This window comes from Eretmochelys imbricata, chromosome 8 (genome assembly GCF_965152235.1).
Source record: "Eretmochelys imbricata isolate rEreImb1 chromosome 8, rEreImb1.hap1, whole genome shotgun sequence".
NCBI lineage: Eukaryota > Metazoa > Chordata > Testudines > Cheloniidae > Eretmochelys > Eretmochelys imbricata.
Genome location: NC_135579.1, coordinates 94,373,849 through 94,445,937, shown reverse-complemented (window position 1 = coordinate 94,445,937; position 72,089 = coordinate 94,373,849). Strand labels below are relative to the sequence as shown.

Genomic DNA, 72,089 nt, shown 5'->3' with positions numbered 1-72,089 from the left:
ATGTATATCTATTTCTGATTAACCTAATCTTTACATGCTGTAAATCCTTGCAACTTAGCCTTGGATATGAGCTCCACAGAGACAGATTGCCCCTTCAGGGACATATTTTTTCAATATTTTTTGTTTAATTTGTTTTTAGCACTTGTGTGCTAAGACTCTATAGGGAAAGTAATCTACGCCAGACTACATAACGGTCTAGAACTTGTCATTATTCTTGATTATATCTTTGTGCTGAACTTAACCCTCGTTCAGAGGGCTAGTTTAAGACCTGTGCATCACATAAGTCCCATTTAAGCCCTGTAAGTCCACTGAGAGCTTGTCTACACTTATTGGGGGAATTGACGAGCAGCGATCGATGCATCAGCGGTCAATTTAGCGGGTCTAGTGAAGACCCGCTAAATCTAGTGAAGAACTGCTAAATCAACCGCAGATTGCTCTCCTGTCGACTCCTGTACTCCACTGGATCGAGAAGGGTAGGGGGAGTCGACGGGAGAGCGTCTCCTGTCAACACTGCATAATGTGGACCCTGTGGTAAGTAGGTCTAAGCTATGTCAATTTGAATTAGGCTATTCACCTAACTCAAATAGTGTAGCTTATATCGAATTTCCCCTGTAGTGTAGACAAGGCCTAAGTGGTACATAAGCCTTGTATTAATCAGTTTCTCCCTTGAAGAACTGGAAGCCCTATGTAAAGGCAAGTCCCTTCCTGGCATCCTACTCCCTAGACCAGTGCTACTCAAAGTGTTGGTCCGCGGACCGAGCCACCGGCTGCCGGTCTGCGCGCACACATTGGGGGGAAAAAAATTGCCGGTCCTCCACATCAGATAGCTTGAGAAGCACTGCCTTAGAGGACACTCTAACTAGAGCCGGTCTGGAATTTTTCAGCAAAACTGAGCGTCAGGCTCCCATGTGAGGGCCCTAACCACTGGGCTATTGTCTGTTCTTAGGGGAAGGCCAAGGGTCATAATATCTCACACTCACAGAAGTTTTTAAAGATCTACTTTTTGTTCTGATGCAGAATGAAAACAGATTTTTACATTACAAATTTTTTTACCAAATGGAATTATTTTCCAGACAGCCCGCCCCTAGAGACCACAAGAAAATCCTGAGATTTCCACCAAGTGTTGATTAAGCTTTTGCAAAGATAGATGTCTGTGTAAGGCCTTCAAGACTGGACCCTTTGGTTATGGTGAAAACAGTTTGGGAGAGGTTGGTTGGAGTATTCATCAAGTCCATAGTATGGCATGTGAACATAACCTGTCATTCAGTCTAAATGCATTTTAGCAGCTAAGTATTTTCTAATTCTCACAAGAAGTAGTACATTAAGTGATGACAGAAGGAGGCTGGCTTAAACTGACAAAAGCTGGGAAATTTCACATTAAGTTAAAAACTCTGAGCCAGATTCTCCTCTCGTGTTACACCACTGTCACCCATGTAAGTGATATGGACCAGTACAACTCAGAGCAGAGTTTGGCTTGCTCTACTGAAGCGCTCGATAAGGCATGCTTGGAAAATCCCAGTATATGATTTATGCAGGGCTTTGTGGGCGAGAGAAAGTAGCTTTAGTTTAATGTGGTTAGAAACCAGAAGGCAGCATAGGAAGGATTAGAAATATGTGTAGTTAGGGGAAGTTTTGCAACATGATGGGAGAGACAGGGTTAACTCCATCCTTTCACCTCCCTAATGGTTTGACGTTCAGTGAGAACGAAGCTGCACTTTAAAATACATAACTAGTCAGAAACTACTTGCTTGTGGATCTCTGGGTAAAACATGTATAGACTTGTCATCCTTCAGTAAAGCTTGCAGGATTTTGAGCACTCTGTATAGAACTTCATAGATAATGTTCAATTCCATTTTCTCCATCCTGAGTGACGATGGGAGGACCTGCTTAGGAGTGAGTGGAAAAAGTGCCTCAGAAACAAGCTCTCTGACCACATAGTTTCCATGTCCATCAGAGCTGTGGCCTCTGAAACTTTCTGTAAAGTGGTCAGTTGTGTCCACATTATAAATCCAGGCTTGGGGCCTGGACTGAGGTCACCAGACTCATTTCACACAGGGCCACTGAGTCATCTTCAGATGGTAACAACGTGTTTTGGACTTGAATCACTAACCTAGAGGTGATACTCCTTTATTAGTCATCTGAGTCATGGAGTCCAAACACCAGTCCCCTGTGCAGGCCTGGTGGTTCCCAACTTTCAGACAGTTTACCCATCATGACCCTCCTTCCATTGTTCCCTCAGAACCCACCTATGTCAGTAAGCTAAATTACTTCTACAGGTCATTGCATCCTCTTTAGTGACATTCTAATGTTCTCTTTCCATTAGTTGGAGAACACCAGCTGACAGGACATAAAGTAGCCGTAAAAATTTTAAATAGACAGAAAATTCGGAGCTTGGATGTGGTTGGGAAAATCAAGAGAGAAATTCAAAACCTAAAACTCTTTCGGCACCCTCATATTATCAAACTGTAAGTACTATTGCTAGTGTTCTCTGTGTTCATATTGCATTTCAGTTCTATGTTGTGTCAGAGGGAATTCTCTTGAATGCATTTTTGTTTTACTAGCAAATTAAATTACACTTGCAGAAGATGGAAAAGACTGAAATGGTTAGTTTGCATTTTGAGAAGTGTATCGGGGAACGGAGCCAGCTAATTAATATTCTCTAAATAATTCATTCAAGACATTCTTTAGTTTTTTGCAAATAAGTTGACACATCTATTCATTATGGGCCTGTCCCATGCCCACTGAAATCAGCGATTTCAAAGGGCTTTGGATCAGGCTGCCTTTGTGCTGTTCCAGTCATGGACCTACCAAGTTATAAATTAAGGCCTTGATCCTACAAGTCTTATACACATGCTTCACTTTACTTGACTTCAGTGGAATGACTCCCAGTAATATACAAAGCTAAGCAGGTGTGCAGGTTTTTGCTGAGTTAGGGCCCAGTCTTGCAACACTGAAGTCAATAAGAGCAGAGTCAGAGCCTTAGAAAACTATACAGACCAGTTTTGCTGGGAAGTTTGGGGTATTATCTTGGCAATCCCATGCATAGTAAACTTTATTGAATCAAGTTCTGCATACTTACACCTGTGTAAGCCCTGTTGTTTTTCAATGGAATGGCAATGGTGACTGAGAACTGAGGGCTACAAGGAACTACCATAGATGTCAATGGGAGTTAGTGTTCTCTCTTCTCTTTTGGCCTGATCCAGCAGTTAATGAGACTTTGAAGTTAATGTGACTTTTGTCTGTGTAATGACTACATGATCAGGCTCTCGAAATCCTAGCCCCAAACCAATAGGAGTTCTCCATTAGTGGTCTGGATATCAGAAGACTAAAGTTACCATTTTCTGTTTATGATGTTGAAATTCAGGAAAGAGGTTCCAAAATTGACACTCTGAGGTATCCGAATTTAAGTTGCAAATAGGTAACTGCACTGCAGTAGTTTAGTGTTCTCAGATTAAAAATCCAGAAACCTCCAGGTTTAAATGCACAAATCAAGTTATTATAGTAGCCAGCCATTAAATACATTTGGCATGTTTATAAAATAAAGTGGTTGAATGGCTATTAGAAATATAATTTGTTGTTTAGAGCACTCTTGAAACTGGCATGTCATCTAGTGAGCCTTCCTCTTAGAGGGAAGGGGTCAAATTCTGCTTCCAGTTAATCCACCATAATTCTGAAGTTACTATTGACTTTAATGGAGTTATTCCACAGTATCATTAGCATCTTTGAGAACAGATTGGTACCATTTCATAAATCAGGTAGCAAAAAGTGCTTCTCAAAGAGGCATCTGGCACTCTGAGTCTCAGCTGGTTCTCATATATGTCAAAGAGAACAAATTATGGCCTAAAAATTAAATCGAAGTTAAGAACATCAATAGGGTCTGGGCTAACTAATTGAATCATGAAATGGTATGTTAAAAGAAAATTAGGAAGTGAGAATGGATTACATTTACTTTCCATTTTATTTGATTTTTTTCCCTGTACACAGTAACGAATTATCAGAGACTTTGGTATACTGGATCTCAAACCACTTTAAAGTGTATTAACCCTCATTGATTTTTTGCGGGTTTTACTGAACACGATGTATTTACATGCAGTTTTAAGAAGACAGGAAGTTATTTGTTCACTTCTAGTGTAATGATACAGAACACAAATTCAACTATAAGCAGTGCAAACACAAAATCTGAGTACAAGAAAATGGTTGTGAACCTTAGCTGGTGTTGCTATAAATTTATGTAGCTTCAGTGAAGTCAATAAAGTTATGCCAATTTACTCTAGCTGAGAAACTGGAGTGTAATAGGACAGATTCAAACTTTACCTGCCTATAGTACCTAGAGTTCTTTTCTCCTGCATCCGCAGTGGAGGGGGGGAGGGAAGGTTAATATTCCTTTTTTGCTTTTACAGCAATCTCTTAAAACATTGCTGTAAATCTTAGCCAAAATGGAAGTTTGAAAATCAGGTTAGTCCTAAGTGTGGTAAACTAATGTAGCAAAGATTTCAGAGAATTATGTAAAAGCTTAAGAAATAAAGAAGTGAATTTGTGAAACAGATGCTTTCAACAGACCATTGAAAGAGATTATATTTGTTTGCATCTTGAAATATAAGCAATTGCTTTTCATATATAGAAAGCAAGTTTATACACAAGATCAAAACAAATGTTTATTTTACAGAAGAAGTTATAATAGTAAACTGTTTAAAAATCTTGCTCTGTTGTTACTAATTAAGTCTTTCTAAATTCTCTCTTTTGTTTTTGAAGATACCAGGTCATCAGCACTCCAACGGATTTTTTCATGGTAATGGAATATGTATCTGGTGGCGAATTGTTTGATTACATCTGTAAGCATGGACGTGTAAGTGACTGTATATTGTCAAGATAAAGATTTGGGTGGGAAAAGGATGGTGCTGCAGAATAAAATGGTTTGCAAAATGGGATGCTTTTTAGCTAAATGGAACAAAAATAGTCCTATCCTGAATATCTTGCATTTGGCCTAGAATACAGTTGTATACATCTCTTTGCAACTACTCCATGTTGTGTTACAACATATAAACAAAAAATAAAAACAAGCCAGAAAAATAAGCCAATCAAATAATAAACCTACTGTTAAGTACAAGGAGAATCACTCGTAACTCCCTTATGGATGTCTTGGTAGGTTTCATACAGCCACCAGCCAGGAACAGCAGAACGTATAAGATGGACGAATAAAGGTCTCAGTTAGGATACCGGGAAAGTTCAGGCTACAGTGCTAATGTTCTTCTCTTCCTGTAGGGTCACAAAAGAAATGCATTTTGTACTAACCTATTTCGTATGAGGACACTGATAGGAGAAGTCATTTCCATTGGTCCTTTACATTTATGAATACAATTCTGATTTACAGCATGATTTTTTTTTCTCAGTTTATAGAAAATACTTGATCTTTCTAAGTATTAAAGTTAGGCCCTTTCTGGACTTTGACATTTAGAAACGACATTTTTCGTGAAAGAACATTACAAACTGGTCAGTATAAATGACCAGAAACGCACTTTATTCGATCTAATTCCCCATTGCATTCTTCCTAATTATAGAATCATAGAGCTGCTCCATTTTTAACCTCTACAAAACCACCTACTTCATTCCTCATGGCTGAATTTGTTCCCTGTAGAACATTGTGCAATGCTTTCTCAAGTCTAGATTAAAATCTCCTGTGATAGGACTGCTATTGGTTCCCTTGAGAGACTAGGCCACAGTTTAATATATTTCACTATTAGGAAGGTCTTTGTCAGTGCTTAATTTGTAATGAAAGAGGTGTTGAGGCTCAAAGCAATTTTTTTTTGCATTGACACAGCAAGCCCAGAGGTGCAGGGGCTATAAACTGCCAAGCCAAGATGTGCCGGGGCTCAGCCCTGACACAAATTAAACACAGGTCTTTGTGACAGCCAGTCTAAATTGAGCTTTTCCTAATTTTGTCACATGGCTCCTAGTTATTAGCTTTATTTCAAAGCAGTAATGCAGTATAAAATGCAAGGGGAAAAATCTGCTTTATACATTTGTCTCTGTTTACAGTGTTTTTACTGTAATTTTATCTGTGCATCATAGAGCTTTTCAGCTCACGACGGAGCCAAAGGTGTTTTGCCAAGTGTCGTTTCAGAGAAAGGTTTAACCGTCTCCCGGTGTTTTGTAGGTGGAAGATGCGGAAGCTAGACGCCTTTTCCAGCAGATTCTCTCTGCAGTGGATTACTGTCACAGGCATATGGTTGTCCACAGAGACCTGAAACCAGAGAATGTGCTGCTGGATGCACACATGAATGCCAAGATAGCTGATTTTGGTATGTGACCCCAACAGCATTCCAGAAATGTAGCCAGCTACAAGCCACTTGCTGGAGTGTGTCAACATAACATGCCTTACAGAACTGAGTCAGTTTGCATGGCCATGAACAATTTCATAATTTTAATTGAAGAGTTCATAATCGTAAACACTCACCCTTCAACGAAGACAGGCATTGCTAGTGAGATCTCTTGTGTTTGTAGTATAAACATACATGGGTTTTAGCACAGTGGAGAAACAAGGTAATTTGCAAATTCATCACTGTTTTCAGCGTAATAATTAAAAAAAATTAGCTAACATTCATGGTAGACTCCAATGCAGTAACATCAGGACAGAATTTGTCCCTGTATGACCATAAGAACGGCCACACTGGGTCAGACCAAAGGTCCATCTAGCCTAGTATCCTGTCTTCCGACAGTGGCCAATGCCAGGTACTTCAGAGGGAATGAACAGAACCCGTAATTATCAAGTGATCCATCCCTGTTGCCCATTACCAGCATCCAGCAGACAGAGGCTAGGGACACCATCCCTGCCCATCTTGGCTAATAGCCATTGATGGACCTATGCTCCATGAATGTATCTAAGTTTTGGGGGGTTTTTTGAAGCCTGTTATGTCTAATCTCATATGCCTACTCCTTTTGTAGAACTATTTGTGTGTTGGGATCACTTCATTTTACACACAAGCAGTGACAGGAGTCTTCAATATGATTTAGAAAGCTAGTTAACAGTCTGAGGCAGCTTACTGCAGATGCATTCTTTCTCCTAGTGATAAGTGATGTGAGAATTATTTGTAATACATAATGCCCCACCATTCCAGAAACCCCCAATTGTTTAATTTTATTATTTCATAATTTCCCCCACTCCTTCCCTTGGTACTCCTCCCGTCATCCTTTTAGAAGCATAGAATTCTCGCTAACCATACATTCAAAGCATGCGTCAATATGCAAGAGTCTTACTTTTAGGGTTGTCGAACATGATGTCAGATGGTGAATTTCTGCGAACCAGCTGTGGCTCCCCAAACTATGCAGCTCCTGAAGTCATCTCCGGAAGGTATAACTTATCATTGAGAAAACCCATTTGAATGCAAGTGTATGGTCCGGTGTGATTCTTGCATTTGTTCTTGTATTTGAAACTTATTTTGTACTACTGTTAAAGATAGCTGAAACTTCCCCTCACACGCCTTCATTTTTAAAAGTGGGAGTGAATCTAGTCACAAAGCCTTGTGTCGTTTTCTTTCTATGATTAAAAATAGAAAACGATCTTTCTAAAAATTGTAAAGAGTTATTAAAAGACATTTGTGGTTTATATACCTAAATAAAGAATTAGGTAAATATATTTTTGACCTGAATCCTTTTCATGTGCAAGGAGTTTTCCTCCCCAAAATTCTTATTCACCTAACATGCTAAATGTTTCATCTGTCTATCTTTAATTTTGTTATGTTGTTAAAGAGAACTAGTCAATGATAGACCAACCAATTTTACCCACCCGCTTCCCAAACCTTAACAATGGTCTCTACCCCTTTTCCATACCTTCCCAGTGGTTCCATCTGAAAAGTCTTATCTTCTGGCTTCTTTTAATCAATTTCTTTTTTCAGAAGAATGGTTGCTGCTGTCATGGGACGGAATGGTCATGACTTCCTGTTAAATTAATGATGAACAAACCTGTGAAGCAGTCATGCCCTACCGAACGGCTGTTGTTTGGCATTTCTATAGCACCCTTACCTATTGAAAGCACTGCCCAATCCTGAATTAATCTTCATCACACCCAGATGGAAGTACGACCTTTCCTTTCCCATTTCACAGTTCTGAAAATGGAGTTTCGGAGAAAAACTGATTTGGCCAAGCCCATACAGCAGGCCAGTGACAAAACCAGGATTAGAAGGAAGGATTTCCTAATTTAGAATCTTGCACATATTCTTCATAACCACCTGTTTTCCAGTCTCGTACCAGTTATTTTTTTATACCATGTCTTGTTTGCATTCATTTTAACAGAAACCAGGTGGCAAAATCGCAGTACACTTTCCCCATATCATTTTTCCTGCTGTATCTCATCTAACAGGCCAAATAAACACAGCATTTTGGTTAATGTGGATTATTTTTGATTAAGTTCCCTGTCACTTATGCCAGTGGAAGTGATGGCAGAGTTCCTTCTGAATTAGGCCCTCCGGAGGACTGAGTTGAGGCAACAACTCCACTTACAGGGATCAGTGAGTCATGCTGGCTGGACACGGGGCAAAGCCAGGAAGTCCACAGCTGCTGCAGCTCCAGAAAGAAGCTGCAAATCAAGGTTGTCCCCACTTCATTTAGTAGAGCCCTAACTGTGCTTTCATTCAAGCAGTATAGAAGAGAGTGTTCTATCAGAGGACAGCAAGAGAAAAGGTACAAGTTATTGCCCTCTAGGTCCCGAAGGATTGCAAGGACTCAACCAATTCAGCTTATTAGCAATGAATAAATGAAACAAAAACACCATATACGTCTAAACCAGGTTCATCTACTAATCCCCTGACTGTATTGCCTTCCCTTTATCAGGCCTCCCCGCAAACTCCCTCACTGCTGCTCAGCTTCTCATTTTATATCCTGGAAGGGTTTCCCAACCTGCCTTGCTCTTAAAGGGACAGCACCTGTCAGAGTTATCATTACAATGTTTTTCACATAGCATGGAGATTGGTCAGACTACTAGTTCTGTTGTATGACATTGCACATGGATTTATGTAGGAGACCAGAGTATGTGAGCAGATTCAAAATTCACCTTCTGCCATGGCCTGATGAGTAACAAAGCATGAAAGGACAGGTTGTAAGACAGAGTAGATATATCCGCTTGGGTCTAAAATACAAATCCGTGATCATCCTATCAATCTGGGAACCAGCAGAAACACTGGGCCCCCAGAATTGTCAAAAACAAGACCATAAAGGGCGGTATACTTATGCATCTAAATAATTGGCCAGTTTTTTCAAAAAATGCTGAGTACGGAGCTGCTCTCATTGTCCTCAGAAGGAGCTGCTGGGTGACAAGCACTTTTGAAAATAAAGCGAGCTATTTAGGTGCCTGAGTATGGCTGTAGGAGCCCAACTTTTGAAATTTTGGCCAAGGAGGAGCATGCTCACAATGTTACTGAAAAAAATCCAACACGCAGTAATCAAAGCAGTGTATCAAGGGCACCCAAGCTTTGTGATAACCATGCCCACATTAGCAGTTTCCTAGAAACCTAAGTACTGGATCGGACTTGAATACAAATTTCTTACAGAAAAAATAAATGTACAGAGGTGCAATATTTGCTTGTAGTTATATCTGTCTTGGTGGATGTATAGAAATAGTTGGCTGAGTCCATCAGTCATTGGAACAAGAGAAGAAGCTTTTCACAGAGCTGTTGGGAAGGAAGAGCAAACTTGTTTCCTTGCCTCTTCATTAGCTTCTGTGGGTTGCACCTTCGTGTCTCAGTCTGAGTGAACCAGAGACGCTTCAGTGAGGCTCAGTTTTAGGACACTGGGGTAGGAGTACGAACTGAAGCATTTAGCTTTCAGGGTCCACTTTTAAGCTCCTCTGCTATATTATAACCTCTACTACAAAGCATATAATGCCAATTGGCAAACGGATAAAACATGGAAAGGAAATCTTCTCTGTTGCCTTGACTTTGTTTAGGTTGTATGCTGGGCCTGAGGTGGATATCTGGAGTTGTGGTGTTATTCTCTATGCTCTTCTCTGCGGGACGCTGCCATTTGATGACGAACACGTTCCCACGCTCTTTAAGAAGATCCGTGGAGGTGTTTTCTACATCCCCGAATACCTCAACCGTTCAGTTGCCACTCTCCTCATGCACATGCTGCAGGTTGACCCACTCAAGCGAGCAACCATCAAGGACATAAGGTAACGTCACACATCAGAAGTCACAGCAGAAGCCTCTCTCCTCAAATATACCTTCTTGCGTGTGGTGGGCAAGCTGCGTTGCGGACACAAGGCTAGTTGACCCTGAAAACTTACAATGGCAAAGCTACATCTCTCGGAGGTGCGAAAAATCCATACCCCTGAGAAATGTAGCGATGACTACCTAAGCCTGGTGTAGACAGTGCTACGTTGATGGAAGAATTCTTCTGTTGAACTACCTACTGCATCTCAGGTAGGTATATTAACTACAGTGACTGGAGAACCCCTCCCATCGCTGTAACGAGCTTCTACCCTGAAGCGCTACAGTGGTGCAGCGGCAGCTTTTAAGTGTCAACATACCCATAGTTTATGAAGGTTAGTAGGTGCATTTCAGCAAGTAACCGGGCCCTTTTCTATTGCGTTAAAAAATGGTCTCAAATATCCTTAACGGTGCTTGGCAAAAGTAGCCACGTGATGCAGTAATGCTAAGAAATTAGCATTCATCTGCCATGTTTTGTTACTTAATTAAAAAACTTCTCCTTCCTTCTGAATGCAGGTTCAGCATACGGTGTATTTAATATGCAGAGTCACAGCAAAACATGAAAAGATGCATAGACCAAGAATGCAGGATCCACAGCCCGCGCTCTAAAAATGAAACACCTGAAAAATATTCCTTAATGAGGGCAAATGGCTCACCTTTAAATGTAGTATAATTTTCTCATCTAGCAAATGAATAAGCTGGTGCTGTACTTCTGCCTGCTCACATTCCCATATAAATTCAGCTTAATGTGAGCACTGAGGTTTTTTTAGTCCATATTTGGGCCTTTAAATATAATTAAAAATGCCTGTCTGACAGCAGGACTTAAACTGAATAATTTTAGTACGGTGTAAACTAGGAGCATGCTCGATCTTCTGTGAAATACAGAATAATCATTAAATCTAAATGGTGTTTTAGAATAGGTATATAAATGTCACAGCCATCTGAAAGTCCTTGGGTCTTTAATTCGTTTGGAAATGATGGTTTTATAGTGCCACTGCTGTCCTAAAGTGAAAATGGGGCTTTTTTTCCCAAGTCTCTCGGTTTAGTGACTCTAATGCATCTTAGGGGAGGAGCGCCTTTGAGGGGACGACAGGTGGTAATGGGATGTGGCGGATGGGTGACCACTTTGTAGCTACATCAGCGACCAAGAGTCTTTACCGTCTGATGGGTGTTTGGGTCTCAGGCCAGTTCCTAACATACAAATAAAATCACAGTTGCCGTGCCGGACGAACAATATAGGGTTTAGTTCACATGCAGGTGCGATTATTAGGGGTTGGCAGCACACACAGTCCTGTAGGTGTGGGTTTGCATGAGGAATCCCGCCCCACCACCAAGGGCCCCAGCTCTGGGATGCCATCCTACACATTATGTTTACTGCCTTTGGGCTGCATACGACCATCCAATTGCTCCTGGAGGTTTAAAGGCGCAATTTTGTGGCAACGCCATCCTCACACCCAGATTATGCTCTCCAGGGTGTGACCAATGCCTACCACAGGCCATGCGTGAGAGGGAGATGTTAGTGACCACTCCATCCCCATGCAGGAGCAGAGAAACACTCTGATTGTCAACTGTCCCTAAGGCTGAGTTGCCCCATAGTTCCTGATGAAATAACCAGCGATTGCCGCGAGTGTTTCCCCAGTCCCACGGCCCTGTGGAGATGGAAGATTGATGCATGCTGAACACCTCCCCTCCCACTCAAAGACTTTGAAAGCATTGGAAAAGGCAGTGGCCACAGTTTATGCCTCATGAAAAACTGAAATCCCAAGGGAGGCCTGTAGCGGGGGCCTGTCTGCAGACAGCACAGGCGAAACAGGGAGGGAGCAAGGGTGGAGGTGCCTTTTGGAGAGTGGCCTGTCTGTAAACTGAACATCAGCCTGGATTTGTGAACCAAGGCTGTCGTTCACTGATGCGGTGTCACGGGGTCCACTCACCACTGGCGGCACCACCGCCAGGGCGCTCTGGGGATTAGCTCTGACCAGCCGTTTCACCCTCCTCCAGTGTTGTCTCACCCATCCTGCAGGCCCCTCTTGCTCCAGGAACCACAGCCTCCCCTCCAGCCGCAGTCACCCCATGTTCCCCTTTCCAGGGGTAACAAAGTCCCTCTTGACAGATGGGCTCAGGCAGTCTTCCTGCTCACTGCCCTGCTGGTGCCACTTGGTCAGCAGCCGGTCGGGGGACCCAGGCCCACCCTCTACTCCGGGTCCTGTCTCAGGGGCCGCTAGTCAGCAGCCAAGGTCTGCATTCCTATTCCTTGCTACTGTTCCCCTGAACTGTCTCCCACCTTCTTGGCTCTCCCGCCAGCCTCCCTCCTCCCAGGGAGCACCCACACACTACCCTCTATATTCCTGAATACACCTTCGCTTCTCCCAGGAAATGCCTGCAGTGCCCCCATTGCCAGCTTCCTAGCTTATATAGGTCTTACTTGGTCCTGCCCAGGTGAGCCTGTTCTATTTAAATCCCTGGCTCCGCCTCCAGGCGCAGGTTGGGGAGGTAATTGGTCTACTTGGCCACCTTAACCCTTGCAAGCCTTGTGTCGGGTGGACACCCTATCACATGCAGGAGACCTTGCACACACGCTCATTGCTTTGTTTGGTGTGACTGTTTCACACAACTCACAGTCTTGTTGGAAGTTACAACAGAAAGACCAAAAATGGAAACTGTCCTTCGCCCGTCTCGTCAGTATTGTTGCGGTACCTTAATCTGAAGAAAGCATGCACTGGTGCTACCTGTGTGTTGATAAATAATTAATAGTTTGCAGGGCTGTCAAATGAAGGCCTTCGACGAGCATTTTGTTTTCTTGAATATGATAGTAGTGGCCATGCCTGTTTCGAGTTCCACCAAACTCTTGGCCACACTGATGTCTTGTGGCAATGAGTTCCACTGCCTGACTGAAGACTCAGACATCACTAAAAATAATGAACTTGATTGTCAACCAGTGTAAATCATTGTAGCTCTATTGAAACAACAAAGTTTTGCCAGTTTACACCAGCTGAGGGTCTGTCTCGTTGGTTCGACCCCCTTCACCCTCCCCACCACCCCAGGCTGTAGCTCATAGAATGAATCACAGCTAGGTTGCCCATCTGCAAATACAGACTCACGGCTATGCTCGCTCTCTCTCTCTCTCTCTCTCTGTAGTCACAGTTTCATTTCTTTTTCCCCCTAGAGAACACGAGTGGTTTAAACAAGACTTGCCCAGTTACTTGTTTCCAGAGGATCCTTCTTACGATGCTAATGTCATTGATGATGACGCAGTGCGGGAAGTTTGTGAGAAGTTTGAATGCACGGAGTCAGAGGTGATGAACAGCTTGTATAGTGGTGACCCACAAGACCAGCTTGCAGTAGCTTACCACCTTATCATTGACAATCGGAGAATCATGAATCAAGCCAGTGAATTCTACCTCGCCTCTAGTCCGCCCACTGGCTCATTTATGGATGACAGCACTATGCACATACCTCCGGGGGTGAAACCGCACCCAGAGCGGATGCCTCCTTTAATAGCAGACAGTCCCAAAGCACGGTGTCCCTTGGATGCACTGAATACTACCAAGCCAAAATCTCTGACTGTGAAAAAAGCCAAGTGGCATCTAGGAATCCGCAGTCAAAGCAAACCGTATGACATTATGGCTGAAGTGTACCGAGCTATGAAACAGCTGGATTTTGAATGGAAGGTAGGAAATATCAGTGCTTTGTGGCCATTTTCAAGGATCATTTTCTTATAAGTTCTCCTGATCTGAATTGATCAGTGCAGATAGTAAGTATTGTTACAGGATTGTCTGTTTTGAACTATATCATCATCTCTAGTTTATTATTTTTAAACAAACACTCAACCTGAAAAATGCTAGTTGTGGCTAAATAAGCTCCACCTGTATTACTGACATAAAATACTTATAAAATGCATAAAATGCACTTCCTTATTTTAACTCTCTCAGCCTGCCTTGTTGAGCTGTAGGGCTAGCAGGAGCTGGTCATATTTCTAATTTTAGCGACTGAATACCTTGAAACCTCCCGCATGGGTCATAACAATCACATGCCCTGAAACTACACAATCGGTTTCCTTTATTCTCTTCCTAAGGAATATATAGGCTATGTTACTTTGTAGACAAAAGTTCTTTTACTACAAGGGAACTGATTATAGCATTGCACTAGTGAAACTGTACTTCTGGGTGAAGGCACAGCCATGTCTAGCTCATGCTTACAGTCACTTAACGCTTCCCAAACAATGCGCCGGTTGGGGCTGAACTTTCCATGCTTGATTTTTCTTTTTTTGCTTGGTAATATTCTCTTTTAACTGGGTTTTCTGAAATATTGGTGCATGAGACAGGACAGGTATTTTTGCAGTAGCTAGCAATTCAATTTTTCTTGTGCTCAGATAAGTTCTTGCCATTGATTTAACCCTCATTAAGAACTACTGTGCCTGATTCTCCACCGCCTTGTGTAGTCACTTACCTGTGACCATCTGACTCATTAGCCTTTTACACCCACTTTGCACCAGGGTAAATAGCAACACAAGATGGAAGGCAGTGCAGAATCAGGACCATAACCATTGACACGCTGGCATGACGCACCTACGTTTATGCCCAGTAGCTCATTCGAGAATGGTTTACTTAATGGTGTAAAGCGTGTGAACGTTACCATTGCTGCATATGCTACTTTTGAAATGCCAGCATTTAAAAAATCACCCATAATAATGTGTTAAAGTTTCCAACATTTAATTCATTTGTGGGTAGCTATGTGAAATGAGTGGGAAAATGGCTCAGCTCAGGCCCCTGCGTGCAGTAACAGAGTCCCATCATTAGAGGCAGCTCAAGACAGATTTGAAAGCGGATTTACAGATTGTGGCAAGTACAAGTTTTAGTGGTTCCCAAAGGAGTTAACCGAGTGGAACTTTTCATAGATTATAAATCCAGAATGAACCATTCGATTGTCTAGTCCAGTGGCTCTCAACTACTGTACCCCTTTCAGCAGTCTGATAGGTCTTGCGTACCCCAAGTTTCACCTCACTTAAAAACAACTTGCTTACAAAATCAGACATAAAAATACAAAAGTGTCACAGCACTGAAAATGGCTGACTTTCTCATTTTTATCATAAAACTATAAAATACATCAATTGGAATATAAATATTTTACTTACATTTCAGTGTATAGTTTATATTGCGCTATCTACAAGTCATTGTATGAAATTTTAGTTTCTACTGACTTTGCTAGTGCTTTTTATGTCCCCTGTTGTAAAACTAGGCAAATATCTAGCTAGATGAGTTGATGTAGAAGACTTCTGCATGCCTCCAGGGGTACACGTACCCCTGATTGAGAACCACTGATCTAGTCTGATCTGCATAAGACAGACTGTAGAACTTCTCCCAGTCACCCAAGTAGAGATCCCAATTACTTGTGTTTGACTAAAGCGTATCTTCTAAACCTTGGACTATTTTTGAACACAGGTGACTGTATTCATGTTTTACCCTACTCCCTGTTTTGGCAGGCAGAGGGCAGAATAAGGGTGTTTAGTTATATTACCATTTCATTCAACTAATATTTGCTCTCTGAAGTAAATCTGAATGTGTCGCTCTTCTTCCCCAAGAATATTCTCTCTCTGTTCAGTGAATTGATTTGCTGTCATTTCTGAAAGCCTGCTCCCTTTCTCAGTATTATTTATTTGTGTGACAGTAGCACCTAGAGGCCAAGTCCCTGATGCCCAAGGCATTGTCCAAACATATGACAGAGTCCCTGCCCCAAAGAGCTTACAGCCTAAATAAAGATATTGGGGTCTGTAACAGCTAGCAGCTTTGTTAGATGCACAGCAAGACAGAGAGCTAATGAGCCAAATTTATCCCTCGTGTAGCTCTACAAATGGAAGTGGAATTCTAACCAGAATGAAGTTAGCTAAATAGTTCTGTAGGCGATGAAGTTTTTTCTAGTATTAGGCTTGAGCAATATTGTCCGCACCCTAAGACTAACTCCACAAACACGATTCGCATCCCAACAGACCTGCCATCCATGCAAATCCTTTATAAATAGTGTACAAAAGGAACAGATTATATTGAGAGTTACACGTGTGGGCTTCGTAGGGTGGCAAGAGAGGTCTGCGCAACCCTAACTGAAAACCACTTAACATAAAAAAGCCCACACACATATTTTAGAAGCAACTAGGATATTTATTTATGTATGTTAAAGCAATCATTCTTTCCAGAGTGTTCTTTTCTTGAAATGTTTCACGCTGGGGAGGTGGGAAATGTTCTACCACCTTGAATTTTATTCCTGAAAGAAAGTTACCTGTTTTAGGTGGTGAACGCCTATCATCTTAGAGTGCGTCGAAAGAATCCGGTGACTGGGAATTATGTGAAAATGAGTTTACAGCTTTACCAGGTTGACAATCGCAGCTATCTTTTGGACTTTAAAAGCATTGATGGTAAGCAGGAAGTGTTGTGGCATGACAGTTGAATCGCATAGAAGGGGGAATTTGGAGGGTTTTGTCACTTTCTATTTTCAGACTCTCCTATAGTATCTCTAGTCCACTTGAGTAACTCTGGTCCATTCATCTCCACTAGCACGACTGTGACAGTTTAATAGTTCTTTATACTTGCGAAAGGGGAAAAATCAATTCCAGCGAGCCTACCCATTTGTCACTGCACCACATACTTTTCCCTCATCTGCTGCAAATGCATTTTGATCTTAAGTGATCACACACAGCAAAGTGTGTAGAAGTAGCTAGATACCAGAGCACTTATGTATTTTTACTTTATAGAATCTCCCAAGCAGGTACACGCAGCGAGCTTTAATCTAAGACTTCCTTTTCCCCCTCCTAATGTAACACCCATTTTAGCTGGTACACTTCTAGGGTGAAATCCTGGCCCCACTGAAGGTAACAGGAGTTTGGTCACTGACTTCAGCGGAGCCAGAATTTCATTCCTAGCATGGGTGCGCTGTTGATGCAAGTGTTCCTTTCTTGGCCAGGTCCCACCCCCGGGGTAGCAGCTGAGTAGATTTTAAATAACGCTGTTTGTTTGTGCATTTAAGATGATGTCATGGAGCAGAGGTCAGGCTCATCCACACCACAGCGCTCATGCTCTGCGGCTGGCTTGCACAGACCAAGACTGAGTATTGATTCTACCACTGCTGAATTCCAGTCGCTTACTGGATCCCTGACTGGCTCCTTGATGGGGAGCGTGGCCTCCGTTACGCCACGCCTGGGTAGCCACACCATGGATTTTTTTGAAATGTGTGCCAGTCTGATCATGGCATTAGCTCGCTGATGCTCAGTGCTGAGGCACCTGTCCCTCGACACGCGTGATTGCACGGAGAATCTGGTCCTAGGTGGTTTCTTTTTCCGTTTGTTTTGTCGTATCCTGGGCATAGCGTACACTGTCGTGCACAAACACTCCCTCCAGACCCAAATACTCCCTTCGGTGGCTCCAGTTGCCATTACAAAGCACTGCGGAAAACTAGAAACAGGTTTGTCTCATTTATTACACTAGTTTCACCACAGTATAAACCAAACTGCTTTTACTAGTGAAGATGAAATGTGAAAAACCGGGCCTGGTTTTAAAACAGTAACTGCATCAGTGAGCAACCCTTCCCGCAGTGCTGCCTGTCTCTACGTATGGAAACTTGGCTGAACCTCAATATCTACAATATGGGTATTCTCTAGTGACATACATATTGTATCCCCTCTGCTAGTCAAGGGGGCTCACTTGCATGAACCAGATGAGAGGTATAAACAAGTAACTATATTAAACAAAATCCAGCTCTAATAAAACTCCTGCAATATTTACAAACTGATGCCAGCCAATCTCTGTGAACAGCTCTGGCATAAAAACCAGCAGCTGCATGGAGGTTTCTGGGATCTTGGAACATGCAACCCCGTTTTAGATATCAGGTGGCAGAAGTGCAGTATCACACATGAGGCACGGCTCACACCCCTCAGAGACCTTCACACATTAAGGCTTTGAATTAGAGAGAGCTGTTTCCCCAGAAGATTTCCCCCTCCCTCCTCCTGCTTTGGGTCTATGGAATAGTCCTGGCCTGGTGGCCTCCTTTTAATGTTCAAGGCTACTTGGTTTTTCCCCCTCTCTGGCCACCAATTGCATTGCACAATATATACTCAACCTGCTTTTGGTCACATTAGGGCTCCTGTAAATTACTACAAGCCTTGCCTCACCTCCTACCAAATATTTCAGATAGCTGTCTTGTAAGCAGCACAGATTTCTGAGCTGGGGAAAAATTCTTAACTTCTCAGTAGATGAAGCCGATACCAAGGTTTGTGCAACGCTCTGTTTAACATTTCTGGAGCGGTGAGAAATAGTCACTGGTCTCCCTTTCAGGGTATCAGCCCTCCTGAGCAGAAGCAAGTGTTGGGGAGGTAGAGGGACTGGGTGGAGGGAGCCATTAGAACACACTACACTGAAGGTACTTGGTAGGAGCAAAGGAAAAAAGAAACTAGACAAGGGATTTCTGGAGGGAGATAGCCTGAGAGATTGGTGGGGAGTTGACACTGTCTGGGTGGTATTATCAAGGACAGTGGGGAAGGGGTGGGGGAGGGAGGCGGAGAGAACCACTCCATTCTGCTCCTCACCCCATTAGCTGCCCAGGCCCATCCCAATCCTTGTTCAGCCCATAAGTGACAAATAGTTGGATTGCTTAAGTGGTAGTGGCAATTTTCCTTTGTGAAATGCACAGGCACCTGGGAGTTTCCATAGGGTTTATATTTCAAATGATCTCTCAGAGCAGGTCCTTTTCTTTATCCTTGATCCCTTTCCCAAGTCAGCTGCCAAATGTACCTTACCAGTCCTACAGCGCAGAGGGTCTCCCTCTTGTACTGTTTCAAGATAGTCAGCAGTTAAGTTTCAAAGTGGCGTTCCAGACCGTAGGGCTTTCATGTACTTCTAACACTTACTAGACTGTGACCTTCGCTGCTATAGTGATAAGGCAGGGATGTCTTATAGATTTATTATTTCTTTACTATTGGCTAACTGAAGGATAAGCTTTTGCTAAAATAAAGAGATGGACATGTAAGGTTAAAAGTTTTGTTACACAAGGGTAAACTCCATGGATGAACTTTTACCAAAACTTTTTTTTTTTTAAAATGACTTAGGCTTAATCTAATGGGTACCATTGGCATTTGCCTAGTTTTGCTATGATATTTAATTCCTATCACCTGACTATCAGAGACCAGTGTCAAACTAATCAATTCAAGAAACAGACACTGCATAAAACATTGCCAAAAATCTTGACTGTTTATTTAAAAAAGTAAAAGGAGAATTTTGGCAAGGGGGCTGCTTCTACATTAGTGAAAATGATCATCATTCTACTCGTAAAGCTATTAAAAACAGTCCATAAGGTTCTTTGGCTAGGAACTATTTATTGTGTTATTAAACTCCACTATACATCCTGAAAGTTTCTATAAGAAGCAAGAAAAAATCATCATACATTAGGCCTTTTGTCTTAATCGTTTGAGATAATGTAGACAAATATGGGATATTTTGCTACCTACTGGCTGTTAGTGGGACACTTCAGCCTAAAAAAAAGTCTAATTTTTAAAAACAAGTTGCCTTACTTTTGTTGCAGATCACACTTTAGACTTACACAAGTGTAACTTTACAACTCTGGCTTTTCCACTATCCGTGCCCATTATTTACTCTCTGCCTGTCTTTCAGGTTAGACAAGAAGAGCAGCGTAGTCTGTTTCAAAATCAATTTCACTGTCAGAGTCCTGTATACAATACTAGCCCAGTGCTGCAGTATTTGAATTACAAGCCCTGCAGCAGAATGACTGTGCTTTTCAAAGAAACGCAAGGAATGCGTGTCAGGTTCTTTGCTTGTTACATAACCTATTTTTGAAAAAATAAAATAAAATACTGTAGGGGGGAGGGATCTCCATGGCTTTGAACCTGTGCCTGGTATTTGTAAAATTTTACAAGCCTTTTGTTTGTGTCTCATTGATGATGCAAGTCAGTGGAGAATCCAGCCCCCTACCTCTATACATTTGGGGCCAAATGTGATTTCCTTCTGGCCCCTGTAAGTTCATGTCACTTTCGTAATAGGGATTCCAGTTTTGTCCACGCATCGCTTACCTAGCATTTTAAACACAAAAAGTAACAGAACTTTGTTCTTCTATCAAAAAATACAGTGCTGATAATGTACCTCAGGATCCTGCAGATCCAGGCCCATGCCTGGAGAAAGTGATGCACATGACCTGCATAATGTCTGCTCCAAATTTTTTATGACACCTTTGGGGAAAAAACCCTGGGCATAGGGGAAATGGACCTTTCTGATCCATAGAATATGCCTAATAGGCCTTAACCAGAGCAAGTTTTCAGTTTTAAGGCAGGAAGGGGTAGAATAGTACAGCGGTGGACTACTGGAGGCTGGCAGTTGTTTGGACATTGTAGATGGAGGGCATCTGAGAGGTGAGCAGGGCCTACTACTCATTAGTATCTGAGTCATGACAACATGGCCTCCATCACCACCGCATTGTGCACCATAGTCTTCAATCTGTTTGTCCTTTATTGTCAGGTAGGGAAGTGTTAATTATCCCCACTCGCCTAAGGTAACACACCAAGTCTGTAGGAGAGCAGGGAACTGAACTCTCTTCTCCCACATCCTACATTGGCAACACTAGAGTTCCTTTAAGATGACACACTCCCTTCCTACAGGGTTAGGGCATGTGGAATTACTAGGCACTAGGGTAAGACTTACCACTTACATAGCACTTTACATCTTTAAGATGCTGTGCAAACATTAACTAATGAATGAAGCCACACAGCCATGCCTTGTTGAGTAGGTAGTAATAGAATATCCCAGTTTTACAGATGAAGAAACACTTTCCAAAAGAGGCTAAGCAACTTTTGTACTATAAGTCAACAGAACACATTAGTAGCAACCACATTAGTACTCAGGTGTTCCTAACTGTCAACTCCTATAGTCAATTTACTAGATAACACTGCCTCTGCAGAAGGCTTGATATAGTAGCACCTCTATTAATATAGAACATTAAACTACCCATTCAACTATCTAACCCAACTCAGCTGTATATTTTGCAATCTTTTGAGGAACTGTATTAGTTAATGCTACTTATATAGGACCATGCTTCTGGCGTCTAACGATACAGAAGCTGCTGTACTCAGATATAGTTTCAGATGGTCATTAGCCACATCTTTAGCCAACTTTTTGGTTATACTTATGCATTTATCATCATTTGGGCAAGCAGGGTAGATATATTTTAATTATACAGACTTGAACTACTCTAAGTGCAATTTTCAAGCAGTGGATATCTACATTTTGCAAATCACAGGTTTACCGGGATGTCAGAACACTGACATTTTCTAGACTCAAAACTGAACTTTTCAAGATTGAAGGCAGGATTTTTTTTTTTTTTTTTTTTTTTTTTTTTTTAAACAAGACAAGTTAATTTTTACCCAACACTCAACATATTGAAATTTAGTCCTTCCAAAGGTGTACTTTAGGACAGACATACTAACACCGTAGGAAGAAATGACACAGCTTTTTGTCAGTCTCTGCTGTATTCTTATTGTGGTCATACCAATTCATTTACATCAAAACAGAAGAGGTTATCTAGTTTAGACGACCTATCAATCAATTCCTGCCCAATTTACAAAAAAACTCAAGCATCAATGGGGTATTTTATATATCAGATTTAGAAGAAAAATCCATACATTTTACATACAAAATGAATTTGTGCCTTCTACATATGTTAATTGCAGAAAGTCATAATTTCATTTCACTTGGTCTGCAAACAACATGTTTGATTCAGCATCATGCTGACAAGAAATGCATAGAATCTTTATAAATACTTGAAGTGCATTTGTTGTGTTCTCATTTTGGCTCAGTCTTTAACTAGTTTAGTTCTAGAAAGAAATGTCACCCTATTGATAAAAGACACCTGCTCTAATTTCTTTAATATTTTACTTGTAGTGTACAAGGATGCAGTGAAGTGCAACTTAAAATGTACCATCAAGCTACTGCATTCACCCTTCTGTTTTCCCCTCAGTCTTATTTTCAATATTTCCTGTTGCTTATTTAACACTTCCCTTTAGTATGCTTTTGGTTCTTCCCCATCACACATTTGGATATTTATTTTTATAGCTTCTTTTTGTAAGACACACTAGAAGATCATTACTCAGATTTAACATGGACTATAAATGTATTGGTGAGTAAAATGTACCCACTTACCCTATCCCCCCCCCCCACACACATGCTTCAAGTCTTCATGGATATTGGTATCAGATTTTTAACCGACACTAAAAAAAAAATCCCACTTTGTGTATGTGTTTGTGTGACTGAACACTGACTCAGTACAAACTAGGATGTTGATATTATATGCAATGGTCTAAGCATTTTATGCACACATCTTTGCCATTGTTAATAATCAGGAGAACTGATCAGCATATCAAAGATCCAAATGGTAAGCGTGAATCATTTTTTCCTATAAAACCAAGTAGTACTCTATTCTCAAGCAAAGTCTTGATGCTCCTGCTGCAGCTGCCTTAACTTATCTTTGTAACTTATTTATAAGACTGTTCATGCTCATCTGTGGTTTTCTGATCTTTTAAAATGTGGGGTGGGGGACAGGGGGAGATAGCATTTCACAAAGCTGTGAAGTAGATACTGCAAACATTGTAATATTTATTCTTGTTGCTGGAAGCCTGTTCGTGTGTTTCATATGTTATAATTGTATATCTTATAGCTTTTTTTTCCCCCTTTAGAGTACAAAGCAAAACTGAAAATTACATGACAGCTATAGTGTCCTTGACCCATTATATTAAGACAGATATCCTAAGTTCCAAGTAATCTCAGACTAGTACATTGCATTTTCCTATTAATATTTTATTTTAAAGAAAATGGATATTTATGATTTTCTCATTAAAATATTTTAGCTGCTAATATTAAGAGCTCAGACTATAAAGATTTAAAAAAAGGAATGTCAAACATGGGGTTCAGAAGACAAATTCTCTAAAGAGTTTTGTTTTTCTTGGCTTTTCACATTTCATTAACAGAAGAACCAAGAAAGGAAAGGGTTTTGTTTTTGTTCTTTTTTTAAACTCTTATGATTAAAATATTTTTTGGATAATCATTATTGTGGAAGGGCACTGAGCATAGTTTCAGTTTTGTTCTTTGTGCACATAATTATGTCTCAGATAATCACAAAAAAAGCCTTTTACCTTCCATTTATGGTGTGGAAACTTTGTCTTTGTGTACTGCACTGCATGGGATGCGGTCTCCATGGTTGACATTTGCACTTTAATAAACTCAGAAGAAAAAAAAATGATAGCAACAAATGTTTTAAATATAAACTAGAATACCTCAGTACTGTTGGACTTATGATTAGTCCATTTCCCCCTAGTTGCCAATATCAAGAGACAACTGAGAAAAATTAAGGTTCGCCACACAAAAGAAAATGAACTTCGCCTTACAGATCAGTTATTTCATAATCATTTTGCCACTGGCTTCAAGGGGCCAGGATCTCACTTTCTGTCCCAGTATTCTTGACGTACCTCATGTTTGGATATTTTAGACCTCAAAATTTCACTGGATTCCATAATATTAATAGCCAAACACCTTAACGGGATGGATGAAATCAATGTGATCTAGTGGTTACTAACACAAACACACAGAATCCAACCTTGGCTCCCTGTGCAAAAAGCTGGGGAGGAGCAAGGGGCTGTGGGGCGGGGGAGATCTTGCAACGGCACATCCCTTGATTGCAGGGGAATGGTATAAAAGCTGGTTTGGAAAGCTTGTGATCTGGTTGCAGGCTCTATTGCAGCACATGGAATGGGTGATCTAGTGGTTTTACATAGTTTGCAACATGCATTTTGATTTCCTCTCAGTTCCTCAGCTTCTTTACATGGTGTTTCCATGGCCACAGAACTGACAACTAAGCCAAAGAAACTTGGGTTGTCTCTCAGTACCAATAAAATGATGGTTGGCATATTACCAAGAGCATTTGTGTTTTCAGAAAATGGGTGGGAAGTTTATATAGATTTTATTTTAAGTCTTCATCAATTTTCAAAACAGAACTACAAAGGGGAGCCATCTCTAAAATAGTTTCCTGTGTGCAACGCATTGATGTGATTACAACTAAATGCGTGTATTAAAATTTTCCTAATTCACTGGAGTACAAATTAGTATGCACTACAGAAGTTTATGCACAATCAGCCTTTCACATATCAAGTACTATTGTTCAGTACATACAGTTGCCAGAACAGTATGTTGGAATCTGTCGGCAAACTGATGCCTTGTAGAGATGGTTTAATTTTGTTTTAAACAAGAGAAAGACACATGTTCATTGCAGCCAACACCAACATGAAGCTGTTCTGTAAAAAGGACACAATCTATTTTTCTTTTTAATTGCCTTGAAGGGATAGAGTTTCACTAGTGGCATATGGTGATTTAGGGCCCAATCCTGTGATCCTCAGTGTCATGCATTGAAGTCAGTAAAGTACAGGTTGAAGAGGATTGGATTCAGAGAGTTATGGAATGACACCAGCTCCTCAGCTGGTATAGATTGTCACGTCTCCATGGGCTCAAGTTGAGGATCTGCTCCAGTAAGTATTTTACAGCTGCACCTTCATTCTATGGTTTGATGGGGTTTTTTGGTTGTTCTGTCAGTTTTAGAACAGATACCTTTGTTACTATATAATGAACTATATATATATATATATATATATATATATATATATATATATATATATATATATAAAAAATGAACCATCCTACACGTAATTTTTTTCTTACTGATTTCAATAAACCAAATAAAAAAATAAAAAAAATCCAGGCCAACAGTGTTCTTAAAAAAAAAAAAAAAAAAAAATTAAGACTCAGATGCATTTGCATTGCTAAAGCCCAAATTTAAGATTCTTATATAAGAAAGCGATAGGCAACTTGCCATAGCAACTTAGCTAAATATAGTTACACTGAAAAGGCGGTAGATGACGGACATAATACAAATTCCAGTCTGTTCTGAAACCAGATGAACACTTCAGCATCACAAGTAGTCCATCTAGATTTTGAGAAGTCTAAATATTTGTGCTGGCAACCTTGCAAAGCTGTGCATGCTTAACTTTTTTTTGTAAGTATGGATGCGGGCCAGCACACTTAATGGTAACCACATGTTAAAATAATAATAAAAATCCCTGTATGTCTACTTCTGAGTAAATGTGAAATATTTGCTCTGTTTTCTTGAAGGTTTCCATGCCAGGCTTGAATTAACTGTGGAGCGAACACAGCATTTTTGTTGTGGCGTGTGCATTTAGCCACGGAAAACATCTATTTCTGAATAAGCCACCCTCTAACAATTTTTAGGACTACTCAGCTTACTGTGTATAAAGGAACAGATTCCAGTCTCAGGTGCAGGTATTTCATGCCACAGAATCTTGAAAAACTTTTAATACATACAGGAGACAGAGTTAGAGCCGTAGCGTAATTTTTCTGAGCAGTATTTCCTCATGGTCCTTTAGACTAGAAGTGGATCAGATTCCCCACCTATTCTTTTTAGGACCAGTAACTACATGGTAGACCAAAAGCAAGGCATTACTAGTATATATAGTCCTCCATTTTAGGAACAGATTTTAAAAAATGGTTAGGACTAGATTGTAAATGCACAAGTGACAGACACTTACCTCTGTCAATGGGAGTAAGGTACCTGTCATTTCTGCCTTTGAAATATGGCCCCAGTAGCCCCAGCAATTTAGCTTTCTAAAGTCAAAAATCAATATAATAAAGTGAATTTTGCATTTAGTGTTTATTTACAAACTACTTTTAAAATTAATATTTCTTAAAGATACAAGTAACTCCTCCATCGCTAATATGGTTTTTAACCCAGCAACAACAGTACCAAATATTTCACAATTCGTTCTCTGGCTCAAATCCAGAAACATAGCTTAGTCATAAGAATCCATAATTTGCATACAAGTGCATCAAAAGTTCCTCAGGAAGTTAACATTTCCAACATCATTAAGAAAGTGACAGTAACAAGACAAATGTCATGTAATCATTATGCACAGTGAATGCCTAGTAAATATTAAGAATCCTACCCTACAAATTCCAAGCTACATACAGTGTAGAAAAATTCACAGGTAAGGTAACTGAATGTCCACCTTTAGGTAGACCTTGTACAAAGTAAGCAACACTAGAAGTAGTGAACAGAGGGATAATTCCCTAAACAAGTTGCACGTGTTACCTGTTGTACATTCAATGGGTGTTTCATCTTTTTAAAATATATAGATCCTTTTAAATGGGAAAAAAAAACCACACACTTCTAATTTACATTCATATCCGCTTTCCACAACTGGCATGTATAGGCACACCTGCACCATCTTTGGGAAGCTTAAAGCAGATTCTCCACAAGGCTCCCCAGGAAGAGGCTGTCCATCAGATGACCAATATTAATGGCTGGCCCACAAAAGAAAAAAAAAAGTTTTACTGTAATAGGCATCTTGCCAAAATATGCATCGAATTGTCTGTTGCAATATTGCATTTATATACTTATTTACATCTGATGCATTTAAACTTTTAATACTAAGCTGAACGTATATAAAAATCTACCACATTGTCAGCAGGCGTAAATTGGCCTAGCTTCCCTGACTTCAATGGCACATCGTCCGTTTACGTCAGTCTAGTATGCTGGCTCAGTATATTTCTAGCTGCAGTCAGACTAGCATTAGTACAGCTTTAAGTTGCTGCTTAAAGTTACTACTGCTTAGTATTACAAAGTAGGGAAATATTTGAGTTAAACACTATTTTTATATGAACAAACACAAACTTTCCCACCAGCAATATAAGTTTTATATGCACCTCAATACAGCGAGAGTTTCTGACCATAGGAATTGTAAAAACAAATAAATCCAGATTTACCTGAAATCCAAATGCTCCAATAGCACATAGCCATCTAAGGAGGAAAAGAAAATCAATATGCACATGATTCATCTGCAACTTTGTATATTTGCTTGCTGTGCTAGTCACAAACTGCCTGCAGCAACTTTCTAAATATCTTTGTCTCACAAAAGTTGATTAAAACATGATCCCGTGTCGTTAAGCAACCGTTGCAAACTTACATTTGCCCTCAGAATTGCGACATATTACTTGATTCTCTTCCGTGACGTCAATAACATCGAGTTGTTCTCCAGCGGCGATTGGTAAATCAAGTTTTCCTTTGCTTGCGACAGAACAGTGTGCAACTGCTGTGTTGATGATCGTGATTTCCTTATTGTACTAAAAAAATATGATATATATAAAAACACATCACTACATATTAGGCCCTTTATCTATCTTCTGATCTCAGAACTATAACTATCGAAGATGAAGTACTTTTGTAAAATAATGATTAAGGTGATTTGGGGGGAGAACTATTACAAGTGTTTAAAGATAGTGAAAACCCAAAGAAGGACAGGAATTCTTAGAGCTGCACACAAAGGAGGATAAATTTAAGTAAATTAAACCACATTTTAAAAAATAAAGTTTCCTTAATGCCCGTGTAAGTGTTCAAGACAGTGAGATCAATTACAACTATGGTACAGCCTCCTGGGGGAAGTGATTGAAGTGTCTCATGGGACATTTAAAAATGGACTGAACATACTAAATAACGGGCTTTAAGGTGATACCGTAATCACATGTGTGCATAGGTTTGATCCAAAAATTCTCCCATTAAAAACAAAAAAAAAAAACAAAAAACACAACCCCCCCCCCCCCACACACACACACACACACACTTCACAACCACACATGACAGAACAAAAATTCTCAGAGGAAACTTAGTCATAACTTGCCATGACAAGTCTCTAATCCACATTGCAGCTCCTCCCAGGGATGGCTGATGTCAGCTCAACTCCTGCCTCTCCATATTAAGAACAGAGGTGTTGCTGAGAGGTTGAGAGAGATCCTTTCCTGTGCCCTTTGGGAAAGATCTCCTAATTGTGCAGCTACTGGCATCTGTTAGTTTACCATTCCCACTTTCTTCCTAGCAGCAGGACCCTTCCTTCCGAGTGCCTCTCTATTCCCTCCCCAAACAGACTGGCCTCTCCGCTGTGAGAGACACCTAATTTCACCATCCAGAAGACTAGACCGAGTTCCCCGTTGCAGCAGGCAGTTCTTGAATGATGTTAATAATTAAAGCGAATTCATTTGTTACAGAGGACTAGATTCCCAAAGACTCTGCTAGAGCAGAAGCAGCAATCCTACTCTTATAAACTATAGCACGAACTCAGCAGGGCAGCTTATAGCCTACCAAGCCTGTACAGCATTATGGAAAATGTTTATATAAAGGTCCTTTGAATCAGTATCTCCCAGTTTGGTGGGTGCAATCGAGAGGTGGCTCAGGAAAGGGTACCATCTGGGTTAGACTGCACCTGCTGAGTCACTAGAACCAAAAAGTTGGATTAGGGGAGGGAAAGAGGACCTGATGATTTCTCTGTTCCACCCCTATTCTGGCCCCAGCCAATTCTGAGGCAGCTCTATTCCCACCATCCCCAGCTGGAAAAGGATTGTGAGATATACTAGGTTACAAGGGGATTTGTGTGGCCTTTTAAAGGGACTGAACCACAGATCTGGAATATAGGATGCTGCTGACTATCTAGCGTACCATGAATAAAGATTGTTCGCTTTCTGTAGCTCATCCTTTAAGTATCGCACATAACCATAGTTGGCCTCTCACACTGCTGATTGTTTTCTTTAAAGAGGAAAGAAAAAGAACACATACCATAAATTTCTCTCTAAATAACTTCTCTTCTTTTGCCACCTTCTTTCTCTTGTCTATGTTATATTTCTTGGCTTTGAAGAAGTTTCTAGAGGAAAGACTGCATCAAGAAGGGAGACATTCTTAGAAGCTCCTTTTTAATCCTTCAGTGAGCGAAGCAGCATGAAACACAGCACAATGCATACAGCAGCACTGAACAATTCTAATTTAGTCTGGAATGAATCATTGCAAGAACAAAGCAAGTGGACCGTGTCAGTGTCTTCTCACAGTAGGTATTAAAAACACAAACATATGCAGCTTGGATCAATCTAGGCTTAGTAACAGATTCACTTCACCTGTGTTTTGCATAAAGCTGTGCTTTTTTTTTTTTTTTTTTTTTTGGGATACAGTCACGATAGAGCATTTTAAATAGTTTAAGTTAGTAATTTTTATGGAGGTAGGGCAGGAGGAGAATGGGGCAGCTTTCTCCCTTCAGCAATTTCCATTCCCTACCCCCACCCTGCTATTTAAGATTTTATTGGACACTTAAGGCCCTGATCTGCGTAGAGTCCAAATGAAGTCAATGGGACAGAATGCGGGAATGGGAGTCTACATCATTACCCTTTTTTAATCAATGGAGAAGCATAGTGCTCTGAAAGCCCCACTTTCCTAGTACACTATCAAATGATGTACAATTAGAAATCAGAAAGGCTACAAAATTAATAAGCCTTTCCAGTCTGAGACTTAAGTGGAGCTATAATAGTTTACACCAGCTCAGGATCTTCCCCTCCACTTGCATTTGAGAGATGTTAAAGATGGTTTGAAAAAAATCCAGAATAGTGATCAATTCTGGATCATTAATAAATAGGAAACTATGGAAAAAGGAGTATACCCTTTCCACCTCAATAGCCATTCTAGAACACATTTATTATTACGTTTTAGTCAGTGAAGTTTACCTTTGAAATTCAGTGGTAAATCTCCAGTTAATATTATATGCTTCTATTAACTCAGACGAGGGAATTTTGGGCTCAAGTTTTTTTGCAAGGGCTCTCTATAGACTTCAGTGGCATAGGATTAAATGTCCTTTGAGCTTTTAAACACAGGGTGAAATCCCAGCCCCATTGCAACCACTGGCAAAACTCCAATTGTGGGTGAAATCTTGTACCACTGAAGTCAGTCTTGTTTGAGATTAATTTTCTCTAGGTACAAGAAGCGTTGATCCCCATTATTTGGAAAGGAGGGTCATACAGTGTGATGACGATATCAGAATATTCTAAAACTAAAATAAGACACACTTGTAAGTTACTTACCTTCAGCTACTTTCCACCATTCAGTTAAAAAAAATAGGAAATAAGATCCAATATTAGGCAGTTCTTAAAGACTAAGCATTTAAGATCATATTAACAAGATTCTTCATTGATACTTTCAGCCCCTAAAATCTCTATGTCCACGTAACAGAGGAAATCTCATGTTAGTTACATTGCATTTCTTCCTTCAGCCATTACACAAGTCTCAGTAGAAACAGAATAAGAGTGACTGCTAGTCAACATGCTAGGTGATACCTGTGAAGGGTCAGCAATGCTTGTTTAAAAGTCCCAGAATATTAGTTGCTATCTAGAGCTGTGCACACGTTTGTATTTGAAGTGAAACTGGAAAGTTTGGGGCATTTCGCTTAAGTTTTCACAGCAGGAAAAGCCAACATTACTGAATGTAGTGTTATTGTGGCCATGTTGGTCCCAGGATATTAGAGAGACAAGGTGCATGAGGTAATTTCTTTTATTGGTCAACTTCTGTTGGTTAGAAAGAGAAGCTTTCAAGCTTACCCAAAGCTCTCACCTTATCTTACATGGTGGGTTAAAGCATCCGTACATCAATGAGCACTAGGGAACTTTTAATGTGTTTCAGCAGGATCTACACAGACAGTTACTGTGCAGCACCCTGGAGGACTAATCCCAGCTTGCCACATGGTACATGCTTGTGTGGACACTGCCTATGTTGTATGCACATCCTAGAGAGACATCTAAAAAGAGGTAGTTCTTCTGGCCAGTGTTTTCTCCCAGCACAGACCAATCACTGATACTTTGGTCTCAAATGCTTGTTTAAAGAGGTTGTATTTAGGCTGAGGAGCTGTTCCACTACACTGCACAGCATTAGGTAGATATAGTCCTACCTCAACTAGAGAGAAAAGAGGCTACAAAACTTCAGGATAAAACTTTGGGGAAAGAAGGCCCTTGAAGAATTCCCCACTCACACATACACACCAAGGTTATACGTTTCCTTCAAGTCTAGTTTCTGCAAACTTTGGTAGACCGTTTTCATGAAATTTTGTAAAGTGAAAGGATACTCTCTCAGTGTTATCAAAGTCTAATAAAATGCTCTCTCTCAAAGTTTAAATTAATGTTGGACTGGGAAGACTGACACCTTGTACTTAATTGGGAAGAATACATACAATTATAGAAAAAAAGATCTTTCGTTACCTTTCTATATCTTCACTGCTTCTTGTTTGATCTTTATCTTTTGGCATCAGAAATTTTAGCTTCCAATTGTTGTGTTTGTCGTCCTTCTCTCTAGGGGAAAAAAGGAGCAATTGAGGATATTTATAACAATCCTTTTCAAACAGAAGGGCGGCACAAGGATTTTTTATTTAAAGAGATATCGAATTTCACACACCACTGAAACGCAAACACTTAATGCAGGAACCTTGCTGCTTATACCAGTTTACATCAATACTGCTCAATAGTTGAAGAGCAAGAAATGAAGTACATGCTATCTAGTTCAGATTACAGGGAGACATTTTTGCAGAAGGCAAAATGCAGCTACACAAGAGTTGGACTGGGCACATTGGGGATTTAATCCCCATCTCTTATGGATAGTTTCATGAGCCACAAGGAGACAAGGCTTCACTTTACATTGTATCCAAAAGACAGCACTATGCTAGGGTTCACTTACAACACTTTTAGGATGCCACCTGCCAATTCAGAAACATCCTTTCCTAGAGCACCTGAACTTTTCCTAGAGAACTCCTATAAATACTGACCCTACCTTGCTTAGCTTATAAAAAGGTACAGTGAAAGTGTCTCTCTGAAGGCCAACATAGTATGCCACAGATTTGTGGAGGAATGTTGCCTGCAGCATAAGAACCTGTTTTGGAGAAATATTACAGTAGTCATCCTCTTTTGTAAAAGTGGGTTACTTACTTTGCATCTTTTTGATCCACATCAATGCCATCATATGCCATGTTTCCTTGGGACACCACCTCTGTTATCAAAACATTCAGAGTAATGGTGAGTCAGAAAACATTCATCTGAGTATGGTATTTGAAACCACTGACTGCAATAAAACTGGGACTGCACCTCGCCTGTCTGAAACGCTATCAATCCAAAGAAACTAAATGTTGTAGCAATGAAGGATTCTCAAGGCAAAAGGAAGGAGACTTCCCCATGAGTAGGCACCGGAGGCTAGGGAGAAATAATTAAAAACACCCAAAGACATCTCTAAAAGAGTCATTTGCCTGAGCGCACTGCTCTGGTTGGAAATTTACAGTTCTTGGGATGTAACAGTTGGGATTTCATTCTGCTCTCAACTAGTTTAATGCCATTTAAAAAGAAAATCTATATTTTTTAATGCTAGAAAGGACTATTATGATCACCTACCCCAACTTCCTACATAACACAGGCCAGGAATTTGAACCCAGGTCTCAAGTCCCAGGTTTGTGCCCTAAGCACTGGACCAGACTTTCTAAGGAATTAGCCCCAATTTACACATGGGACACAGTCAGGCCCTATAAATTATTCTGAGGAATATGGTACATTCGTTCTGATAGGAGGATGAAATTCTAGGGCTCAATTCAGACTCTGTTAAAGTGGAGGCAATCCAGTTGAGTCCACTGGAATCATTCCCATTTGTACCAGATCCAAATCTAGCCCTTTCCCCTTCACGACCCGAAATGGCTTTCACAAAAAGATTCTCAAGAACGGTCAGAGGAATCCTGGAGTGCTTTATTGAGCAAGTCGGCTACTGAAACAGTTTACATCTGCGCAAGAATAACCTCGCCTCCATACCCTACCTCAAAACCACAAGTAAAGTGCACACCTATATTAAGTCTTTAAAATTAACACTGCTACATACCAATTTTAGAGCGTTACAGTACACAGTCTGTTTCAAAAGAGGCAAGACACCCATACCACCCCTTCCAGGCACATTCCAACGTAATCACACACATACACAGCTTACCTAAGTTTGGTACTGAACTGGACAATATGCTGGAGGGGGCGGGAGGGAGAGAGAGAAAACACATGGAGGAAAAAAAAATTATTTACATACAAACATGTTAAAACAGCCATCTTAGCAGCATGGCAACTGTACCGGTGGCTCAAGGGAAGATTCTACACTGAGGCTCTGGAATGCTACAGGTCTAAGAATAAATTATGTTCTCACGCCCCCTTGTCCCAATGATCCATTAAATCTTTGAAGAGTCAGTCTGTCCTTTTATATTCTGCGCCTCCCTAACATACGCGTGAACACTTTTCAGACCTCCAAAGCTAAGAGGCAGACACACAGTCTAAAATGGTTATTATGGGGACGCCACAATTGAAAGTGCCTTTTCAAAGACCAGAACATAGAAGAAAGGAAAGAGCTGACACTGGCCAAATATTTCTCCCATCCTGGTCAATGAATGCAGCATGCCATGCACCTGTCTGTAAGCTAACATGGAGTTTTATGATGACCTCCTTATTAGGTCTTAATTACAAGATCCACAGCAGTGTTCAGAACTCTTTTCTGTGATACAAGAAGGTATAGTGTGAAAGTTTAAGCAACATATGGTAGATCATTAGTATGATCATAATTTAGCAGGTATGGAGCAAGAAGATGCTAAAGAGTGAGAGAACAGAGGAAATAGAGTGAGAACGGATTTAAAGAAATGAGGCAAGCATCATCAGAGCTTTTTACAGAAATAAAAAACCCAAGACAGCCAAAATGATGGATGAGTACCTAAAAGAAGAGAGGACACATACTGTACCTGTGGTTAAAGACCCACTAAATACCCACATCTTCTCTTTTTAGAAAATGAAGCAGACAAATCAATTCACATCCAATGTGTGTGTAGATAATATTTTGCACAAGTGCCGGAGTTCAGTCAACTTGCAGCCACTTATCCAACTCTTTCTAAAAGCGGTCTGCTTTCCCTAAATTCAAGTGCTGGATATTAAGAGAAGTTATGTACATGACAGACAGCTTTCATACTGTAGCTCCCACTACACATTCCCAAAACACAGCTATATTCCTTTAAAGCCAGAAAAAAAATCCCAGACAGACATTCTCAGGACCAAAAGAGTATGGCACCATAGTGCACCTGCTTCATCTGACAGTAGGCGTTTTGCAGAGAGGGGTCGAGAGACCTTATGTTCTGCAGCCAACCATCATGCATTCATGAAGTGAGAAACTGACACAAGCCAGCATCTTGAATATGAAGCCAACAGGACTCGAAAGAGTACTAGAAAAAGGTAGACAATATTCCTTCATGTGTCATTAACTTGTTATATCAGAGACTGAATGGTCTCCTCTTTCTTATCAGATACTATTGCCAGCTTGAATGTGAAAGGCAAATCATCTTCTCTAAGGTACCACCTTTCCCAGCCTATAGGTGACACAAGCACATGCAGGTCTCTGCGTTGCTAATACCATATTGCTGTGTCTGTCTCCTACAGACATGCAACATTTTTCAAGGTTTCATCAGCAGTGCAGAGAGAGGAAGTCAGAGCTTTACTTAGCTCTCCACAGAATGTGGTTCAGTTAAGTCATTTTGAAAATAAAGGAGTTGGTTGAGATCAGTGGGTTTTTATGCCAGACTAATCCATGAAGTAGATGGGAGGCTTTCCACGGACTTCAAAATTTCTACTCTGCCGTCCTCTGCCTCTGCCCCAATGATTAGGGTTTAATTCTGCCTCTCAAGGCAAAAAGTGGGGGAAAAGCCATTGATATTGCTGCTTCTAAGAATGATGGATCAGACTAACAGAACCTTGTTCTGACCTCCCACTGATGGAAATCCAGAGTAACTTCCCTGCAGTTATACCATTGTATATTTGGATCAGAATCAGGCCCAGTGATTTTGGGGGGAGGGGGGGTGGAAGAAGTCAGATTCCTACTTTCATTACTCAAAAAAGGAACCAAATAAACCAAATATCTCATGAGTAAAACAGCTGCCTTAACAACAATTTTAGAATCATAGATTAACAGAATGGATGTACTGGTCAGATACCCCTAATGGAAAGCATTATCTTTGGATTCTTTAAGGGTGCTAAATAATACAGTTACAACACAAGATTTTTTTCCCTCTTCATGAACTTGAATTTAAGAAGGTCTTTGCCCACCAACTGGAAAAGGAAAATATTAAATCAATTAATTTTTCCTTTTCACTGATCTACATCTGTTCAACTTGTTTTGATTACTGGACCATCATCACAACCCAAGCCAATCAGCAGTTTGGAAAGACATAAGCATCCTCATGCTTCAAGACATTATCCAACCTATGATTTAGGAAGAAACTTGCAGATTATTCCATACTTGACATATTCAGGGTTTCTTGCACCTTTTTCTGAAGTGTTTGGTGCTGTCCATTGTGAGAGACAAGATACTGGACCAGATGCACCCTAGGCGAGATCCATTATGGAAATTCCTATGGAACAGCTGGTCATCATAAATGACTTTTTAGGCAGATTTGCCAAACAAGCTATGTCCAGAACTACAAAAAGAAAAAGTGATAGTTTCCAAACATGAACCCAGCAGGAGCTGTTTAGGCAACATTTCTTACCGGCGGTTTTCCTTCATCTTGGCATGCTTCAATTTAATTATGTCTTTCTTGAAAAACTTCCCAAGTTGCTTTAGTTTTTCTTTTCTATCTGAACTAGGTACGAAGAAAATACATTGGGAAGAAGAAAAAAAAAAAAAGCGAGAGACTTAAGAATGCTGAATGCCCACAAAAGTTGCCATATTGGCAGTGCTAGAGATTATCCTCTATTCAGAAAGCAGGGACTGCACCTTAAGAAGTACTTAGGCCCCAGTCCAGCAAAGCACTTAAGCATGTGCTTAACTCACTGGGGACTACTCACATGCTTAGAGTTAAGCTTAAGTGCTTTGCTGGACTGAGGCCTTCAATCTAAATTCCCTCTTGCATTGGTTTTAGTTCACACATGGGATTTTTCAAAGCCAGTTAGTTACTAATGAAAAAAAAGTCAGTTTCTTCCCCTACCACATTCAGAAATTGAGTGTTTTCGTGGAACTCCAAATCTCGGATAAAAGGAACAGTGCTTTGCTGGGTCCAGTTCCTGGTAGACATTACAGATGGAAGGACAGTCTTGTGGTTAAGGCCAAGCCTGGGAGTCAAACCACCTCTTTCTTTCCAGGCTCCACCACACATCTCTGTCCTGTATGGCCTTGGGCAAGACAAATTCTATTTATGTCTACAAAAGGGGGAACTGTACTTGCTTATGGCACAGGGGTGTTGCAAAAAACTTATTTCCCATAGTGGATGTATACTGAGGTGTTTAAGAACCACCAAGATAGAAGGTACTCGATAAGTAAGTACTAAATACAGCGAGCACAATTCCTTGAACACTGGCTGCACGTTGTACTGGCAGGAAGACTATCTAAAAGGATGGCCTTGTGGTTACGGCACTGAACTAAGACTCAGGATATTAAGTTTCAATGCCCAGCTCTGCTGTAAACTTCTTTGTGCAATCTTGGGCAAGTCACAATCTATTTCTCCATTTCCCCATCTGCAACGGGAGGATAAGGAAACTTCATTTCTCCTACTATTTAGTATCTATTTAGACAAGGGACTGGCTGTGCACGTATGGCATTTAGCACAATGGACCATGGTCTTGTTTAAATTAAAGGTGCACCTAGAGGCACCAAAGAGCATTGCTATTCCCCCTCTCCCAATCCTCTAGGTTTCAAACTTCCCATATTTTCTCCACACGAAAGATATAAAAGTTAGGTTTAAACCCAGGTGCAATTACTCCTCACGTCCATAAAGGAGCACTATGCACAAGATAAATAACTCCACATTCTGCTGTATAAAAACCAGACATCAGGTGCACCTTTTAAGCAGTTTTGTGGAGCAATGCCTCACCATTTGCTATAGTCAAGGGCTGAGTCAGCTACACTGTGGAAAGGTGTATGAAGTCTCATTCCACACACAGAGTGATCTTACTGAGCTAATGATTGGAAATGCAGTTAGTAAATGTCAGCTAATGTCAAACAACAAAAATCAATATCCCTTCTACAGTTGTAAAACATGTACTTATATCCAATAGCCAACAGGCACAGTACATAGAAGTGCATTCAGCTGCTTGAAGGCATACAAATGGCAACTCACTCCAGTTTGATTGGATTATAATCCCCATTATGAATATCTTCATATATTTCGTCATACTTGTCTTCTGAAACTTAAAAACAAGACAGATGTATTCACAAATCACATTCAAGGGTAACAATCTTCAAGGTCTGCTAAACAGAACAAACAGCTCTGGAACAGGAGAACCACTTAGCACTAAATAGGCTATGGCTACACTATGAGCTAGCGGTGGGATTCCCAGCTCACGTGTAAATAGTCACACTAGCGCACATCTCAGCTAGCATACTAAACACAGAAGTGTAGCTGCCACAGCACCAGCTAGCTACCAGACTACCAGGACCCTGCTGTCTATGCAAGCTGGGAATCAGACCCCCTAGCTTGTAGCATAAAGTGCAACAAACATTCACAAGAGACCGTTTATTCCCAGATGGAAGCTTGCCACATTGCTGAACGCTCAGCATTGGAGTGGTACTGATCAATAAAAGAATCTAAGAACACTCATTGTATTTATACATGAGCTAACAGTGGAACGTTCAACACAATGCACACGCCGTTCTTTGTAAACTTGTTTTCTTTTTAAAGTGTTAGTGCTCTAGTGGTTAGAAAATGTATTACAATCAGGTGGCTAAAACTGTGCAGTCTAAGGCTTAAACAAATCTTGCATATGAGCTGCAGGGGTAGATTTATTAAGATATCAAAATTCATCCAATGAATGACATTATTAGGATAATATTTGACTAACATGAGATTGCTGTCACATCGCACTAGGAATCCCACTAAGAAAAAATCTATCACACCACCAGAAAAGTGGTAGGTTTAACGATGGTATTTGTGATTTTGTCTCCCAGTAATATGGACGTGACAACTTTAACTACAATTGCTTAAAATGGATACAGACAGGCGCTTATGGGTGAAATTCATTATAGCAGATCCATATGGCCAAGTGAAGCTTCAACAATATATTGGTGGAAAATCCTGTCCCTGGTTCCATGGGCATGGAGGTTTCCACATGGAGAGGAAACCAGTGCAATTCCGGGCTGGGGGAGGAAGAGGAGGAGGAGGAGGAGGAGGAAGAAAAGAAAGGAATATGGGCAGGTTTTGAAGAGGCCACTCTCAAAGCACTGCAGAGCTATTTAAGGGTTAGATCCAGGATCACCACCGCTATATAATGCTAAAGTCACAGAGTCTACTCCTGCAGTTAGGCTGCAGTAGCAGCTGCAATGCACAGCTTAGGGGTAAAGGAAGAATTCTTTCCTCATTGTCTTGGCAGAGATCCCAGTGCCCTGCTCACTTTCCTGGGCTGACTGGAAACGTAGCAGAGGACTGGACTGTAGTGTGAGATTCAAGTGCAGCATAGGGCCATATGCAACTCTTTTTTCTGGGGTGAGCTCCACTCCAGGCACAAGAGGCACCCTTTTAAATGGAGGTATGCCTCAACGTAATGAATGATCCCCAAGTTCAAACTTCCCAACTTTGCCATACTTACAGCTATCTGAAGTGAACGAGCTAAAGGCGTCAGAGGCTTGATTCCTGGAAAATGAAGTATCAAGACAGTTTGATATATCAGTTTACTATATTGCAGGTTTTAGAAGACATCTCAAAACCCAGTCGTTAGCATGTACTCACACAGCATGCTTTATATCTTCTACATCATCATACACATCCTCTGATGTCTGCATTGGCTTCAGAATCCTTTGGCTTAAAGCCACCATGTCTTCATCTGCTTTCAGGGCACCCACGCACACATAGCGAGCTGAAAATGAAACAGCATCTTGCCTTAGAAGCTCTTCTGATCGCCTACTATCAGGTCAAGGATGATCATCTTTGATGACTCATGTTGGTGTCACAATAAATATGTCAGTTGCAGAGGAAGCCAAACTTCCTTAGATCTAGGAGTTAAGAGGGTCTTTGATTGCTCTAAGCTGCTTTGAAAGAAAAGCAAAAAAGAGAGTCTTAAAGACTTATTTTAGAGATTTACCAGTTTGCTCAGTACCTGAAGCCCTCAACTGTGAAATTTTTCAACTGCAAGAACCAAAATAGGATTTAAAAAAATAAATAAAATAAAATAAGATGAGCATTTACTGAAATAAATGAAGAGATTGAATTGTTAGGATCTTTGGAGTGGTTGATATGGTTTAGAGAGTAAGGATTGATAGATTACTTAAGCCTGGGGAATATACCTGCAAATCACGGTAGAGGAAAAAAAAATAAAAAAAAGTCTCATTTGTGATTTTAGCTGATGTCTATTACACTGAGAACAGGACAATTAAGTGCGTGAACTGTTTCAGTTAAGTAAAAAATAGATACCAGCTCAACAGACACTCCTCCAACAATGTTAGGTCTAAGGTTGTGCATTTGACCAGTCCAAAAATTATTGGTAAATTTACAAGTCAAGTATATGTAAGGCTGTACAAAAGTATGGATTTTTTCTGGTTCAAAAGTTGCAGCCACCGTTTGTTGAAGCCGAGGTTTTGGTGTGCTCAGTGCACAACCCATTTGAAAAACAAAAACAGGTTGCCTTTATATACTTGCTTTTAAAATAGATTCACCACCCCTGGGTGCTCACCCACCCATATACTTCAGCACCTTCTTCCAAGGCACGCAGCCTGCCTTCTAAGCAGGGCAACAGCTCAGATATGTCCCAATAGCTCTTGAAGGCAAGCGTGACCAAGAGGTAGCCATCCAAATTGGAGTACTGTTGCTACCTCACAAATAAGGGGAAACACCCCCACCCCGACGACCCAAATTTGAGTGCTGTTGCTACCTCATTCACCAATTTGTAACCCCCAACCCCGATCACCCGAATTTGGCTCAGCTGCCTCTGTCATGATGGAGAGAAGCTAGGCCAAATTTGAGGGAATGGTATTACAACCTGGCACACAAGCTTGCAGTGCCAACACCCCTCAAATTTGTGGCACCTGTTAAAACAAAAAAAACCCCACAACCCAACAACCACCCTGCGATGTGTGTTCAGAGTTATGGCCCATAATTTTCTTACAGCCTTAAATACTGGTCAAACATTTTAAAGCACTAATTTATTAGAATAAAAAAAAAAAAAAAGACTAAGACTTTATGTTCTCCAATAGGCTTAGCCTTCGAGAGATACTTATGCCTAATTTCAAAACAAAAGTTAATACAACTCCAGTTCAGTAACTCAGAAAAATATGAAACAATTAAATGTAGTTATGGGGTTTTTTGGTTTGGTTTTGTTGTAAGAAGACGGGCACCATGATGCAAGCCAAAAGATAGGCTGCCACTGCCATCAGGACGTCCTTGCTAGAATGTATTACATTATTTGATCACTGTCAAATATTAAGTGATCAGTTGACCAGCTTGCCAAGCCTAGTTAGGCCTTGAAGGAGTTTGAAGGAAAAAAACAGGTTGGATTAAGAAACTTAAGAGACAGAGCCAAAAGCAACTAGTATTTTTAAATGGATGCCTCCATGCTCAGCTGCCACACCAGAAATATGCAACACTGACATTTCTGCCCATATTATGAATTTCATCATAATGCTTCAGAGCAAAACTAACTTCTCACTTTTGGTCTCTCTGATTTTTCAAAAGCACCTAGCATTGGCCGCACTCTGCTCCCATTTACATCAATGGAGCAGAGATAGGCCAACCTTGAACAATACTAAAAACTCCACCCAAAAGTACCTCCAGCCATTCAAGAGATCCGTCATAATCTACAGCTCAATCCTGAACAGTCTCTGTCAATAGCAGCAAAGTTAAGCAGCATGGTTTAAAAATAACAACGATGTCAGGAATGAATTGAAATAAATTACTTACAGGGAAAGCCAATTTACACTTGGAAGCTGCAGAATAATTTGAAAAAGAAGAAGTATGTTCCCCATTCACTACAAACTAAAGTAAGTGGAGTGCGTCTGGCAACTGTATAGTTTAAGATAGTAACAGAAGCCCAAACAACGTACTAGCACTTTGGGTCTGCACCATAATGAAGAAAATAAGGGCTCATTCTTTAAATTTTGTAGTCTCATTAGAACTAATCATGCCAGCAAGGGGTGGGGAGGTGGAAATTGGCAAACGAAAAACAAACAAAAAAAATAATTTGTATATGTGGTCAATTGAAGCTATTTGGCCTAAGTTTGTGATGAATTTGCCAAATAAATAGTTTCAACCAAAAAAAGCTTAAGCCTAGATTCACAAGGGGACTTTGGTGCCATTCGCAAAACCCAGAGGAGGTGGTAGTAATGAAGCCATCCCCCTTACGCCCAGTAACCTTGCGGTTTGGGCGCTCACCCGGGATGTGGGAGACCCACATTTGAATCCATGCTCTGGAGTAGGATCTTGAACTCAGCTCTTCTCCCTTCCAGCTGAGTGCCCTAACCAACAGCCTATAGCATCATTCTTACTCTCTTCCCCAATGACTATTCAAGGACTCTGGACAAAGTAGAACGGCTTCAACACGACAGACAGACAGAGTCCCACCTCAGAACATCCTTGTGCGATGCTTCAGCCACTTACCTGGTACGTTGGAGACCTGACTTCAAGTGCCAGCTCCAGAGTGGGGATTCAAACCCAGGTTTCCATATCCCAGGTTAGTGCCCTGGTCACTCCATAGAAAGGGGACACCGCCAGTTCCAGTTTTGACAGTCTAGCCCTTCATTTCCTTCGCTTTTAAGTTAACGCCCAACATAAGAATGCATGGTTTGATATGAAATTTCTCTCTGCTTACTTTTAATTCACTGAAAATTTTTGGTTTTCGTTCAACTCAAACCAAAACTTCCAGAGAGCTGAAAAATCAGTTATTTGCACAACTCTGTTCAACACTCCCAAGTCAGGACAATCTAATTTGAACAGATAGTCTTAAACTAAAGAAGTATTAGTGTCCATGCAGCATTCTGTGCTACTGTAACTTAACTGGTTTAAAATTACACGGTAAGTTAGACCAGTGTGACTTTCTCATGCAGACAAGGCCTGAAATATTTTAGGTAATAATAAAAAAAAAAAGTGAACAGAAGTTTGAAGAAAGAGTACAATAAAACAAAGGCAATGTGATACTCACAATGTTCTACTCCATCTTTTGCCAGCCATTTCCCAGTTTGGATGATGTCAGTTGTATCTCCCTGCTTAGCCTGTAGCTTGTTCTTCCTACCTTCATTGCCTTGATGTATTTGTGATTTATGTAGCATGTCCTCACCACCACTAATCTAATGAGAGAAATGTAGATGTGGTTAGTGCAGTGCTTGAATCAGATTCATAATTTACAAGCAACATGAAAAAACATAGCTCAACTAGTAACCCACTATATAGAACAGAGGTATAATAGATTATATGCAACTCAGAAACAGAAATAGTATCGGTCATATTACTAAACATTTATCATCACTGAAGGGAGAAAACAAAGGATTTAAAATTCCATCATCTATCCTCATTTGGGAGACTAAAGACTGCTTCCAATCCCTGGACCAAGAGTTAGTTTCACTGTGCTTTAAAAACAAAATTGCATCATACCCTAGTCCCTCATTGTCCACCCCAACACTGCACCTAAACATATAAGGGGCACCTCAATGACATATTACCTTGGATGCTTTATTCATTTGCTGTTGCCTCTCTCTACCAAGATCCCATTTCAATTTTTCCTTTTTTTCATCCTCTGTGACTCTTTCAGTGCTGAAATATTAGAAGATACTTACACAAGCCCAGGCTAAGATAGATGTGTTACTACATAGCATCTCCCCCCTACTCTACTTGTTAGGAGAGAGATGAGGCTGTATTGTGTAGACAGTATTATATTCCATAATGCCAGTGCTAAAATCTGAGTCAGCTCCAACATGCAGACAGAGCAGATGGTAACCCAGAGCAATAATTTTCAAAGCACTATTCACAATTTGAATGACAGCAAGCCAGGAGGAATGGACTCTTTGATAATGGACAGCCCATAGACTAGATCCATTGCGGATGATCTCGCCTGGGTGGTTTCATGTGGCTGACCCTGGTCCAGCTTTACAGAAAAAAAGTCTTGCCAACTAAAAAAAAAAGTACGGGTTGATGAGAGAAAAAGATGAGGCAGTCCATAGCCAATGACCTTCTGGGTTATCAAGACCACAACTCCTATCACCTGTCCCATATTTATCTAGTCAGCTTGACTGGTTCACTTTATGTTTAATTCCCAGCACTATATCAGACATACATTAGGATGGGTGAACCAATTCTGACATGTGTTTCTGTTTCAGTGTCCCTCACACACTCTGATTTGGCACAGCTTAGCTCTCCCTCATACAGTCTCCGTCTCCCTCTTTGGTTCCTGACTCCATCAGGACTCTCCAGGACTACACCATCCCTTCCACATTCTCCTCTACAGTTGCCCTCCCATCCTACTACATAATCCCAAAGCCCACTTTCATGTATGTTTACTTGTGAAATCATTTTGGTGTCCCTCTGAACACCCAAGCCACTTTGGTGATGCAACGTCTCTCCTCATTCTATTCCCAAATTGCTTTTTTCCCCTCAGGCACACATTTAACAAAAATAATCCAATTTATCACATGCTACGGCAATCTCCATTAAAGCAAGCAGGTTACCAAGCTACAATAAATTACATTTACTACAGCATTTGAAGTATTTATTTTTACTCTTACAATAATCCAGGGTGAACTTCAAAGTTGCCTTTTTCCTTCATCACATCTAGTTGAAGAGCTGGACAAATAATTCTTAAGTAGAGCCGGTTGGAATATTTTCAATTAAATGAAATTGAAATGTTTTGTGGAGACATCAGTTTGGATGAAAAATTCATTTCAAGTTGTTTTGGATCTGGGTTCAGGGCTCTCTGGTGACTTCTAGAGAGCGATGGGAGACTTCCTAAGGTGCCTGACTGAGAGCAGAGTTTTGTCATCCCAGATCACACACTTGAACCTGGGTCTCCTAGGCTAGAGTGTCAGTCTCTTTCCCGTTCCCACATTAAAAAGTTCACATTTCCCGGGGGAGAGGAAAAGGACATTGACAATTCAGCTTTTTGCAAAATCGTTTGAGAGGTTTTGCTTTTGTTCCACTGCAAAACAAAAATGAAGTTTGAAACCTTGAACGCTGCCAGAAAATGCAATTGTATTCACAAGTGTGTTTGTGGAATTTCACTGTATTTCTCAAATAAAATATTCTGTGAATACCTTACAGGTTATTTACCCAGCTCTATTACAGAGTTAAAAAGGTAATTTGCCTTTGCTAAACCTGTTTAGAAGAACAGAAATAAAAAGTGATTCAAATAAATGAAGAAGTTACCTGGATGAGGCAAACAGAAAAGTTTTCTGCTTCTATTGAAAAAGAAAGTAAAAACACCTTCACTTATTATGCCTTGTTCGGCAAGAAGTCAAGCTTTACACAATGCCACTCAATATTTGATATTTTAAAGTGTTTCTCTGTACAAGCAACATTAACCCACGTAGTAGCCTGCATTTAAACATGAGTTTTATGATTAGCATAAAAGCAGGATCTTTCCCTTCTTTTCTAGCATAAAAGCAGTTTCTGAAAAAGATGTGCATATTGACCTGAGTAACAAAAGAAAGAAAGAAAAGAGTCAATGAAATTACTCATGGGAGTAAAGTCAAGCATGTGCTGAGGTGCTTGCAAGATTGGGCCTAATCTTTTAAATACTAGTTTTGTTTCACAAAATATTTCTAAATACAATTTGCTTTTTTGACCATTAGAAATAAAGAAAGCCAAAACTCCTCTTCTACTGCATTATAGATAAGCCACTTGAGAGTTAAAAAAAAAAAAAAAAGTGCTTATTTGCTTTATTGAGTGAGGTCCAGTTTCAAATTTTAGCTCTGAACTGAAAAGTGATCAATGTGTCCAGGAAATATCCTCATGTTTCAAGTCTTTTGCCCTCTTGGAATCGGATTTAAGAATTTCAGAGGCGATGGCCCCATCTGATTTCCCTTCATGTGTGACAGAACCAGAAGTCACACCCTTAAGAGATATTTTCTGACACCAGTTCAACTATTTTCTTCCATACCCATCAGACGCTGGCTAAATATGTCGCAGTGGCGAGGAAGCATGAACACAGTTTTTGCCATCAAGCCTTTGAGTAGAGAATTACCAGCACATTCCTATCTTTGACAGAGGTTTACACAGGCATCTCCCTTATGGAATTTTAAAGCTCTCAGAGACTTACTCAAGACCTGTTTGATATAAAACACGCTGTTAAATTTAGATTGTATCACTATTTCTTTAAACATCGGAAGCGTGAGGCTAGGGTTTTCAAAGAGAGCTAAGGAAATTGGTTCCATAGATCCCACAGGATGGGTACATAAGTCTCCAGAGCCCCCCCAGAACAGCCCATTATGTGAAGGATACAATAGTCACAAGTTTCCAAGGCATCAAAACACAGCACCAGCATGTCTTATAGATTTATCTATAATGTCAGGTGAGGGTTGCAGAAGATTACCTACCTTTTCGTGTTCTCGGATTCCCGTGCTCAATACTAGAATAAAGATTTATAAACAATTACTGTATTTTAGCATGTTCTGGAGATACAATCTTCCACAGTTTCACAGGCTGTAGTTCAGTGGCGTTAAAAAGGGAACTGTGGCTATAAAGAAGACTGGCCCACATATTCAGCCAAGGGTACTCTAGGCTACATGGGGGAAAACACCCACTTTTGCAGGGCCCAATGGTCAGTTCCCTGAATGAGAACTGGTTCACACGCTGTCAGCTTAATCTTTTCACGCCCCTTGGATCAAGTACAAGAATTGGCCTGTCCCAAACACAACCCTGAGCAAATAAGTTGTATTCGGTCAAGGAGAAACAGGGAGGAAGAGCCACCAGGAAGGGGAACAAGGAAAAAAAAAAAAAAAAAAAAAAAAGCACAAAAATAAACTTGACAGAACAAACAAGGCAAAGGCGGGGAGGGGGGGGGAGGAAGAGGGTAATGAAGGTGGCATAAGTCATAAGGGGATGGAAGAGTTCCATGCATTGGAAGTAGCACCTCCGCGCCCCCCCCCCCCCCCAAAAAAAAAAAAAAACACCAAACAAAACAAAAAGGAGGCTAAAGTCTGCCAAGTTAACGTCTCCTCCTTTGCCCCCTCCTCGACAGTCAAGTGACTTTTTCCATTGCCGTTCTACTTCAGCCCCCTCCCCCCCATCGTGATCCTATAACTCCACACACATTTTCAGTCACACACACACCTCTGTTTCCTTCTAGTGGCAAAGAGGAGAGGTGAGGTTAGGCTGTAAAGCAGGAAAATTCCCCTTTAGTCACAAACGGGGCATTTTTGTGAAAAAGGGTAACTCAGACATGCAACAGAGCTTCTAACAGATTAGGAGGAACAATGCCATTTCTTTAAAAAGTAGTTACACCCCACATACTATACCTATATTAATTGGCTTAACAGACTCACAGTCAGCAATATCCTGAATGGCACACGAGGTTAGAGAGTTCCCAGATTGTTTCACATATGACATGGTTTCTTCATAATTATGTATTTCTTCAGATTCAGCACTAGGGAATGATGAGAGGAAGGGGTGGGGTGGGAGAGTTTTTTTGAAAAACCCTACACAATAAAGTAATGGATCTTGAAGAACTTTGGCATACAATCTATGAGAAATGAATTATTACTGGAATATCTATCTTAATTAAGAGGCCTGCACTAAGATGCACACTGTCTCATGCTACATCTACTCTAGAAATCATCCATAGGAGAACTTTAGTTGAAATTCACCTTGCCCACATAAAGCCCAAGTTACTGGGCTTTGTGTAGACACAAACCTCCACATATACCCCCATCCCGCAACCTGAGTCCAGAACAAAAGGCAGCAGCCATACCTCCCTTAGTGATCAACATTCACTGCACTTGAAGTGAGCTCATGGCCACTTTGCATCACCAAAACCTCTAGACCGAAGCACTAGTGTGCTCTGGAAATTATTCATGACAATCCCCAGTGTATCATTGGGATGAGCCTACAACACGCTACTTGGTTGCTTGTGTGCAGAGTCCACTCCCTGTCATGCTGACCAATAGTATCCCATTGTTTCCTGATACTCCCTCATGGGTCTTTTGTCTTTTACTTAGATTGTAATCTGTTTGTGGCAGGGACTGTCCTTTTGTTTTGCATTTGTACAGCACCGAGCACAACAGGATTTTGGTCTAGGGCTCCTCGGGACTAGGAGAATACAAATACATAATAACAACCACAAGAACAGCAGAGACTTTTGCACTTCAGCATGCAGATTGCTTCTTTGAAGCGTGATTAGTTTGTTCGGGTTGCTACGTACTGATAATTCTCGGCAGGGTGGGGGTGGGGCCCAGGCCCACTCTGGTGCAGAAGTTTCAGCTCCACCACTGAAATTGAATAGAAGCATTGAACCATAGACATTTTTCCTTTGGATGCAGGGAGTGGAGAAACCCACACAGCTTGAAGTCCAGTTCCAGCAAACTCTCAACCAGTATAAGTGGGAGAGGCTTTGTTGAGAGCACACAGAAAACAGGGGAAGTTTCCTTTTCTGATTTCTGCAAATCAATGCAATTTTCTAGCAAGGTTTTGCACTTGGCATTTTAAAAAGGCCAGAACTGGATAGCTATAGCAGCGTGCACATTGAATGTGAAATAGCGATGTAAGAACATTAGAAAACTTTTTTCTTTTATTAAAAGCCAACTGACAAGATCCCTTAACACAAGTTCATCAGAAAACCGTTTCTGGAACCCCTAAGATGTCACTATACTGTTATTAAACTTAGTAGGAACAGAGTAAAGATTACGTTTTCCTACTAAGCAGTTAAGCGGGAGGGGGAGGAAATCAGAGGGTAAGAAAAGAAACAAACATTAAAATACTGAAGTCAGTGCTTGAGGTAGAACTATTAAAAAATAAGTCTGCCACTGTTGAACAAAATTTCCCCATCACACCCTGTTCATTTTATTAGCGGATCTACCAGAAATCAAGCCAAACTTGGCAGTATGTAGCTTTCATATGCAGATTGCTCAGTCACTTCATGCATTCATTTCTAATGACCCTATCACTGTGCTACACTCTAGGGATTAAATTACAGCATGGGGAGGGGAGAAGCTCCCTGTGAATGGGTGTGGAGAGCTAGTGAGATGGGGTGGGAAGGAAGCAAGTGCACTTTGCATACCCCCCTCCCCCCAACACCCTGCCCCCACCCTGGTGCCAGAGCTCTATCCCATCACCCACATCGGTGGCTGGTGCCCTGTGCACTCCCTCTAGCCTCTGCCCACGTGCTATTGTCCTGTGCTGTCTCCCACGCTTCCCTGGCAGCTGGTTGGCATGCACCTGCTCCTCTCCCAGGCTGGGTGTCTCCACGGAGCCTGTGGTGGCTGGAACGCAGGACTGTGAGTCATACCTGCTCCCTAACGGCCAGCCTGATCCCACATACTGCAACTGAGGTTGCCAGTTTTGGTTGGACGTATTCCTGGAGGTTTCATCACAGGACAATCTTTAATTTCTGGAGACTCCAGGACAAATCTTGGAGGGTTGGCAGCCCTAACTGCAGCAGCTGCTCTATCCCTTCCTCCAGGCCCCACTCTTGTCTCTGCCCCCCTTCTGTATGCACACAGGGTGGAGCATAGTCATGTCCTGCTCTTATCTCCAGGAAATATTGTGGAGGCAGAAACAGATTCCTACCCATCTCCCGCAAACATGTCCATTTCAAAAGCTCTAGCCACCCTGTGCCTCCCCCCAGCATCATGCAGGATTTCAGCTGCTACCCCAATGAATGTCTGCCACACTGAAATTCACCGTGGTGGACAGGGCTGTGCTAGACCCCCTGTGATAAACAGAGCTGTTACTGTATTCACACATGATTATGTAAGTTGATCAGTTAGTGAACTGGTGACTATAGAACGTTCAATCTACAGGGCTGGTGGAAAATGCAAGCAAGCAGCAAAACAATTGCTTGAGAAGAGCCCAGGATCCTGATAAACACTTCAGGACCATTCAGAGATGATGCTCGAGCTATTAGCTGTGAGGATTCTACTCCTGGGGCCCAGCCAAGTTTGAAAACTTGTTTTGCCATACAGGGACCCTGAGAAGACACAGGATCTCTGGCTGGATAAAAATTGATTCCCCCGGCCCCCCACATGCAAAGGTAGTAGCTGTTCGGGGATGTTGTTGGTGAGGTGTTCAGGCTGACAGAAGTATCTAATCCTGCCTGGGCCACCATTACTGATAATTGGGCTTTCGAGGAGCTAAACATGTATAGACTGCTTGTTGTTTTAAAGTTCTCCTCTGTTTTATTCTATTGTTAAGATTAAATAGCCTGTTAAAACCAAAGTATCTGAAGATAGACTCCTGAAGGGAGGAACCACAGGCACTTAATCCAGAGAGGGACGTGCTGGATAAACACAAGGCATATACAGGATACTGTAGCCCAGCGTCCAGTCTCGAAATAGTAGAATCACATGATTCCCTTTCTGAAGAGAGGGGGAGTGCATTCAGAGAAGGGACAGATGCAAGCAGCCCTGTAACCACTGCACCTTCACAAATCCACATCCCTAAATGATCCTGGTAGGGCCAGGGAACTCATGTGACTTGGTCTACTGATGAGCATAGTTTTGGTTGTGCAAAGCGTCCATGATCTCATTTCAATTTATCATGGGGGCAGGGTGAATTGCAACTCAAGTTAGATAATTTCACTGTTAAATATTAAACAGCCTACTATCTGTATCATATTAGGAGTTCAAAGTAACTAATCTTTGTTGCAATATATTACTTGAACAGTTTAATTTCTAAACAAGAATTATATTGCTAATATACAGTGGAACACGTGGAAAAATAAGTCTCTTCCTGCTTGGCATATACAAGGAAACTTGGTTAATTTATAAACTGATTGCCTCAGTAACATTTAGAATGTGTGTGGTATTTATTGTAATGGATTGAAAACTACAATTACATGCATTAACTTCCCCACTGTGTTATTTAAAATACATGAATTTTCAATTCAGCCAGTGTATTCCCTTTGTTTAGTCAAACATGAATAGTCATGAGTAAAAGGTGCTTGCCCATATCAATGTTTGCACCCACAGCGAAAAAGATATTTATCCATATTTGGTATTTGGTTTTTCACACCAGAGTTGTTCACTCCTTGCCACTACAGTTCCAGTTTTCCAGAAATGCAGCCAAATTACCACGACTTTCTTGTTTATGATGTGATTGATCAACTAACCGCTTTCATGTTCTCTCCACAGGTACCGTTGCGGAGAGTGGACCAGATGATATGTCTGGGGCGAGAAAGCAGAAGGAGACTCCGCTGGTTGGAAGGCATGAGATGCGATGTCCTGAGGTTGGGGGTTCCACGACCACCACTCCCAAGAGGAGAAGGCGGGTGGTGGTGGTCGGGGACTCTCTCCTCCGGGGGACTGAGTCATCTATCTGCCGCCCTGACAGGGAAAACCGAGAAGTCTGCTGCTTGCCGGGGGCTAAGATTCGCGATGTGACGGAGAGACTGCCGAGACTCATCAAGCCCGCGGATCGCTACCCCTTCCTGCTTCTCCACGTGGGCACCAATGATACTGCCAAGAATGACCTTGAGCGGATCACTGCGGACTACGTGGCTCTGGGAAGAAGGATAAAGGAGTTTGAGGCGCAAGTGGTGTTCTCGTCCATCCTCCCCGTGGAAGGAAAAGGCCTGGGTAGGGACCGTCGAATCGTGGAAGTCAACGAATGGCTATGCAGGTGGTGTCGGAGAGAAGGCTTTGGATTCTTTGACCATGGGATGGTGTTCCATGAAGGAGGAGTGCTGGGCAGAGACGGGCTCCATCTTACGAAGAGAGGGAAGAGCATCTTTGCCAGCAGGCTGGCTAACCTAGTGAGGAGGGCTTTAAACTAGGTTCACCGGGGGAAGGAGACCAAAGCCCTGAGGTAAGTGGGAAAGAGGGATACCGGGAGGAAGCACAGGCAGAAATGTCTGTGAGGGGAGGGCTCCTGCCTCATACTGGGAATGAGGGGCGATCAACAGGTTATCTCAAGTGCTTATATACAAATGCACAAAGCCTTGGAAACAAGCAGGGAGAACTGGAGGTCCTGGTAATGTCAAGGAACTATGATGTGATTGGAATCACAGAGACTTGGTGGGATAACTCACATGACTGGAGTACTGTCATGGATGGTTATAAACTGTTCAGGAAGGACAGGCAGGGCAGAAAAGGTGGGGGAGTAGCACTGTATGTAAGGGAGCAGTATGACTGCTCAGAGCTCCGGTACGAAACTGTAGAAAAACCTGAGTGTCTCTGGATTAAGTTTAGAAGTGTGTGCAACAAGAGTGATGTAGTGGTGGGAGTCTGCTATAGACCACCGGACCAGGGGGATGAGGTAGATGAGGCTTTCTTCTGGCAGCTCACGGAAGCTACTAGATCGCATGCCCTGATTCTCATGGGTGACTTTAATTTTCCTGATATCTGCTGGGAGAGCAATACTGCGGTGCATAGACAATCCAGGAAGTTTTTGGAAAGCGTAGGGGACAATTTCCTGGTGCAAGTGCTAGAGGAGCCAACTAGGGGGGGCGCTTTTCTTGACCTGCTGCTCACAAACCAGGTAGAATTAGTGGGGGAAGCAAAAGTGGATGGGAATCTGGGAGGCAGTGACCATGAGTTGGTTGAGTTCAGGATCCTGACGCAGGGAAGAAAGGTAAGCAGCAGGATACGGACCCTGGACTTCAGGAAAGCAGACTTCGACTCCCTCAGGGAACGGATGGCCAGGATCCCCTGGGGGACTAACTTGAAGGGGAAAGGAGTCCAGGAGAGCTGGCTGTATTTCAAGGAATCCCTGTTGAGGTTACAGGGACAAACCATCCCGATGAGTCGAAAGAATAGTAAATATGGCAGGCGACCGGCTTGGCTTAACGGTGAAATCCTAGCGGATCTTAAACATAAAAAAGAAGCTTACAAGAAGTGGAAGGTTGGACATATGACCAGGGAAGAGTATAAAAATATTGCTCGGGCATGTAGGAATGAAATCAGGAGGGCCAAATCGCACCTGGAGCTGCAGCTAGCGAGAGATGTCAAGAGTAACAAGAAGGGTTTCTTCAGGTATGTTGGCAACAAGAAGAAAGCCAAGGAAAGTGTGGGACCCTTACTGAATGAGGGAGGCAACCTAGTGACAGAGGATGTGGAAAAAGCTAATGTACTCAATGCTTTTTTTGCCTCTGTTTTCACTAACAAGGTCAGCTCCCAGTCTGCTACGCTGGGCATCACAAAATGGGGAAGAGATGGCCAGCCCTCTGTGGAGATAGAGGTGGTTAGGGACTATTTAGAAAAGCTGGACGTGCACAAGTCCATGGGGCCGGACGAGTTGCATCCGAGAGTGCTGAAGGAATTGGCGGCTGTGATTGCAGAGCCATTGGCCATTATCTTTGAAAACTCGTGGCGAACCGGGGAAGTCCCGGATGACTGGAAAAAGGCTAATGTAGTGCCAATCTTTAAAAAAGGGAAGAAGGAGGATCCAGGGAACTACAGGCCAGTCAGCCTCACCTCAGTCCCTGGAAAAATCATGGAGCAGGTCCTCAAAGAATCAATCTTGAAGTACTTGCATGAGAGGAAAGTGATCAGGAACAGCCAGCATGGATTCACCAAGGGAAGGTAATGCCTGACTAATCTAATCGCCTTTTATCATGAGATTACTGGTTCTGTGGATGAAGGGAAAGCAGTGGATGTATTGTTTCTTGACTTTAGCAAAGCTTTTGACACGGTCTCCCACAGTATTCTTGTCAGCAAGTTAAGGAAGTATGGGCTGGATGAATGCACTATAGGGTGAGTAGAAAGCTGGCTAGATTGTCGGGCTCAACGGGTAGTGATCAATGGCTCCATGTCTAGTTGGCAGCTGGTGTCAAGTGGAGTGCCCCAGGGGTCGGTCCTGGGGCCGGTTTTGTTCAATATCTTCATAAATGATCTGGAGGATGGTGTGGATTGCACTCTCAGCAAATTTGCGGACGATACTAAACTGGGAGGAGTGGTAGATACGCTGGAGGGGAGGGATAGGATACAGAAGGACCTAGACAAATTGGAGGATGGGCCAAAAGAAATCTGATGAGGTTCAATAAGGATAAGTGCAGGGTCCTGCACTTAGGACGGAAGAATCCAATGCACCGCTACAGACTAGGGACCGAATGGCTAGGCAGCAGTTCTGCGGAAAAGGACCTAGGGGTGACAGTGGACGAGAAGCTGGATATGAGTCAGCAGTGTGCCCTTGTTGCCAAGAAGGCCAATGGCATTTTGGGATGTATACGTAGGGGCATAGCGAGCAGATCGAGGGACGTGATCGTCCCCCTCTATTCGACATTGGTGAGGCCTCATCTGGAGTACTGTGTCCAGTTTTGGGCCCCACACTACAAGAAGGATGTGGATAAATTGGAGAGAGTCCAGCGAAGGGCAACAAAAATGATTAGGGGTCTAGAACACATGACTTATGAGGAGAGGCTGAGGGAGCTGGGATTGTTTAGCCTGCAGAAGAGAAGAATGAGGGGGGATTTGATAGCTGCTTTCAACTACCTGAAAGGGGGTTCCAAAGAGGATGGCTCTAGACTGTTCTCAATGGTAGCAGATGACAGAACGAGGAGTAATGGTCTCAAGTTGCAGTGGGGGAGGTTTAGATTGGATATTAGGAAAAACTTTTTCACTAAGATGGTGGTGAAACACTGGAATGCGTTGCCTAGGGAGGTGGTGGAATCTCCTTCCTTGGAAGTTTTTAAGGTCAGGCTTGACAAAGCCCTGGCTGGGATGATTTAACTGGGAATTGGTCCTGCTTCGAGCAGGGGGTTGGACTAGATGACCTTCAGGGGTCCCTTCCAATCCTGATATTCTATGATTCTATGAAAAGCAAACCGTCAAATAAATGCTGAACCACCAATAGATGTAAGTGTATTTGCATAAGGCTTTTGCAGAGTTGCAAACAGCCAAATCAAAATGTGCACTTTCCACTGGGGTCTGGTTGGGGGGGGCGGGGGGGTACGAGGAGGGGAGAGGGGAGAGTATGATTCTATAATTAGATGCTAATCCTAATAAATTTGCACTCCGTGTGCACATGTAAGGTTCAACAGGCAACCTTAAAAATCACAGAATATCAGGGTTGGAAGGGACCTCAGGAGGTCATCTAGTCCAACCCCCTGCTCAAACCAGGACCAATCCCCAACTAAATCATCCCAGCCAGGGCTTTGTCAAGCCTGACCTTAAAAACTTCTAGGGAAGGAGATTCCACCACCTCCCTAGGTAACGCATTCCAGTGTTTCACCACCCTCCTAGTGAAAAAGTTTTTCCTAATATCCAACCTAAACCTCCCCCACTGCAACTTGAGACCATTACTCCTTGTTCTGTCATCTGCTACCACTGAGAACAGTCTAGAGCCATCCTCTTTGGAACCCCCTTTCAGGTAGTTGAAAGCAGCTATCAAATCCCCCCTCATTCTTCTCTTCCGCAGACTAAACAATCCCAGTTCCCTCAGCCTCTCCTCATAAGTCACGTGTTCCAGTCCCCTAATCATTTTTGTTGCCCTCCGCTGGACTCCTTCCAAATTTTTCCACATCCTTCTTGTAGTGTGGGGCCCAAAACTGGACACAGTACTCCAGATGAGGCTTCACCAATGTCGAATAGAGGGGAACAATCACGTCCCTTGATCTGCTGGCAATGCCCCTACATATACATCCCAAAATGCCATTGCCAAGAAGGCCAATGAGGGCACCCTGTTCACTCATATCCAGCTTCTCGTCCACTGTAACCCCTAGGTCCTTTTCTGCAGAACTGCTGCCTAGCCGCTCGGTCCCTAGTCTGTAGCAGTGCATGGGATTCTTCCATCCTAAGTGCAGGACTCTGCACTTGTCCTTGTTGAACCTCATCAGATTTCTTTTGGCCCAATCCTCTAATTGGTCTAGGGCCCTCTGTATCCTATCCCTATCCTCCAGCATATCTACCTCTCCTCCCAGTTTAGTGTCATCTGCAGACTTGCTGAAAGTGCAATCCACACCATCCTCCAGATCATTAATGAAGATATTGAATAAAACCGGCCCGAGGACAGACCCTTGCGGCACTCCACTTGATACCGGCTGCCAACTAGACATGGAGCCATTGATCACTACCCCCTTGAGCCTGACAATCTAACCCACTTTCTATCCACCTTACAGTCCATTCATCCAGCCCATACTTCTTTAACTGGCTGGCAAGAATACTGTGGGAGACAGTGTCAAAAGCTTTGTTAAAGTCAAGGAACAACACGTTCACCGCTTTTCCCTCATCCACAGGGACAGTTATCTCGTCATAGAAGGCAATTAGATTAGTCAGGCATGACTTTCCCTTGGTGAATCCATGCTGACTGTTCCTGATCACTTTCCTCTCCTCTAAGTGCTTCAGAATTGATTCCTTGAGGACCTGCTCCATGATTTTTCCAGGGACTGAGGTGAGGCTGACTGGCCTGTAGTTGCCAGGATCCTCCTCCTTCCCTTTTTAAAAGATGGGCACTACATTAACCTTTTTCCAGTCATCTGGGACTTCCCCCGATTGCCATGAGTTTTCAAAGATAATGGTCAATGGCTCTGCAATCACATCCGACAGCTCCTTTAGCACTCTCTGATGCAGCGCATTCAGCCCCATGAACTTGTGCTCATCCAGCTTTTCTAAATAGTCCCGAACCACTTCTTTCTCCACAGAGGACTGGTCACCTCCTCACCAGGCTGTGCTGCCCAGTGCAGTAGTCTGGGAGCTGACTTTGTTCATGAAGACAGAGGCAAAAAAGGCATCGAGTACGTTAGCTTTTTCCACATCCTCTGTCACTAGGTTGCCTCCCTCATTCATTAACGGGCCCACACTTTCCTTGACTTTCTTCTTGTTGCTAACATACTTGAAGAAACCCTTCTTGCTGCTCTTAACATCTCTTGCTAGCTGCAACTCCAGGTGTTATTTGGCCTTCCTGATTTCACTCCTGCATGCCCGAGCAATATTTTTATACTCTTCCCTGGTCATTTGTCCAATCTTCCACTTCTTATAAGCTTCCCTTTTGTGTTTAAGATCAGCAAGGATTTCACTGTTAAGCCAAGCTGGTCATCTGCCATATTTACTATTCTTTGTACACATCGGGATGGTTTGTCCCTGTAACCTCAATAAGGATTCTTTAAAATACAGCCAGCTCTCCTGGACTCCTTTTTCCCCTCATGTTATTCTCCCAGGGGATCCTGCCCATCAGTTCCCTGAGGGAGTCAAAGTCTGCTTTTCTGAAGTCCAGGGTCCGTATTCTGCTGCTCTCCTTTCTTCCCTGTGTCAGCATCCTGAACTCGACTATCTCATGGTCACTGCCTCCCAGGTTCCCATCCACTTTTGCTTCCCCTACTAGTTCTTCCTGGTTTGTGAGCAGCAGGTCAAGAAGAGCTCTGCCCCTAGTTGGTTCCTCCAGCACTTGCACCAGGAAATTGTCCCCTATGCTTTCCAAAAACTTCCTGGATTGTCTGTGCACTGCTGTATTGCTCTCCCAGCAGATATCAGGATGATTAAAGTCTCCCCATGAGAACCAGGGCCTGCGATCTAGTAACTTCTGTGAGTTGCCAGAAGAAAGCCTCATCCACCTCATCCCCCTGGTCCAATGGTCTATAGCAGACTCCCACCACGACATCACCCTTGGCACTCACACTTCTAAACTTAATCCAGAGACACAGGTTTTTCTGCAGTTTCATACCAGAGCTCTGAGCAATCATACTGCTCTCTTACATACAGTGCAACTCCCCCACCTTTTCTGCCCTGCCTGTCCTTTCTGAACAGTTTATATCCATCCATGACAGTATTCCAGTCATGTGAGTTATCTCACCAAGTCTCTGTTATTCCAATCTCATCATAATTCCTTGACTGTGCCAGGATTTCCAGTTCTCCCTGCTTGTTTCCCAGGCTTCTTGCATTTGTGTATAGGTACATCATCCCTCTTTCTCAGTCTGAGGCAGGAGGCCTGCTCTCTCGCGTGCTCCTGCTCGTGCTTCCTCCTGGTATCTCACTTCCCACCTACCTCAGGGCTTTGGTCTCCTTCCCCTGGTGAACCTAGTTTAAAGCCCTCCTCACTAGGTTAGCCAGCCTGCTTGCGAAGATGCTCTTCCCTCTGTTCGTTAGGTGGAGCCCGTCTCTGCCTAGCACTCCTCCTTCTTGTAGCACCATCCCATGGTCAAAGAATCCAAAGCCTTCTCTCAGACACCACCTGCATAGCCATTCGTTGACTTCCACGATTCGATGGTCTCTACCCAGGCCTTTTCCTTCCAAGGGGAGGACGGATGAGAAGACCACTTGCGCCTCAAACTCCTTTATCCTTCTTCCCAGAGCCACGTAGTCCGCAGTGATCCGCTCAAGGTCATTCTTGGCAGTATCATTGGTGCCCACGTGGAGAAGTAGGAAGGGGTAGCGATCTGAGGGCTTGATGAGTCTTGGCAGTCTGTCACATCGTAGGAAATCTGGCATTTCCTACCTTTTCAGTGCTTAGTTTTGCAATCTTCATGTTGTTTAACATGGTTTTGTATGTATTTAAAATAAGCAAACTGGAAAAAAAAATTCCATCACATGGAAACATTAACATCCACATGGGCCATCAGCAGGGTTGGAACCTTTAGGTCTACCGCACAGACTGCTGCCACTTGAGCTAAATGTCTAATGGAGAGCAGTAGTAAGTCATCCTCTAGGAGGGGGAGGAACTAGCAGAGATAAGACACTTTGCCAGCTGGTTTCAGAGATATTTCCTGGCAGGAATGTTGAGACTCAGGAATCTTGGGTTCCATTACAGGTTCTGAAGGAGAATGTGCCCCTTTTGCCCTTCCCCACCTACCTACCCACTCCAAGATGGATTCCTTCTGCCCAGCCCAATCTCTTCCCTCCCCAGTCCCCATGGCTCTTCATCAGAGTCCCCTTGTACAGCCAGACTTTCTGGACCGATTCAAGGCCTTGCCTACACTCCAAAAAAGTCCTGGTTTAGCATTTGGTGTAGTTGCACAGATGCTGACCCTTTGAAGCAGGTATTAACCTTGAAAGAATCAACTGATGCAAACCTCAGCTTCTATTGACAACACTTATGGAGTCATCATCAGTATGGAGATTCCAAATGCCAAATTAAGACTATTAATGTGGACACTTGGCCTTAGATTCTCTATTTTTATTTAAGTCTTTGGGCACACAGTTCTGCAAGGTACTTAGAACACATGCTTAAACTTTAAGCATACAAGTACCTAGGAATCAGTGTACTGCTCTGGGTTCAAAGAGGTACCTATGAGGTGGCCAGTGTAGAACATGAGCAATACAAATCCCATTCCGAAGATCACACAAGTATAAACAAAAAATACCAAGAGTGGGGAGCAAAATCTCATATATTTTAGGGCTGTGCTTTCTGCATAAACAGAACAAAAGATCAAAATCCTTTTCTGTGGACAGATAAGGAGAACAGTAAACCTCCAGCACCTGCAGATTATGCCAGGTCTGTGTTTCGGCAATAATTCTCAAAGCATTTCATTTCTAAAACATCAAGCTGGAGAATATGGGAAATGAGGGGGGTGGGAGGAGATCACCACCCCCATGTGTGTGGGTAACAATCTGCTTTGAAACCAGAAGACAGCTTGTCAGAAAGCATGTCATGTAGTGTTTACTGCAGGCTAAACGAAGGAGCACTAGCAAGAACCAGCTAGATACACACACACACACACACACACCTCTAGCCTTTCAATAATGTTCATAGTAAACAGAGGACAGGAGATGAGAACAAGGTCTCCTGGTCTAAGCATTATTTTTTTAAGACTTCTTTTCTGCAAGGTCGGTTCACAAGCCACCTATGAACCTAGCTCTCCCAGGTTCAAACGTCTCCATTTACCACCTCATGACATTCTAAAGACTTTGGGGAATTTTGTAATTTCCTTTCCTCTATTGTTGTAAAGTTTATAGCTCGTGTAAGCTTTAAGTTCTTATTGTATGTGTCTATCAGGACCTTGCCTAAGTATAAGAGGGTAATTTGGTTGCTAGTCATTCATATCTTAGGGCAGGCCTACACTACCGCAGGGAATCCATACTCTGAGATCGATCCAGCAGCAGTCGATTTAGCAGGTCTAGTAAAAACCCAAAAATCAACTGCAGATCACTCTCCAGTTGACCCCTGTACTCTACCCCCAACAAGAACTCTACTCCCATTGACCCCTCTGGTGTAGGCCCCACAGTAACTTGACCTAAGGTACGTCAACTCCAGCTACGTTATTCACATAGCTGGAGTTGCATAGCGTAGGTTGACTTACCATGGTTGTGTAGACATAACCTTTGACTCAGCAAATATCTGACACTCTCATTGGTGGCCTATGGTGGTACTTTTCAGACATGTGTGCGTCTGCAAGGAACACCAACTCAATTCACACTGGCAGCAAGGAAAGCCTACTCACTCAAAGACCTGTCCAGGCTATATTCAAAACAGATTATCTAGCGAGAAGGAACTCCCATTATTAATTCCCTCAGCCACCCAGGTCTTCTTGAATAGGAGTTATACCAGTCAGACATGTAATTTAGTGAATCCCCACACATTATACAAAGTGCTTGCTTCAGGAGGATTCTTTCAGTGTCATTTAAATGCAAAAATTGTGCATAATGGAATTATAAAAGTAGCACTTTATTGCTTACAAGTATGTCCCATCTTCAGAAGAGCTTAAAATTCTGACAGGAATATGTTTCTGTAGCCTAAAGTTAAATCCACACACTTACTTTTCAGGAGTCACGTAGTCATCTTCTACAACAGCTGCAAACAAAAACAACAAGTTTGACAAGTGGCAAACAAAATATGGTTGCTACGGCATTCAACACGAGACTACAGTGGAACAAGAGAATGGGCTGAGGAGCACAGTAGTCAGCGTGACAGAGGACCATGTGGCAAAGAAGGGTATTGACACAAGTTTCCAGGTGTAAACATTAAAATTAAGATCTTTTGTCTGTATACCTCTTCCTATGCGCAGTTATTCCGTTTCCCTGGAAAAAGAGGTACTAGTACAGTAATAGGGGATTTGATCATTCGAAATATAGCTAATTGAGTTTGTGATGACCAGGAGAACATGGTGAATTGCCTGCAGGGTGCGAAGGTTGTGGACCTCTCCAAACATCGAGATAGATTTATGGGCTGTGCTGGGGAGGAGCCAGTGGTCATGGTAGATGTAGGTACCAATGACATACAGAAAGGTAGAAGTGAGGTCCTGGAGGGCAAATTTAGGCTACTAGGAAAGAGATTAAAGTTCAGGACTTCTGGAAGCATTTCAGAGAATGCTATCATGGTTCCACAAAGGGGCAGTTAGACCGGCAGAACTGCAGGCAGGACCGGCTCTAGGCACCAGCAAAGCAAGCACGTGCTTGGGGTGGCACAATTCCAGGGGTGGCATTCTGGCCACCCTTTTTTTTTTGGGTGGGGGGGAGGGAAGGAGGGAGTTGTTTTGCATGGGCAGTTATGCTCTTGGAGCTTGGGGCAGCAAATTTTTTGCTTGGGGTGGCAAAAAAACAAACAAACAAACAACCTAGAGCCGGCCCTGACTGCAGAGTCTCAATGCGTGGATGAGAAAATGGTGTTCGGAATTTAGGTTTATTAGGAACCGAGGAACCTTTTGGCGAAGGAGGATCCTATACAGGAAGGATGGGCTTCACCTAAACCAAAACCAAACCAGATTGCAGTCATGTAAAATGTAAAAGTCATAGAGGAGTCTTTAAACTAACAGCTGAGGGAAAGCTGACAGATGCGGAGGACCACATGGTTCAGACAGACATCCTTAGAGGAGGCTTCATTAAAGGGGATACTCTATAGCCTAGTAAAGAGGAGAGGAAAAAGTTGATAAAGTACAGATAGGGTCTTAGAAGCTGCCCCACCACCTATTGACTCAGTAGCCTCCAAGACCTTACCCACTCCGTTCCCAAGAACTCAGTTAGACTTCAAAACATGTCACTGAAATTTCTTTGTTTGCATACAATTAAACTACACTTGAGTTGATCAGGCTGAAGCACAGGGGATGGGTACAGGGCATACCAAACATCCAAAAGTTACACAGCAAACCTCTTCCTTTATATACATTTATGGATTGGCTTGGTCACTGTGCTCTGTACAAGCATGACTTATTTTTTCCCCCCTCTTATGTTCCAGGCTTATTTACCCACTGTAAATGGTTCCTCAAGTGTTCCCCCTCCCCACCCCATCTTAGTACAGACATTCTGTTTCTAGCTTACTAGTTCATTTAGCTCCCTAATCCTATCTCCCAAGAAACGAGGCCTCACCCACCTCCAATTACTCAGATCAAGCCAGGCCTATAGTTGAGACTGAAAAGAAACGAGTCAAATGAAAAAGAATCCCATTCAATTACATCACATGAAGGCAGACAACTAAATATTGACCAATTTTATAAGTGATTGCACACAAAACACATGAAGTCTAAATATTAAGATGGGGAAGTTGAATACCTGGTATTAAATGAGGATTTTGATGCAACAGGCATCACAGAAACTTGATGGAACAAATGATAATCAGTGGCACACAGTAATCCCAGGCTACAATATATATGGAAATGGCAGAGTAGGTTGGAGAGTGGCCCTATACGTGAAAGAAAGCAGTCAACTATAGTGAAAATCTTATATGAATCAAACTGTACCATAGACTCTTTATGGATAGAAACTCCATTCTTAAACAAGAGGATAGTGGTAGGAATATACACTTCCGACCACCTGACCAGGACAGGGATTTTGAAATGCTCAAGGAGATTAGAAAGGCTACAAAAAACAGGAAACCCAATAATGGGGGATTTCAACTATCCCCATATTGAGTCAACATGGCATTTGTAAAAGGAAATCCTGCCTCACCAATCTATTAGAGTTCTTTGAGGGTGTCAAACATGTAGATAAGGGTGATCTAGTGTACTTGGACTTTCAGAAAGCCTTTGACAAGGTCCCTCACCAAAAGGTGCTTAAGCAGTCACAGGATAAGAGGGAAGGTCTTCTCATGGATCAGTAACTGGTTAAAAGATAGGAAACAAAGGGTATCAATAAACAGTTTTCACAATAGAGAGGTAAATAGCAGCAGTTCCACAAGGATCTGTATGGAACCAGTGCTGTTCAACATTCATAAATGATCTGGAAAAAGGGGGTAAACAGTGAGGTGACAAAATCTGCAGACGATACAAAACTAATCAAGCTAGTTAAGTCCAAAGCAGACTGCAAAGAGTTACAGAGGCATCTCACTAAACTGGATGACTGGGTAAGAAAATGGCAGATGAAAGTCAATGTTGATAAGTGCAGAGTAATGCATGTTGGAAAACATAATCCCAACTATACATACAAAATGATGTGGTTTAAATTTGTTGTTTAAACTCAAGAAAGATCTTGGAGTCATCATGGATAGTCCTCTGAACTGCTTAAATGTGCAGCAGCAGTCAAAAAAAAGCAGCTAACAATGTTAGGAACCATTAGGAAAGGGATAGATAATAAGACAGAAAATATCACGCTGTCTCTATATAAATCCATAGTACACCCACACCCTGAATACTTCCTGTAGTTCTGGTTGCTCCATCTCAAAAAAAAAAAAAAAAAAAGAAAAAGAAAAAAAAAGATATATTAGAATAGGAAAAAGTTCAGAGAAGGGCAACAAAAATCACGAGGGGCATGGAACAGCTTCCCTATGAGGAGAGATTAAAAAGACTGGTACTAATCAGCTTGGAAAAGAAGTGAGTAAGGGGGAATATGATAGAGGTCTATAAAAATCATGAGTGGTGTGGATAAAATGAAGGAGGAAGGTGTTATTTACCTATTCATATAAACACAAACTCTGGATTACCCAATGAAATTAATAGGCAGCCGGTTTAAAAACCATACATAAAGAAGTACTTCTTCCCACAGGGCATAGCCAACTAGTAGAACTCATTACCAGGGGATGTTGTGAAGACCAAAAGGATAGCTGGATTCAAAACAGAATTAGACAAGTTCATGGATGGAGGACAGGTCCATCAATGGCTATTAGCCAAGATGGTCAAGGACACAACTCCATGCTATCGATGTTGCTAAACGTATGACTGCTAGAAGCTAGAACTGATGACAGGGGATGGATCACTCAGTAAATTGCCCTGTTCTGTTCACTCCCTCAGAAACAGCTGGCACTGGCCAATGGCTAGATGGACCATTGGTCTGACCTAGTATGGCCATGGTCTTTTTCTGTAGATAAATAGTTGACCAGCAAAGGAAGATGGCCAAAAAAAGGGTATAAGTTAAGTTTTAAAACAAAGTTTTCAATAACGTAACAATAGGTTATAATTTTAATGTAATTAGAAGTCAGAAAATGCAAGACGACCTAGGGTTCTCGTGGGAATGGTACTAAAGGTTTCCCAACTTTCTGCAGATATTTGTGCTAGCACTCATCTGAATTAGTGCTCTAAAAATAGCAGCGTAGCACATGCTAGCCACTCTGAGTGTGTACACACACACACACACACACACAGAGTCCAGGAACATTTGCACTCAGGCAACTAGCTCACACCACAATGGCTACACTACTATTTTTAACAGGCTAGCTCAATGAGAGATGACATACTTGCACTGTGTGAGATGGGAATCATGCCACTACATCCAAGTGCAGATGTAAGATAAGAAACTTAGTCAGTAATCCATAGTATCCCACACACACAGTTCCAGTGAGTTAAGTTTACCCCGACAAAAAGTTTTGTTTCTCAACATTTGAGGGTTTAAAGCTTCACCACTGAATTTCAATGAAAAAAAGATTAATGCACCAACTCCTACTGATTTCATTGTGCATGTCCACAGCTGTATTGTCAGAAGTTTATGGAACTTCCCATTGAAATAGTCAAAAGAGGGATACAAATCAGCTCACATTTTGAGCAGCTAGTTTGCAGTTGTCAGCAATAATAGTCATTATAAAAGAATGCCTAGAAATTACAGCTGGTAGGAAAATGGCCTCTGTCCCATGGGAAATTTTAAGTTCATTTTGGTTCTGAATCTGAAACCCCAGCCCTCCAAAAAAAACTGTCAAAACAAAATCTTGACTCCCTTTCCATCCAAAAGGTCTTTTAAAAAAAAAAAAAATCCACCCTGTTCCTACAAAACATTTCAAGTTAAGGTAGGTATACACTTGCAGTGGCAGGTAGAGTGTAGATGCTACATGCCCAGATAGCATTGGTATAAATAGCAGAGTATATGGTAATGCACGTCTTAGGTGAGTAGAATGCCCTATACGCCTCAGCCCCGGGGTGTATACCCTACACACCCAAACAGTGCCCACTGCAGTGAAAGGCTCTTACAGCAGGGAAGCATGGGGAAAGGCTCTGGCAGCTCCCTTAGGAGCCTTTCCCCACAATTTCCCCTGCTAGAGCCTTTCACTGCCATGTTTGCCCAACACACCAGTGAGCGTGGACACGGACTGCCTTCCGAGGCAGCGAGTAGCTCATGGTGGCGTGTCGCGTAAACAAGGTCTTCGATGAAATGGCATTTTCTGACAGAAAACTTAAAATCAAAGGAGTTTCTAGCAGAGCTGGTTGAAAACCAAGACAAAAAATCTCTTACCTGTTTTGTTTTTTCTGTTGACATGCGGAGCTGACTGCCAGAAGGCACAGAGATTCACTTTTGGGGGCCTTAGAGGTTTCTTTGGAGGGGAACCAAGAGATTCAACTGAAGGAAGTGGTTTAACTTTTGGAGGCTTGCTATCTTTGACATCAAGTTGTCTTTCTGTACCAGCTTGATGGAGGAAAGGTTCTGATGCTGTTTGTAACAAGAGCCACAAGGAGAGAGTCAGTTATTACTTCTCATTTCAAGTAAAAATGCATCTACGACTGTTTGCATAAATTGGCAAAAATTGGTAGGAATGTCTAACAGTTTCCTTCCCAGTTAAAATTTACCTATTCTCATTTTATATGTAGACACTGACTCAGTGTGGGGCCTGATTTTTCAGTGGTGCTACAGAAGGAGTAGAAGAAAGAAAGCAGAAGGCTCTTTTTCTGTTTCTTCAGAGTGTTATACAATGGGGCCACATTTGAGAGTGATCTGTTTCTTGATTTGTTGTTAAAAAAAATTGAATTTTCTGTGCCAGTAAGTTTTTCATTTTCTAGACTTCAGCAGTATAACTTTTTTAAATATGCAGTTCCAGTAAGGTAGCTTTCCAGAGTAAACAGGATTTCATAGAATCATAGAACTGGAAGGGAACTCGAGAGGGTCATCTAATCCAGTCCCCTGTACTCAAAGCAGGGCTAAGGATTTAATCTTTTCAATATTTTGGCACTAAATCTGAAGCTGATAAAATGAACTTGCTGCTCAATACCTCCTTGGTAGCACGTTTCTAGAAGAAATACCCAAAGGAGCAAGCGCATTCTTAGTTTGGACCTGAACTTCCCAAAGTTGGGGGAAATGTACAGATTGGAGGATTCAAACCAGCTCCATTTTTACTCAAAAGTTAGCTTTATAGAAAATAAATCCCTTCATGTTTCATATGCTCTGCAAAAAAATTAATACCATGGCATAAGAATCCAGTCTGTCCAATGTTCAGTGTAAGGAAGGCAAACTGATTCAAATGAAACACATTCTTCCCCCTTAACCTTGTTTCCAGAACTTGAACCCCCACCCCCCCCCCCGCACCCTACAGTCCTCTGCCCCCCCAACCGAGTTTGAAAGGACCTAGCTAGCCAGTTACTCACCTTCCTTTCTTTTCCTACCAAAATTATTTGTCAGTTTTGTGCACCCCTACATATCAGTTCTCGCCATATCTTGCTACGGCGAAGCACCACTAGAAGAGAGTTCTCTCTGGAAGCCTCCTGTTCAATTCTGCAGCATGTAGGTACCCATCCAAACTGATCCTATATGCTCTCTCTTTTGGATCTGCATTAAAGTTTTCATGGCTGAGCCTCAAAACTGGCAGAATGCCATATAAATACCACGTAAATGTTGAGAGGCTGGATTTACCTTTCAGATACTGAGAGGTCTCACTTGGCTTGTGTGGATCATAAGCAGGCTGAGAGAATCCAGTCACCTTAGGGCTTTGCTCAGTGCTCTTGTAACCTCTGGATGGACGGGGAGGTGATGAAGACTGGGGCAGTACAGGCATTTTGCTGTCTGGGAGAGATCTCTTTTGGGTAGAGAAATCCAGTGCTGGGAAGGAGCAAGTACTTCTCATTTTGTTGCTCTCTGCTCCGAGGGCAGCGTTCAGAACCCCTGGCTGAGCAGAAGGATTCCCACTTACACACGATGGCAGCACTGCACACTTTCTGTCATTCTGAGCTGAAGCACTTTCCCAGATCTGCAGAGTATGATGGAAGGAGTTTAACAGTCCTTCCTCCGAATGTGCATTAACAGCTGCCTGCTGATAAATGCAAGAAGTTGGACAGGGTCTCTGCGAATCCCCTCTAGGAGGTGCATCTCCACAAAGGGATCCCTCCAAAGCTTTATTCTTTGTATCTTCGTTCTTCCCTGCTAGGTACAAGTTGCCATGCTTGACTCTAGGCAATATCAAAGGTTTGGCCTGCATTAGCTCTGAGCTATGCACAGCAAAACAAAGTTGTTCTCTCTTTTGTTCAGACTCCAGCACTTTTCCTTGGTTCAGGATTCTGGGACTGGACACACCCTTAGTGTTGGAGCTTGGTAGATGTACACGTTCTGCAGGAGGCTTCTTGGGTGGTTGTGACACAGTATTTGAAAAATTGGCATCATTTTGAAATTTTGCTCTGAGTGCTCTGAAGTCACTTATGCCTTCCTAAAGGTGGGGAAAAGCAGCAGAAAGGTTATTGGCATTCTCCAAAGAGGCAATTAGTCCAGACGGTTCATTTGGTGGAAAAGTGGATTAAAATTTAATGGCCATTTACAAAAAAACATTATGTGAATTACCAAAGCGTGTAAACACCATACCGCTCACCCGAAACTAAACAGAAGACCAATATTAAGTCTCATGTGTTTAAATTTAGATGAGCTACTTCAGCATAAAACCCTCCCCTCGACTTACACAGTCTCCAAAAGGAGTAAAGAGAGTGACTTTCAGCCACAGAGACAAGGTGGGTGATGTAATATCTTTTATTGGACCAACTTCTGTTGGAGAGAGACAAGCTTTTGCCAAACAAGGACACTCCCCCAGAGAAGTAGATCAAATCATGGAACAGGCCATGCAAATACCCCAAGAGAACTTGCTTCAGTGCAAAAATAAAATCCCTTCTGATGACACACTTAGTTGTCACCTCACAGTGGAATCCATGTGGGGTAATCAAACAAACAACCACAATCCATACTCAGTGGGGACGCCATCCTCAAACCCCACCTCTGGCTGGCCTCAACCACCACCACAACCTCTCCAAGATCATCATCATCATCAGTGGCAGGTTCCCCACAACACAGCAATGCAAAGTGGCATGAGACACTGCCAGAACAATACATCTCCACTGCTACAATGATCAACACTTTTCAAGATCCATGGATCCTACACATGCCTATCACAACACGCGGTGTCCCTATCACTACACTATTAATGAGGAGTACTTGTGGCACCTTAGAGACTAACCAATTTGAGCAGAAGCTTTCATGAGCTACAGCTCACTTCATCAGATGCATAATAGTTTTATACACAGACCATGAAAAAACTCTCATGGTCTGTGTGTATAAAAACATCTTCACTGTATTTTCCACTTTATGCATCCGATGAAGTGAGCTGTAGCTCACAAAAGCTTATGCTCAAATAAATTGGTTAGTCTAAGGTGCCACAAGTACTCCTTTTCTTTTTGCGAATACAGACTAACACGGCTGTTACACAGGAAAGATCAGCCTATCACCTGCGGACGAATGCTTTCTGCAAAGCAATCTGACCTATCAGACTGCATCCTCAAAGGAAACCTGCACAACACTTTCAAAAGACAAGACGAGCCTGGAAGCTGAAATTCATTGCTCTGCTAAACACTAAAACTCATGGACTGAACAGAAATACTGCTGTAATATGCCATAAATCCAATCTGTAACCCACTCACCTGCTCTTTTTGTCCCTTTGTTGCAGAGGTGTTAATGGGCCACTCTACCTCCAACAGATCCTTACCATAGGTGCTAACTACTTATTCTAAAGTCGCTGTTCCAGCCTGCATTTTGCTGTGATGCTGGCAGTCCTTTTCCCAGGCCTGGGGAAGAGCTCTGTGGGGCTGGAAAGCACGTCTCTCTCACCAACATAAATTGGTCCAGTAAAAGATATTACCTCACCCACCTCGTCTCTCTCATATCCTGGGATTGACACAGCTACAGGTACACTGGATATGGACCCGCATAGGTGCGGACTGGAAGATAGTTGCTTGGTTACACTCATTACCATCCCGCAAGGTGCTGAACACACCAATATTCCATTGAAGCCAATGGCATGAGAAGACACTCAGACCACACCCCATCAGGGCTGAGGTGAGAGACAAGGGCTTAGGAGTCATTACTAACGAGGGAGGTGGAGATGAGAACTGGGATTCAGGGACCCCTTTGAATGACAGCACAGTGAAAGGAGAGTCCTAGAGGGAGTTCTGAGACAGATGGACACACTATTATTACCAGAGAGACATAGTTAACCAAGCAGCAGCTGAGCCAAAAGATTTCTTCAAATCAAGAGCAAATTTCACGTACACACATCCACCAGGATGTATTTTTGGTAAGAAGGCAGCTGCGTACACCAAATAGGAAAACAAGAAGGGAGCTGGTGTAAACTGGTCATAGATCCATTGATTTCAGTTGATCTGCCCCCAAATGAAGACTGACTCATCACTAGTTCCACACCTCATAAGCTAGTACTTTTCAAGTGCTAATTGTTTCAGTACAATGAAGCGTGGGGGGCAGGGGGCCGATGGAGGTAAGTGCTGGGAACGATACAAGCTAACTGACATTAAGAAAACTATTTTTCTTATAAATTATAAATCTGAGGATCAAGGAAAGTGTTGGAAATCTGATACAAGTTCCATGCTGCACTGACCTGAGATAAAAGAATGAGTGAATTACCACTTGATGAAGTGAGCTGTAGCTCACGAAAGCTCATGCTCAAATAAATTGGTTCGTCTCTAAGGTGCCACAAGTACTCCTTTTCTTTTTGCGAATACAGACTAACACGGCTGTTACTCTGAAACCTATTTTATTTAAGGACATGAAACACAGTCATGTGTGTCTGCTGCTGCCAGAGCACTTAATACCCGTCCACCCACAGACTAGCTTTCTAGAGTCTGCTACTCTGAAACTTTTCTGAGAAGGAGCCGTGTTAGTCTGTATCCGCAAAAAGAAAAAGGAGGACTTGTGGCATCTTAGAGACTAACCAATTTATTTGAGTATAAGCTTTCATCGGATGCATGTAGCTGTAGCTCACGAAAGCTTATGCTCAAATAAATTGGTTAGTCTCTAAGATGCCACAAGTCCTCCTTTTTCTTTTTGCGGATACAGACTAACACAGCTGCTACTCTGAAACCTGTTAGAATAAGTGAAAAGAAAAGGAGTACTTGTGGCACCTTAGAGACTAACCAATTTATTTGAGCATGAGCTTTCGTGAGCTACAGCTCACTTCATCAAGTGGTAATTCACTCATTCTTTTATCTCAGGTCAGTGCAGCATGGAACTTGTATCAGATTTCCAACACTTTCCTTGATCCTCAGATTTATAATCACCACTACTCATTCAGCGTGCCAGATAAACACATAACATGGGGTAGGAACGGCAAGTTATCCAGGCAGGAGAATACATTTTCAGTAAAAGTCAGTTTTCTACATTTGCCTGAAACATTAACATTAAAAAAAACACAAAAAAACCCCCGAACTTTTTAATTTAAATTTTAAAAAAAGGTGTGGGCAAAGTTTAGTGAACTTTGTAGGTTTGTCCCAGGCATTTTGCTGTCCTATGATAAAAAATAAGGAGTCTGTGATATTTATCTGCAATACACTTTTTGAATTCAGTCCTGAGTAAAACTAAAGAAAGCCGGACATCAAATTTATGAGCTACTCAAGTCCTTGGACTTGGACTGCTCTATAAAACTTGTTATATATGTATTAACCAGTTTCTCATTGGTACCATTAAACACCTGAAATGCATTTAAGGAGCTATAAACAGTGTTAAGTCCTTCAAGTGTTGCTTCAGTATACACAGCTGCTTGGTGCCCCTGCAACAGAAACAATGGCACCTGATTTTGTCCCGTTGTCTGTTTGGTGTACGTGTGGCTCTCTGTGGTGACTTGGACAGGGGGTGAATCAGTTTTTCTTTCTTTCTGGAAATCTCCATAATAGACTAGTCCGGCTTCTTATAGTGAATCACACAGCTAGCCCCAATTATGAAATATAATAGAAGCAATTACATAACCTGGTGCAGTGCACCTAATGTAAACTATTTAGTTCAATGCAAAGAATTGCGATACTTCACAAGACCCTGTCTAATGAGGAAATTGGAAAAAATAATTTAGGACACAACTTCCTTCTTCAGGGTGGGGGCAGGGCAGAGGAAGTGTTTAGACCCTTAACATTAAGGCAGAACAGATGAATAGCATACTGAGGTTTTACTGAATTTTATTTAATTGCGCAATTTATTAAACACTGCATTTCTCTTGAATAACCCCTTTCAGTAATATTACTTTCACATAACAGCGTATGATGTAAAGAACCTACCCGCAGAGGAGAGTGAATTGCTTCTATTATATTTCATAATTGGGGCTAGCTGTGTGATGGTTGTAAACTGCAAGCTGGTCTCCATATTGGAAGAGAAGATTGAAGGTCTGGAGCAACAGATAACAACCCTGCGTTGCATACGAGAAACTGAGGATTTTCTAGACAAAACTCAGGATAGGCTTCTAGGGGCACAAAGCTCTAAAGATATAGAGCAGGTTGCACACAGGAGCCAAGAGGCCAGTGAAGAAGCTTGGCAACATGTGACCTCCAGAAGAGGTAAGCGGAATGTCCGGGTTCCAGTAACACAGACACAGGTAACTAACCGCTTTCATGTTCTCTCCACAGGTACCGTTGCGGAGAGTGGACCAGATGATATGTCTGGGGCGAGAAAGCAGAAGGAGACTCCGCTGGTTGGAAGGCATGAGATGCGATGTCCTGAGGTTGGGGGTTCCACGACCACCACTCCCAAGAGGAGAAGGCGGGTGGTGGTGGTCGGGGACTCTCTCCTCCGGGGGACTGAGTCATCTATCTGCCGCCCTGACAGGGAAAACCGAGAAGTCTGCTGCTTGCCGGGGGCTAAGATTCGCGATGTGACGGAGAGACTGCCGAGACTCATCAAGCCCGCGGATCGCTACCCCTTCCTGCTTCTCCACGTGGGCACCAATGATACTGCCAAGAATGACCTTGAGCGGATCACTGCGGACTACGTGGCTCTGGGAAGAAGGATAAAGGAGTTTGAGGCACAAGTGGTGTTCTCGTCCATCCTCCCCGTGGAAGGAAAAGGCCTGGGTAGGGACCGTCGAATCGTGGAAGTCAACGAATGGCTACGCAGGTGGTGTCGGAGAGAAGGCTTTGGATTCTTTGACCATGGGATGGTGTTCCATGAAGGAGGAGTGCTGGGCAGAGACGGGCTCCATCTTACGAAGAGAGGGAAGAGCATCTTTGCCAGCAGGCTGGCTAACCTAGTGAGGAGGGCTTTAAACTAGGTTCACCGGGGGAAGGAGACCAAAGCCCTGAGGTAAGTGGGAAAGAGGGATACCGGGAGGAAGCACAGGCAGAAATGTCTGTGAGGGGAGGGCTCCTGCCTCATACTGGGAATGAGGGGCGATCAACAGGTTATCTCAAGTGCTTATATACAAATGCACAAAGCCTTGGAAACAAGCAGGGAGAACTGGAGGTCCTGGTGATGTCAAGGAACTATGATGCGATTGGAATCACAGAGACTTGGTGGGATAACTCACATGACTGGAGTACTGTCATGGATGGTTATAAACTGTTCAGGAAGGACAGGCAGGGCAGAAAA

General features: G+C 42.2%; 2 protein-coding genes across 3 annotated transcripts in view; one reads left to right on the top strand and one right to left on the bottom strand.

Annotated features, from left to right (window-relative positions):
• PRKAA2 (protein kinase AMP-activated catalytic subunit alpha 2) overlaps positions 1 to 17,449 on the top strand; it is a 31,010-nt gene extending 13,561 nt beyond the window's left edge. For both annotated transcript variants that reach the window (XM_077824305.1, XM_077824306.1), the window contains exons 2-9: positions 2,324 to 2,465; positions 4,753 to 4,846; positions 6,155 to 6,299; positions 7,261 to 7,348; positions 9,938 to 10,162; positions 13,363 to 13,867; positions 16,479 to 16,605; positions 17,214 to 17,449. In XM_077824305.1, coding sequence (XP_077680431.1) covers positions 2,324 to 2,465; positions 4,753 to 4,846; positions 6,155 to 6,299; positions 7,261 to 7,348; positions 9,938 to 10,162; positions 13,363 to 13,867; positions 16,479 to 16,605; positions 17,214 to 17,449 — 1,562 coding nt within the window. The remainder of the gene's footprint in view (positions 1 to 2,323; positions 2,466 to 4,752; positions 4,847 to 6,154; positions 6,300 to 7,260; positions 7,349 to 9,937; positions 10,163 to 13,362; positions 13,868 to 16,478; positions 16,606 to 17,213) is intronic.
• Positions 17,450 to 27,063: 9,614 nt separating this feature from the next.
• On the bottom strand, positions 27,064 to 69,109 carry FYB2 (FYN binding protein 2). Its single transcript, XM_077825371.1, has 19 exons — positions 69,101 to 69,109; positions 66,108 to 66,894; positions 64,719 to 64,913; positions 59,889 to 59,922; positions 46,596 to 46,696; positions 45,648 to 45,679; positions 44,479 to 44,510; positions 42,783 to 42,873; positions 42,266 to 42,410; positions 38,866 to 38,992; positions 38,726 to 38,769; positions 37,261 to 37,330; positions 35,695 to 35,787; positions 33,117 to 33,145; positions 32,081 to 32,141; positions 31,361 to 31,450; positions 28,908 to 29,004; positions 27,268 to 27,424; positions 27,064 to 27,101 (listed from the first exon to the last, which is right to left on the bottom strand). Exons 1-19 carry the CDS (start codon positions 69,107 to 69,109, stop codon positions 27,064 to 27,066), a joined length of 2,232 nt encoding a protein of 743 aa, XP_077681497.1.
• Between the last annotated feature and the right edge of the window lie 2,980 nt (positions 69,110 to 72,089).

Excerpts from the sequence above, each read along its gene's own strand:
- FYB2 (XM_077825371.1), bottom strand. Across the intron at positions 64,914-66,107 it reads GACCTCTCAGTATCTGAAAG|CATCAGAACCTTTCCTCCAT; the intron begins GTAAATCCAGCC and ends TGTTACAAACAG. Across the intron at positions 29,005-31,360 it reads AGCAGTGAAGATATAGAAAG|TCTTTCCTCTAGAAACTTCT; the intron begins GTAACGAAAGAT and ends TTCTTGATGCAG.